Genomic DNA, 72,089 nt, shown 5'->3' with positions numbered 1-72,089 from the left:
TTTGCATGACTTGCTTATATAATGCAAACATGCACTGCCCAGGAAAAATTGTTAAGGTATAAGAGCAAACACACATATATGAACAAACAGCTTGAGGACGAAGCTGTGATCACATGGGAGCAGTTCTCTCTGAGGCTCTAAATACATTTTCAAGGCAGGATTTTGTACCTGATTAGTTCCTGGGTGTAAATTTCAAAATAAATATTGGTATTCAGTGAAAGATAATTACTAGAAGCATTATGAGCCTGACCACTTACTGTCAAAACCAAAGCTATGCGTGTTTAATAACGTAAACAGAATGGGAACTCTTATGTCTGAACCATTTTGAATCACATTACAAGAAGATGAAAATAGCACTTGAAACAATGCAACAGGGATCCCATGTGAATTTGGGTTGAGCAGGTTACAGAATCCAACTATCAGCTACGTGTATTGGGAAGACCTCATCTGCTGATCAGGATTCACATGCTTTTCTTAAATCTCTTCAGCACTTTGTTAAGTTCTTTGTGTGCTTTTAGCAAAAGATAACATAGATATAAATTCCATTGTGCTGAACTGTTAACACGAAAAGAAAGTTAAGTGGTTAAAATAATAAATTCAGACATCTACTAAGGTAACAATAAACTTACTGTTGAAAAAACAAGATGAGGATCCAAAGATAGTGGCAGATACCATGAGTGCATTCTGAAATGCAGAAGTTTGTTATTTTACTTTAAAAAGAAGCCATTAGCTTGAGTAGAACTTAGTACAGGAGGTTCAGAAGCGTTACGTCCATTTTTAGTAGATACCTTTGTCCAAATTTTCTCTTTAGCCTTAACCCAGCCCAACCATCAATTGAAAGCCATCAAAATACCATGACCTGAATCTTTAGGGTTCTAGAAGAAGAATAAATAATTATCTCTGGACTGCTTATATGAAGTAAAACTAATTAGTCCCATACTTTCAGACACAGACTGTACTGCATCTAACGGGGACTACACGTCAGAAAAGGATTAACTATACTAACTACATAGAAGTTGTGTTCACTGGCAAATTAATCAGAACACCAAAAGGAAGGGACAGTTGCACACAACAAGGTGAGCCTTTAAAAAGGACCATTACATGCTGAGGTACCTGGGCAGAGACCAGTTGCATGTTCCACTCAGGCTGGAGCTATGACTGATGTGCCACAAGGAGGACTGGCACAGGGAAAAGAATTTATGGAAGTTACAGAAACAAATTATTACTTTTTAAAATCTAACAAAGCACAAAAACCCCTCAAGAAGCTTATATAGGATGAATCTTTCTGCTAGATGATCACCCAGTGGTGCAATCTTCTGATCAATTCTCATTTTAAATATTGATTTATAATAGAATATGCTGGATAACAAAGTCATCATAATTTGGCCAAGATGGGATTCCATGCAAGTTCATAGATAATGTTTTACAAGTTACAACTGCCTAATTTTTGTTATTCTCTGTTATATCAGTGGAAGTATAATACACCGTGGCTTTTATTGTCACAAGTACTAGAAGAAAAATCAGCATAAGTACCAGAGAAAGCGATTTTTTTAAAAACAAAGTATCAACGACATAATACCTTTTTCTTAAACCGATAGTATTGCTTATGAGAATTACCAGATCTGTGATTTAGAGGCCAAAGGAAAAGAAAAATATTACCAATACCTAACAAAAACAAGAGGTCCCAAAATGATTGTCACCACAGACCAAATGAAACATGATAACAAATGACCCCTATTTCAAACTGAAAAAAAAGATAAATTTCAGACAGTGGTTGCTAACCCAGAAAGATAACAGATAGTCCATTCTCATAAAAGTAATGTATTATCATTCACCCTGGGTCAGTTTTACAAGAAGAATCGAAGCTCCTTCTACAAAACTCAGGATAGTCTACGAGGATTTAGTATGAGCGAGAGGTTATAATAGCTACTAGAAATAATGTTAATGTAGTTTACGCATCTTTTTTTAAAATCATCATTCAGATATAGCTGAGGTTAGGAGATAACAAGAGCCATTGCCAATGCTTTTGTTATACCTTTAACACAAAGGCTATTTCTAAGCTTGCATGGGATTATTTTTCTTGTATAATCTCATACAGTAAACACTATTCAGGGTGATGAATACTTCATGAGACTGCTTTTTAGGCCTTTCTTTGCACTAAGCAGTTTTTATATTTGTCTATCTAGCTTGCAAAGGCCCTATCCACCACTTTCCCACTCTGCTAAATTTTCAGGAACGCCCTGCAGCGCCACTCTCCTTCACTGTGTCAGACACCATGGGTGCCTTCCCAATGCCCGGACATCACCAGTTCTGCGTTCTTCCTTTCAGCCTCAGCTCTTTCCATCCCCATGCCATTCGCTCTCCATCCTTTACACATATTGGACTCTTGTGGCTCTTTCCTGCTGACCTATCTTTCAATGCCATTATTAATTCTTTTATTTCTACAATGAGAAGACAAGCAGAGATGAGATATTTTGTTGTTACACTGCGTGCTGTTAATAGTTTTTATCTGTAGACAATTAGAGATCATACTGAAGCTTCTGGTTCTGCCAGCTCTATATCTGAGCTTCGTACATTCCCTGTTTAGCTTTCTTTCTCATTTGATTATGCTTAAATCTGTAAATACTTACACATTTATGCCTAGGACATTCTTTGAGAAATTGTGGAACTGATGTATTATTCAAAAGTTTCCCCTTAAAACCAAAAAGACAAATTACACCAACCTGAGAATAAAACCTTGCTTCATTTAACTACCTGTGTTATCTGCAGCAGATTTCCTGGGGTGAGCTATTTGGAGGCTATACAGAAGCATGTGTGACTTTCATGTTGCTATTAAGGTGAAGCCATTGTGACAAGAGCTGTGATTGGTTTTCATAAAGACAGTTTGAAAAGACAAAACCAGGACATTGGCTTTACTTCATAGGTAGGTGAAAGAAGGGAAGGGGCACAGCTAGAGGAACTAGGAACCAAGAACAGCCAGCTAGAGAAAGTTCTGTGATCAAAGTCCAAGAAAAGGGTTTTTTTCATGAAATTTGCCATTAAAGATATTGAGGAGGCCTATGTATTAAATTCCCGAGTTTTGAGGCACTGTAATAGAGCTGTCAAACAAAGATATAGAAAGTGCTACTGTTTCCACCAGACATGACAAGCTAAGGATTCCCAACAAAGTAAGCTGTTGAGGCCACCTGAAGAGGGATAATGAAAGTGATTACATCAGCAAAGAGGAAGGAACAATCCAGGTAAAGAGTTGGTGGATGTTTGATCTTGGAGGGTTGCTGTTACCTCCAGTGCAGTCATCCAAAGCTGTCTAAAAATTAAATAGGCTAAAAGAACAAGAATGCCTAGGATTTCTTCCAGGAATTTCTGTAGTTACCTGCTAGGCATCAAAGGAGACTTCTTCTGAACCTTCAAATGTACAAGGAGGTCACATGCACTAGTGACTGCAGATTTGGTAACCTATTATTCATTATTTTCTTTTATTAGTTGTTTTACAGTCCCCAAGGCATGTGTGTTGCTTTCTGTGCCACCAAAAAAAAAAAACACAACCCCACCTTCTGTAAAATCTTGGGTTTTTTTACAGAAGTAACAGCAGTTGTCTGTTGTTGTTAATGACAATGGCAGGCTATTTTTTTCCCTATTAATTCTAATTAGGGGGTCTCACATGAATATTGAGGCCGATTTTTATGATGAATGATGTCCTGCAACCAGTAAAAATATTAGATTGACCTAAGATATTTCCTTATTTAAAGATGACCTTTAAAAACCTAAAATCACAACAAATTGATTATTCAGCTTAGCCACTTTGTTAATTTTTTAGATTAGATGCAATACTTGGATTATACTGACATTCAGGACAAAGAGACACACAAAGCAATGAGAAAATTGTGGAAAAGTAAAGTATCACCCACAAATATAAATAGCCACTAATTGAATATCTGTAGTTAGAATAATAATATACTTGTTTTACAACTCTAGGTGGCAGCAGTGGAACAAAATAGAGAAAAATGTATGATTATGATTATACTTGCTCACTGTTAATACAAAATCCATTAATTAAATACTGATGATGGTGTTTCTTGACACAGTATTACTTTTATACTCTAGATGGCAGCAGCATCACAAAATAGAGAAAAATAAAATTCATTGTATTCATGCTGTGTCCAAATCTGCAGCCCCTTCATGTTTTTGGAGGTTAAAGCTGGAGAAGGTCAAAATGCACATCTCCTGTAGGCACTTTCCTGCCACAAAAGAAGAAAAAAACCTAATGATGATTGTTAAATAGCATGTACAATTAGAAGTAAATCACTTCTGAAGTAAGGCTACGTTTTACCAGTCTTAGAAGATTCTGGGTTTTACTAATGGAGAACTGATGTATAGAAAACATAAATGACAGCACCTCTCCAGCTGGGTGTACTATACTGATCCTTAAAAATCTCTGCCTGTGCATACCTGTCATGGATCTTGCTTTTGTGTGTTAGAATTACAGCTTTTGCGAGAGAAGGCAGTGTCAGTCTTTATAAGTTCTTGCATGTGTCAGTTCCCAAGGACTTTATAGGCCTAAGTCTGGGTCACAGGACTTTGAGGTGAAAAGAAGACATTTGCTTTAGATTGTACAAAGTTTTGGTAAAACCCATTTTGAATATTGTTTGAATAGAAAGCATCATAGCTGCTGATCTGGAGGTAGAAGCAGGAGGGACTGGAAGGTGGAATCACATAACCTCAGCTCCCCTGCTTTTTCGTCTCCAACTGGAGACAAGGTCCCAACTGGATGAAAAGCTCAAGCAGTCCAGTGATACCTTCACATTCAAATCATTACCTGCCGGGTGAGGTTATATAAAATTCTGCAGAGAATTATGTAAATATAGCAAGTTTGTTGTGCAGATCATTGCGGGTGTCTACCCTGTGTAATTTTACCACTGTTATAGTCAAAAGAGCAAGTATCCACCAGAGACTGCATGATAGGCAGTGTAATACATCACCAAGTGTAAACACTGAATATTGAGCGAAATCCAGTGTATGAAGAGATTCTCTTCAGTATGGGGGGGGGTAAGAATCAAGTTTACTGCTGAGAGAGAGGATGGACTTAAGGAAAATGGGGCATTCGCTTTCTCCAGCTGGCTAGTGTATTATCCTTGGTCTGAGAGGCCTCTTGAGGGTCAGGAAGGGCATCGCCTGGTCCAGTTTTAATTGTGTTAGGAGCACATTTTGTTAGAAACGTGGTAAGGTCACATTATGGAGGTGATTCCTTTGACATATTTTGGGAGTGTGTCTTGTTCAAAGGTAGAAATCTGTATGTTGAGTGAGATGACTCACTGTGATCTGTTAGTATGATCTATGAATAGGACTACGTGAGAGACCCAAACACTAATTGGGGGCCCATCAGGTTTTCCCTTGATCACTTAATATTCACTCAATATGGAAAAGTTCTTGGTCTGTGCTACTTATTGAAAAAAAAAAAGGATTTTAAATTAAATTATCATTTTGTTTTAAAAAATATTAAATCTCTCTAGGAAAAAAAAAGCAAGCAGGAAACTAAAACTGAGCTGGTATGACTAGTATTAAGCTAAAGTGAAAGTTAAGGCAGTCCACCTACTGAGTGAATACTGAGTATGTTGTTACATAAATACATGTTTGTTAGCTATTGATATATCAGATTGGAATTAAATAATCACATCATCAGTTCCAAAGACTGACTGTAAACTCTAAATCATTCATTATGAGCTCTTTGATTATAAACCCTAAAGGTTTTAATCTGCTGAATCTGTAACTCAGAAGTGGTTAACATTTTGATAGGGAAAGGAAAAGAAGCCTTTAGCACCTGACAAAACTTTCTGAGAAAGATATGAAGGTCTCCTTTCAGTTCCTTTATGGCAGATAATACCTTCCTTTTCTCAAAAGTAAGCTTATCCAACTATTGTTTCAGACTACTTAAACCTATTAGAAAGTTTTCTGGCACTTTCCCTAGATAAACTCCAGTTGCTTATAATTAACAGGCCTAACTGCATTTTCAACTCCTAAAATTTAATTTAAAATATTTTAGATGTCTCCCACCAAGGAAAACTAAGGACAAAAGTAGATAAAGGAAAAATCAAATACTGAAGATTGCAAAAAATCTGCAACTCTTCTGTTTTCTGTTCTTATAGTCTCTTGGAAGAAGAGGTGAAGTAATCCCAGGACCAAGCGGTGGTGCTGGTACTGTGCTTGTCACTACAGGCTTTCTTCACAACCCAAAAAGAAGCCCATGCAGTGGGCTGCACAGACTGCTCTGAAGCTCTGCAATTAGATGTGCTGAGGTTTCTATTTTCTGGTGAATACCAGCTGTCACTTGGGCTGTGAAGCATGCTACAAGCTTTATGTCTTTGGCGGTCCTATGTAACTTCATGGTTGCAAGCCAGTGATGTGTATGAGATGAGAGTTTTCTGAGGATTAGGCATAACTTAGCCATTTGTCCTGTAGGTACAAGTACCTGCTGGGGGATTGTTCCAGGGAGATAGTGATTCCATGGAAATAGTACTTTTTCCTATTAAAATGAAATTCCTGTTGAACTTAACACTGTGGCATTAATTTTGCAAGACGTGTATGTGCACATTCACTCTTTTACTCCCTCCATGCCGTAGCCAGATTCACAGACAAAGCTGTTCTACTGGTGGGATAAAAAAGCACAGTGAAAGTAAGGGCGTTGTATCCTTCACCTGGGTAACATCTCTCTGTTCCTTCTCTGCTTTGAATAGAGTCTTTTAAGGCTTGGACAACTCTTGATAGCAGAGATCCCATTAGCTAATGTTGTTGATGGGGTGAGGGCAAGGACTGCTGCTGCCTTCTCCATAGTAATATTAATATATATAGTAATAGCAGTAGTGTTATTTTCTGCCCACCATTTAATTTGTCAGCTGAATAGCAGCTATATACTGCAAGAGACTAATCAGCAGCGTTCATCGTTTTGTTTATTTCCTCTTTATTGCAATGATTTTGAATATTTCTTTAGAGTAGAGTTCCTGTGCTATATAGTTCCCGACTATAATGTACTTACCTACTGTTTAGCTGTACAGAGAAAGGACTGAAGACATGTTCTAGAAAGAATATCTTCATGTGGAGTAATGCAGGAAGAGGAATGATGCAAGAAGGCTACAGAATGTATGTTTTCTTTGGAGAGGAAAAAATGCATTAAGACACGTTTTCTGCATGTACATGAGTGCCCAGCTCGCTAATACAATGCCACTTCATTGAAGTGGTCCTCTCAGCCTGTGAGGTACCATCATTAGCCAGAGAGAAATAAATTACTCCTTGCTTTGTGAACTACTATAACGATCAAGCATAGAGGTGTCTTAATTTACTGAAATGAGACAATGACTGAAGATGCTGAAAAGCACTGGCTGAGATTGTCATAGAATCCTTGCAGCAGAACCTGGCTTCTTTGCAGTGTTCTCCAGCACTTTGTTAATTTTTTTTTTTTTTTTTTTTTTTGTCTTATGCTTTGTAGATCATTCCTGTGATTTCTAACACACAGGTACTCCCATTCATAGCCTCACACTGTAGGCTGCACTGGGCAACCATAAATCCTGAAGAAAGTGCTTCACCAGCACCTTGATCTGCCTCTGGTGGACATTCTCTGAATGTTAGTGCCTTGGAAGTACCACTAAGAGCAGGGGAATTCTCCAACTAATATTTGATTAAAAGAGATCTTTGCTTAGTAACATGTGGTTATGTAGCGAGGAGGACTTTTCTGCAGGCATCTAGTCTGTGTCCCCTCTCCCAACAAGCAGCCGTCATCTTTCACACAGCAGTCAAAGCCACCTTCACTGCCTCATCAGGCACCAGCTCTCCTGCCCTCTCTAACCTGCCTAAGCAGCCTTCAACCTCTACACATTGGCACAGGCAGCAGCACCTTGCTCATCTCCTAAACAGCTTAAAATCGCCTCCACTGCGTAAGCAGCAATACTCTCCTCTTTGCTGATCAGTCGGTTTTCATTTCCCCTGAAAGTCCCTGCTGCTAGACCTAATTTTCTCTATCTGCAGAAGGCTGCTGCAGAAGGGAGGAGGAAGAAGTAGGCAAAAGGTCTGGGGAGGGAAGGGGAAAGGCTGGAGCTAGGATGAGAGTACCTTATGGACCAATCCCAGCATAAGAGCTGTCTGCTAGACCAGAATGGACTGCAGTGTTTTCACACAGGGAGAATGAAGTTGGCCTTCTCCAGCTACAGGTCAGATGTACGCTGGCAGAGATGATGATCTTCTTCAGTCCATGTTCTGCTGAACTTCACAGCTTGGGTTCAGCATTAATGAACATTATGGTTTCTGCTTAGTGGATTTTAAATGCTTTTTTAAAAAAAACTCTCCTCTCGATGCACACAGGCAGCACTGCATCACCCCAAGTCCCAGAAAAATCAGTAGATCTTACACTGATGTAAACATCAAAAATTTTATTGCTTATTTAGTAACTAACTTTGAATAAGTTTTGAACTGAAGAGCTCAAACCTAGGAGAAAAAAAATCTCAGCATTTCATACTGAAAGCAACTGTTATCTTTAAAGTGTGAACAAGCTGCACCAATAACGTTCTCAGCTGAGCATGCAGATTCTTAGTTTGATTTTGCTGATAACTAAAAATTAACAATTCGGCGTAAGTCTTAATATAGACGTCTCTCTGTCTGGCACCTGCAAGACTTTCCTCTGGTACTTTCTCTCTCTTAATGCCGTAAACATCAGTATTAGCAATGACTGATTCAGCAACATATACCATGAACTTTGGAACAGTGACTTGGCACCTGAGCCCAGTACAGATTCAAAAGGACTGTACTCCCTTACAGCTTACCAGGCCTTCTCTTAAAAGGTTACATGTCAAAATGTCACCAGACTATATTACCAGACTGTTCAGAAAATGGAGAGTATAAAGTAAGATTGGGTATTTGGTTTATGATACTATTTCTATTCTGATAAGGGGATGGGCAGAGATAGGGGGTTTTTCATAAACAAGTTAACCCTTTCTTTATGTTCAGGCTTATCTACTGTCTTCTAACAGCATTTTACTACAGCTAATTTTTCCAGGCCCAACCAGGTGAGAGAGTGAGACTGCAATTTTTCCACTTTTTTTGTCCTGTCAACAAAATTGTTTACTAAGTTTCACGTAATTACATGTGTACAAATGTATTGAATGAAGCTGGATAGATGATATGAGTTGAAATTTGAAAGGCAGAGATCTTGACTGACTGGAAGTGAAAGCCTAAAATATTATGGATGAACAACATGATGAAATACTGGAAACACAAGTTCTAACCACAGTTTCAGCTCCCAGGTTATGGTGTAAGTCTTGGGTTGCAGTTTTTCCAAACCCAGTGGTACAAAAAATATATCCTTTGCGTTTAAACTGACTGAATTTTGTGCAGAATCATTGACGGACTGTGGTAATACATGTGCTCTGCAGAGAAGAATATGTAGAAAATCAAGTACGATGTGTAATCTCATTATCAAAGAGAAGCCAAAGCTTTGATGTCAACAGGAGTCCTTCTGTGGACTTTGATACAGAAGTAATTTCTGTAATCTTAATTATTTTTCCTCTGTCTTCATATTTTTATTGCACCATGAAACTGTTTTCCTAAGAGAGAACAAACAGTTTGGAGATTTTACTTTCTTTCTTTTTTTCATTTTTGTTTTGGTTTTAGTGGGAGTATCTTTTGCTAGTTGAGTTGCTGCGAAAAAAGTTAAATGCCTCTGCCCAGCGGGACAGTAGAGGATGTACGTGTCTTGTACAAGAGATGTAGGTGGCATATTGGCCTTATGATGGATGCACAGGAATGAAGAGTGACAGACAATTCATTCAAAATCCCCGGTTGTAATATTTTGATGTACTATGACAATATAATTTTGTGTGTTAATAGAAAATTATAATATGTAAATTTAAAGGGCAGTATTTAGCCAGATGAGATTTGCTTATGTAAATTCTACCACCTGTGTTTGAAACGGATAGTGGCTGTTACTTAGTAGTGCTCAAAAAAAGGCATGCTATAGCTTCAGACTTAGCTGGGATTGTGCGTTTGAAGAACTCTCTCCATGGTTATTTGTTTCCTCCTCTCTCTCTCGAGGGTTCCTAAAAAAATGTATTTCATACAACAACTCTAGTGTTCTTCTAATTTGCTGATATTAATTTCATTTAGTTGCATGCCCTTTACACAGACTCAATTTAATGTGCCGTTTTCCTCTGCCACACAGAACAGGGATGAGTGAGGAAGAACCAAAACTTTTCTGAAAACAGAAAGAAAGGTTTTAGTATATGAAGCTTAAACAGAAAAGCAAGAGCGACAGGATTTCCATAGAACTGAAAGATTATCTTCTTTAAATGTGTAACTCATGTTTGCTCTTTATGGGTAGATCGTTAGACTGTGTGTTCAGCTCTCTCAAGAGGCATTTAGGACTTCAAATACAGTAATAAATTAATTTGCAAGATAGAGACAATAATGAAAGATTCAATTTCAAACCAGCGACATGACATTTTTGTGGAATTTTCAAACATTAAAAAGGATAAATGACAGCCTTATATACTTGCGTAAATGAACCCACCAATGAAGTAAAATACAAGATTGACAGCATTAGGAAGAGTAGCTCCTTTTTTTTACCTACAAAGAGATGTGACTCACAATAGTGTTATTGCTAGCTTTCTTCCACGTCACTTGGCCACCCTACTCCCCTAAGAGGCCAGTCACAATAAAATGAGGGCAGATTAGAGATCTGGTATATGCAGTCCTTGCTTTTTCTTAGATAACTAAGGTTACTCTTAGCAACAAGGAGGTGATGAGTTGACACCCATCATCTAAGAAAGGAAACCATTAGTTTACTCAGAGGCCAGTGCAAAGCTACCAGATGGGAACAGTTTTCTGTCACTATCTATCAAGGTTAGAGCACAGCTATCCAGCCTTCTGTGACATCAATTTTATGCTGAGAGCACAGCAGTCTCCAAAAACACTGAAGAGCCACTTACTTGTAAAGTATAAGAAACATCTGTCAGGGGCTAAAAGTGTTAAAGAAATGTTTAACTGTATATTGAGTTGGCAGATTCTTAGGCTCAGATTACAGGAAAAGTATTAGCGGTGAAAGTCCACAAGATTTATCCTAATTTATCAGATTACTTCCTCAGAAACTCTGCTTTTGAACTGCTCTTCAACAGAAGAACAAATGTGTAGACTTCAATGCTTAATAAAGCTAAAAGCTTCTCCCTGGGGTAATTGAAATTTTTCTATCAAAGGGTGGATAGACCTTGTTGCAGCTGCAACAAAGAAGAAACATATAAAGCCAAGTGGAAAGCAGTTAGACAGCATTGGTGGTGTAGGACCATTGAACATAGTCTTGCTAATTGGAATCTATAGCACAGGACATTCAACTACATGCTGGGCAAATGACCCTGAAAGTTTAAAGTCTACTTAGTATAAAAAAAAGTTCAGATGTAAAAATAATCATACAAATGGTGGATTCTGTATCCTTGAATGGGCATAGCCAACCAGAGATCTGGGTAACTGGCAAATTTCTTTTTTAAATAAGGCCCTTTGAGTCCCATATATGCATCTACTTTCACAAGCATTTCAAAACCTGTCTTCTAATAATTTCACACAGAGCTTTCAGAGAAGCAATGTTCAAAAGAATGAAAGTAATGAAACACAGCAAAGTTTTACATTTTTATTTCTGTACTTTGGGAGAATTCCTATTGAAGACAGAAGGCAGTTCAAATTGGAATTGCTTTACTGCCAACAAAAATGTGTGACTCTTGATCTAATGAAAAATTACAGAGATTGAAAAGCAGAAGTAGACTTAGGAAGGATTTCAGTTACAGCAGGATGCAGCCCTTATTGCATTTGTAGTTCAAACTGTGATCTCTAAGGAGACCTAAATTGCTCCAGAGTGTGGAATTTAGGGTATTTGAGACTTTATTTTCTCAGAGGAGCAAGTCTGGGTAGCTAAGACATCAGGCTTTATTGTCATGCATTTAGAAAACATACTTTATTTTATTTTAAAATAAAATGTCATTTAATGATGAAAATGTTCAATTCCTAAAACATTTGTCATGTGAATTAAAAATTGTTGAAAATGGTTCTATGAAGTGGAACTTGTGAATTTTTTCAAAGTTTCCAGTCCTGCAAACTGATTTGGGTAAGCATACTTCTATTTTATACAGAAAAAGCAGTTGTATGCAAGGATTCACTGGTTCAAAATCTAAACTGTTGTTCTCACACACCCTGTAGCTTTGTGAGCAGTAAAGCATTTCTGGGAAGTGAAACAGCTTCAACAGAAAAAGCTGGAATTATATCTATACTTCACAATGTGCTAACATACAAGGATGTCAGAACAAGCTACCTTGGGCATTGGAAACACTTTGCCCATGCTTGCTTGGCATTCCACAGAGGCAAAGTACTCTACTGAAAGGCAGGGTATCTTAGTTTGGGTGCTCCACTATGTTACTTATCTATGTTGCTTCCCATGCAAATATTACTTCATTAAGAGCTTAGTCCAGTATCTTGACATGATGCAACATTCACTGTGTGGTACAGACATGCTCACACAGCTCAGACAAATTCCTGCTCCAATTCAGCAAGAAACAGATTTGAACTTGGATTTCCCAAATACCAGTAAACATTATGTTAGATATGAATTAGTGTTGTGGGTTTACATTGTTGACATCTCCTACCATCTCTTCTTCCATTCTTTTTTAGTGAGAAAAAGCATGTGAATGTCAGAAGTGACAATCGTGTATTTTCTTGTATTCCCCCAAACTGTTCTTTCTCTCTTGCTTTTCCTCATTTATCACCCATTTTATCTACTTTCCTCGCTTACCTCATCTTTTTAATTCATTAAAATTTTCTTTCTTTCTTCATCAAAGCCTAAATTTTGAACCTTTCTTTCTTCTGTTCTTCTCCTGCTGTTCTTGACTTGTCGCTTTTTATCACGTCTCCTCCTTGTTCCTAATTTTTTGAGTATTTCATCTGTGTGCATTAATCCTCCTCAGCCCCTCCTTTTGATGGCTCTAATGTATTTGGTTTCTGACAATTAGCCACTTCTTCCCCACTGTCCCAAGCAGCATTTAAATGTTGGGCAGAGGAGCTCCTTTCCAAAGTACCATTTCAGCCCACCAGCAAAACTCCAGGTCTGGAGATATAACTCCACTGAGGAAGAAGTGGTCATGTACGGTTATGGAAAGAGCAGGTTAAAGCACCTTCAGTTTTTAGGGCTCAGATGATGAGTCTTGTGGCAACAAAACACTGGTGAAATCAGGAACTGTAGTGTCTAATACATCAGACAGCCTACAGCATTTGGTATCAGGATATACCTGATATCGCTTTTCCATACTGCATTTCTTCATTTGGATTGATGTGCATTCCTCTGCTACTCCAGATACACCTTTGTTAAGTGCTACTGTTTCATTTTTTGATGTCCTGTGGCACTAAATTCCTATACCTCGGATTTATTTATGAAAGCAACAGGCCCAGTGTTCACTGTCTCTCACTGCTCAGGACTTCATTGCCGTTTTTTAGAGTAGGCCCTGACTTTGAGAAATTAAACACTAATACTCAGAACCTGGGATTAAACATGCACATTTTGATGTTTGCAAGAACTAGCTAGTAATTCATATCACATAAATCTACGTTACCTGAAACCCTGCTCTGGTCCAGTCCAACACTAGAAATGCAGATATCTTTACAGGACACTGACACTGAAAGTTGGCCCAGGTGTCAAGTCAAAACAAAGGTAGTCTAGACTTGTCTGAGGATCAAACTATGGACAAAATTGGATAACCAATAGAGAAAAAATAATACAGTCCTTTCCTGATTTCCACTGAAAGTGTTCAGAAGACAGAAATTATTCATTTGGGTTTGTGTGGGTGACAACAGTGATAAGATGAATATAACTCTTAACACTTGGAGATGAGAACTTCTAGGCTTGGATATCTAAAGCTAATATTATGACAGGCCTTTCCACACCTTTACTTCGCCATGACTTCACACTACCACAGAGGTCCCTCTCTGGTGCTCACTGCATTTTCACTTTGTGGCTTGGAGCAAAGACAAGCCACAAGTTTATTTTTGATCAGCTGCATCCATATTCGCGTTCAAAAGAGGCAGATGTAAAGTGATAATGAAAGTTACCAAACCAAGCCAACCCCATGAAAAGTTGTACTGTGAATGGATGAACTTCAGACAATGCATAAAGTCCATCAAGCAGCAGTGTTCTCATTTAAGTTCATTAAAATTTCAGTGAAGTGATTTTGCAGTTTCTTTGCATTGTGCTAGAATGAACATTGCACTTACAGCAGGCATTGTCTAGTGCTTCTCTTTGCTTTTAGAATGACATTAAACTTTTAGTTTTATTTTGCTTACTTTCCTGAGCTGCTACTGACAAAAATAGGAAGAGCAGCCAAGCAATGGTAAGCCAGAAGTTCATCCATGTGAAAAAACAAGGTTCATATGTTGTCATTCAGTATGAAATTACTTTCATATAGTAGTCTGTTGCCTGGATGTATATTTTTCTTTCGCTGAGCGTGCGCATTATCTTGTGGACTTTGAACAATGAAACCTGAATCATATTACTCATCATTACTTCAGCATAAATACAGACTGTAGTCAAAACCAATTTTCTTTTTATATTGGTTCTTGACATCTTCCTTATATAATTTAATTAGCTCAGTGACTTTTTCTTTTTTAGACTGCAGTAGTAGGAAGTAGAATATAACAGTAAACACCTACTGCATTTTTATCCTCCTAAACATAGGAGTTTTTTAACCCTACAACTGTGAAATATTTTCAGTTCCTTATGTCTAGATACAGACAGATAAATATGAGTGCTGATACACAAAAAATAAACTAGCTCCAAAGATTTTCCCTTTCAATGTAGGTGTAAATAACTACAAAAGTTAATTTACAATAACAGGAACACATATGATTTCTTCTTTCTCTGATTTCCATATCAGACAGAGCATTTTAAACTGCACTGCACAAAAATGTTTTTACATACACTCACTTAGCAACACCTTTTGTGTATCCTATTTTCAGAAGCAGTGTCTGCTTACAGTACTTGCAGATGTATCTGGGTATGGCACGCTCAGTTCAGCTAACCACCAGACAAATATTCATTCATTTGTAAAGGTCAGGAATGCATTTGTAAAAGGCTGCTGAAAATTAGTAGAGAATCTTCTTCAGCTCAATATTCAAATACTGCAAAAATCACAGTGAAGGACAAAATAAAACAAAACACAAAGTTTTCTTTAGGAGTTTTCTTTCCATTTTTACAACAAACCACTGGTTCTTTCTACAGTAGCAGCCCGACAGAACGATCTCTACCAAGACCATACCATTGTTGTGCCACAAAATATTAGATCCTCTGCTCTACTTGCACAAGTCTATTGGAGCTGATTTTACAAGTCTTACAAACTTCCTTCTGCTACCCAAGTACAGTATGTGGGACACAGAAAACATACAGTAAATGAGTAAACCTCCCTCACTTGGAAGCATGTAATTTTTTCAGAAGAACTTCTCCAAGACTTTTTCTGAGTTGTAATGTAGTTTTATCATTTGGTCAGATGTGAGGCAAATATGATCTTATCTCGTGATATCTTTCAAATATTCATCTGTGTTGCTTGTCTCTGCTGAGGATTGGGGATGCACAGTAATTTACAGAGGGTCTGAGCTTCTGCTAAGGTTGGAAGTCTCTGGATGGACATCTCTCATAGGTATCAGCCTTCTGCCAAAGTTTCAGAACAAGCAACTGAATCAAAGAGGTTGTTACCCACTTAAATTGAAGCTAGATTAATTTTTTATCATTATTTTATTTTTTTATGGCAGAAGTTGCTAAGTGTCAGCATTTCCTTTCACTGAATGGAATGTAAGACCCAGGTTATTACACTGTGTGTTTGTAAGTAAAGGCACAAGTCTGAATTGTTAACATTGATTTTTGCCTAATTATTTTTTACAAAATGTGCTCAGAAAGTATGCTTCTGGGTTTTTATTTTACTGAAGAGTATGGAGTAAAACACAGCAATTCCCCTTGTTTCGGTATCTGCAAAGGCTGATACCAAAGGACAAAGTTCATTGGCAGAGAAGTAACTGATGAGTTTAAAACTGTAAAAATTTTTCAAACTATCAGCCTACTAGTAGTTTAAGAGGGCTATCAATTTGTGCATCTTTTCATAACTAAAACTCAGTTAAAAAGATCATTATTCTGAAGAGTTATGTTGTTAATTTCATAGCTGTCTCACTCTTGCCTAAGTCCCTGAAAATGGCTAAAATTTGGGTAAGATGAACATTTAACAGAGTTTGATGTCAGAAGGTCCCAGAATGACAATTCCATTCTGACCTTTAGTTACACAGATTATAAGATTTTTGTGAATTCATTTTTGTATGAACCAGAGCATATCCAATCTTGATTATAAAATTGCTAGTGATAGGAACCTAAAGAGGCCTTTATAATTTTTCTCCTACCTGGCTACTTGCAGATTGTGGCCAAAAATCATTCTTTCAAAACATTAAAACTCTGCTATGATACTGTTTTACTGTGAGTTACATTTTCAATCCTTGTTTTTGTGGCTTTTTACTGAACCTTCTTCAGTCTGTCCACATACTTCCTGAATTTTAAGACAATGGCATCTGAAAGGATGGGGATGGGGGTTGGTTGGTTATTTGCTGGAATCAATACTTTCAAAGCATCCTATCTTGAAATGATGGTTTATATTGCTCATGATATATCACCATCATAAATGCTTTTTCCATCCTAAAAGTAGGCAGGCTTTATTAACTTCCATTATTTCATCTGGAAAAGCTGTTCCAGAAGCTTCCTCAACCTCCCATTTTAAACTCTAATTTCCAGACTAAATTTATTAATGATCAGCCTGTACCTATTTGGGAGTCTTTTTGCTAGTCATGTTTTCTGTCTTTTATGGCCTTAGCCTTTCATTGATCGTTATCCCCTCTGTGTCCTTTGATGTATTTGAAGACAATAATCCTAATCCTTCAGTGTTTAATCCTTCACCCTTTATTTTGCTCACTTAAATAAGCAAACCTTTTTTCTGCTCTTTTCAACCAAGGGCCCTGAGGATTCAGAATCCTGCTATTTCTTGCTTATTGTCCTTTTGGCATGATGAAGCTTGCTCTCCATCCTGCCTTGCCGAACAGTTTTAACAAAGGACAGAGTGGCTCAACTAGACTTACTCATAGCATCTCCCTCACCAGAACTACTCTATGAAATGTAGGTGGCAGTTTCACTGTGGGTGTTGCAAAATGAAAACAAAAAAATAATCACCTTACGTAGTCTTGTGAAAACAGTTGTAATTAGCTACTATCAGACGAAGACTCTTGAGTTCCCAAAGTTGAGTAAAGATTCTCCCTTTTCTTATTTCAGTCATAAAAGAACTTAATTTAGTAGTTACTTCTAATTTACATTAAGTGAAAACTAAACTTAGAACAGATTTATCCTCACCAGTCTTGATGGCCCACAACCTAATAACAACCCTCTTCTACCCGCATTTTCACCTAGATATACCAATCATCTGCCTCAATGTTAATCTGTAAACAACCCTGTCACTTTAACTACTATCATGTGTACACTTCCAGAAAAACAAACTTTATCAGGCAAATTGAGATGCAGATTGCATTGGCTCAAGCCAGTTCTCGTTATCATTATTGACCAGAACTGTCCCCCATTTTGCAAATGTGGACACCCAGGCACTTCACACAGTTCTGAAGTTAATTTTTTTTAATCTGCATCATGTTTTTACTCCTGAGGACAGCAGATCATGCACAGTTTGGTTTTGCTTTTTTTTTTTAAACCCTGAACACCTTTTTTTTAAGCAGTTGAGAGTCTGTGTCTTAGAAGCTGAATAAATGAACCTAGGCTATTCAGTCTCGGGGAAATGAAAACTTTTGGCATGTAATTTTTGTAGCACAACTGTCTGCTTCATATCAGGTTTCATACTTTATATTGGAAAGTCTTGAGTGGCCTCTGCCAATAGAAAAGGGGGCACGTACCATTTTGCAAGAAGGGCTCTCTTACCTATGCGTGGTCTAGGCACCATTGACAGAATAAATTGTGGGTAATTTCTAAAGAATCAAATAATATTTATAATAAAATGTACCCTCCAACATTCCTATGGAATAAATATTATGCAAGAATGAGAATATACATGCACACAGCATGGGAAAAGAGTAATCACATAACTGCTTTTTTTCTAAACTCTCCCTCATAGCCAAACAAAGAGAGGAGTTACTGAGTGGAAAAAACATGGTGATCTCTGCAACAAGCAAAAGCTACTGGTTTTTTTTTTCCAATTAATTTGTGTCTCCTTTCCCTTCATGCTTTACCACAATGACTCAAGGCTCTACCATCCACAGAGCCTACAAGTTTGTCTCCACCTATTACCTCCAGTTCTTCCCCAACAGAACCCTCCCAGCTCATCCCCGTACCCTCAGATTACTCAGTGGACAACACAAGCGCAGAGTATAAATGGTCCAAGAGTTGCACGCTAACCATCTGGCACATGTGGGGGTTAGCTAGCAGCACGCAAGCAGAGCTGATGATGTTGAATCCGTATCTTTCCTTCAGTTGTGGCACATGTGAGTCTCCTTACCCAGTACGCAGCTTTCTTAAAACTTAGGCCTGTATTATCTGAAATCCTCATCCCTCTCACAGGCATGGTTAAAACTGGCAAAAAAGCTACAGTGGGACATAAACACAGAGAAACTAAAAATTAAAAAATTTTATGGGTAAAATACCATCATGCACTCCCGTTCATTTGGGGCTGAGACCTAACAGGAAAGATCAGCAGAAAGGACATTTGAAAGTACTGTTATTGGTATTTAACGCTATTGGAAAAGATACACGCATTTGGCAAAGATACAGGCCTTAGTCAAGCTCTGCATGACTAAGCTTATGTGAGCATTGAGCTCATAGCAAAATTCGGGTCTCATTGTGCTGAGGGTATCGAATAGCAAAGTCATTTTTTAGTTTTTTTCTCTGCAACAGTGCACGGAGGAGGAAAGGACATACTCTGTCCCCTGGGGATTCCCCCTCTACGGCACCTTGTGAGGCTGCCGCCCAGGCTGCCACCTCACCCCAGGGTGCTAGGCCCGTGAGAAGGGCCGCTCGGTTGGGCCCGGACGGAGAAGGCAGGGGTGCTCCCCGCCCCGAAAGCCAGGCCGGGCGTACCAGGAAGGACAAAGAGAACGTGACAGCAGGGTGCACGGGTGGATGACGGGCACCATCTTGATTGCACCGGGCGACAAGCCAGGCCGCCTGAGGCGGCTCGGGAACGGAAGGTATCCCCTAAGGCCCGGCCTTTTGAATTAATTTAAAAAAAGAAAAAGCCACCGCATTTCCCCTGCAGCGCTGACTGCGGCCTGCAGCGCCAGCGCCGCTACTTCCGCCATTACCACACAGCTGCCGCTCCCGCGGGCCCTGGGCGAGGCGGCTGGGCCACCTGCGCCTGCCGGCGCGCGGTGAGCGCCACTCGCCCCCTTCAGCACCCCGCCAGCCAGCGGCAGGGCGCGCGCGGCAACCGGCCGCTCCCACTCCCGGGGGCTGCGGCGGGGGGGGTTAAGGGGTGAGGCGGCGGCCGGCAGCCCTTCCCGTAGGGAACGCCCCCCTCCGCCTGCCGTGAGCACCCCCCTCCCCGCCCACGGCGTGGGCAGACCCGCCGCGCGCCGCGGGGGTAGGAGGGGCGGGGCGGCGGGGGAGGGGGAGCCCGCCAGCGCTCCCCCCCGTGGTGACAGTTTCTAGAAGCACGTCCCGGCGTCCTTTGCGCTCTCAACATGGAGGAGCTGACGGTGGAAGTGCGCGGCTCTAACGGGGCCTTCTACAAGGTACCGGCGCAGGGAGGGTGTGGCGGCGGGGCCAGTGCGGCGGGGGCAGCGCGTGGGGCGGCCGCCCGGCGGTTTTCGCGCCCGGCCGGAGGCGGGTGGCCGCTGGCGGCCGTGGGGGGAGCCCCTGCGCCGGGCCGCGGAGGAGGGGAAGGTGGGGGGGGGGGGGGAAGGGCGCTGGGGGAAGGTGTCTGGGTGTGGTGGGGCGGTAGGGGAGGGGGCTGCGGCGGAGAGGGGGTGTTAGGGGCTGGCGTGAGGGGCGGGGGGCGGCGGGGCTGGAGCGGGGCGGCGGCGGCTTGGGGCGGTGGTGAGGAGGCGGGCTGGTAAGGGCTCCTCTCACGGGAGGTTGGCATGTCGGAAAGGGAGAGCACCGGGAGGGCCGGGGGGAGCAGATGCCCAGGACGGGGATTTGCGTAGTCTTCGTTTTGGAAAGGGTGGGTGGGGTGTTTTTGGAAGAAGTATGGGCTGTGGGTGGGATGGGGTGCGCTGAGACGAAAATAATAATTTTAAAATATTTTAAATAATTCTTCAAAGATTTCGAGTTTATTTATGTCGTCAGAAAGCTTCCTTCACCATCACCCTCCCTGGAATGTCAGGATGTTACAGGATCAATGCAAAATACTCTCAGCTGTTGCCCGTCAGTCATTTTCCTCTAAGCCTGGCTTCAGATGTTTAAGAATCCCAGCTCTTTTTATGGCAAGAGCCTTCTGTCTTCCTTTCCAGGAGGGCTGATTCCAGCCAGTATTGTGAGCACGTAGTGTAGCCGTGTTCTGGGAGTATTTAATTTCGGGACTCTCTTTAGCTATTGTGCCTAACTGCATATGCAGTGTGGTATTGCACATGCAGTATTACACTGGGGAGTTGGGGGGGGTGGTCTCCTTTCTCCCCCACCCCCCCCGAATTTCCTGTGTGCAGCTGTGGATTTAGCTGGGAAGTCATGTGGTAATTGTACAGTACATAAAGGCAGTTGGTGTTTAAAGGATTGTAACCAGCTGACTTCAGGAGTTAGTTTTTTCAACTGGCTGTCTATTAAAAGAGGCAAATGGGAGATACTCTTATGAGGGAAGAATGTAATGAGGTGCGCAATATCCTCTTGCTAAGTAAGCCTCTTAAATTTTTACCAAAATTAGTAGATAATAAATTTTGTAAATCAATTATGTTTTTAGTTGGACTTGAAATACCACACAGAAACCCACATCAGAAGTGTTTGTGTTTAGAACAGGATACTCCTAAATAGAAATGATTTTTTTTTTTTCTTTTTGCCTGCCTATTAGGAAGCGCAGAATTTGGAGACACTCTACTTAGCTTTCCATTTTTTACCTTGTGATCTTGGACAACTTTATAAACCATGGTTTAGTTGTTTCTTCTGCTTAAGAGGAATGTGAGACTAATGGGAGTATTAGGAGGTGTACTGAATTCCTGGACTGAAGGGATCTGCGTGCACAGAATTTATTACAATAAGCCTGATTTAAAATCTGCAATGATGACGTCTCCTCCTAAGTCAGTGAGAATTGTCAGGCTTGGATTAGCACCATCATGTGCTTTAGCCCTGTGAACAGTGGCTAACAAAAGCAGAAGTTTTACTTTAAAATGGTATTAATGGCTTTCAGATCAATGAAATGCGGATTAGTCCAGCGATGGCATCTTCATGGTGGATGAAGCCAGGTTAGAGTGATTGGACCCATAGCAACCAAAGCCCCAACTCAGAATAATCCACTGTTAATGTGGAGGGGAGAAAAACCCACAGAACCCCCCAAAAACACAAAAGTGAATAAACCAAACTGAAACACAGTTTCATAAGGTTATTCTTGTGAGCTGAATGCAATGAAATGTGTGTGTCAGTGACTCCATTTTGTGAGTCTTACTGTTGAGGTAGGCAGAGGTTATGCATGCATTTTGGAACTAAGTAACACTACATTAACTTTCTGTTTAAAGTTTCTGAAGCAAAGGAGGGAGGCGTGTCAGTCTCATTGTGGAAGTATCCTGTTTTGTACACTGATAGCATTGGTAATACATTTGTAATATAATGAGAATAGGCTCATTGAAGTCCCATGTCACTGTATCCAAGGTGGTAGAATTTTTCTGAAGAGCAGAATTTAAGTGGGTTGAAATTTGAGGTGTGCCCTCAGAACAGTCTGAATTCATTAGCACAGCATACCTCCCAGTAAATGAGAAGGATCCTGCTATGCCAACAAAGATAAAACCCAGAATAATTATGTAAACAATTACATGACAGATTTTTTTAATGAGTTGTTAATATGGTCTGCAACTTAGCTGTAGTAGAACAAATGTAGTGATTAAATCTGTTGGAGCATTATAGTGGGGTTTTTAGTAGTTATTAGCGATATAACCATGGTGAATTATATTCTTTATAGGTTCTTTTGTACCTCTAATAATTGTTTTAATAAATTGAATAAATTTTCAATAAATTGAAAAAAAATCAATTTTAACAGGGAATTCTTCCTACATGTATTTATATGTATACACTGTGGTTGCTGTAAATTAGTAAGGAAAGTGATGTTCTTTATTAAAATACAGGAAAAGTCAAAATTTTTTTTTCATTATGCATAAATCACTGGACAGTAACTGCGGTTATGGTAGACTCCCTCAAGATAACTTTTTTATGGCCTGTCATGTACAAAAATGTTATGATCTAAATTTAAACTCTTATTTTTAAATCTCCAAACTAATTTATGCTTTTGTTTTTCTTTTGCTTTAAATAATCTGCAGAACAGGGCAGCATTTACCTTGTATTTTATCCTAGGTTCTCAACCAGTATACAGTAGAGCCAGCATTTAGCCGTTCTCTGCAGCTCAGAAGACTTTGCATATATTGTAATATTGAGCACCCATTGTCTTTAGAGAACAGATGGCACTGATGGGGCTCAAAGCGGTGATGGTCTTATGAAAAAAGGTGAGGTTTCCATTGTGGAACAGGGAGGAAAATGGATGGGGTTGATGAACCCGATTAGTTAAGGGTTTGCATATATTAGAGGTCAGGTGAGGATTTCCTGAGAGCAGAACAGTTGATGCTTTCTAGGTGAGTGCTAGATTGCACGTTCATTTTTGTCTTTGGGACATTAGAGTAGACTTTTTTTTTATGTGAAATGGCCAAAAATATCTGGATTTCTTTGGCCTCTAAGTGGGTTGAAGAAAGTGAAAGTTGAATATTCCCAGCCTCATCTTGGCCTGACTGCAGTGTTTTCAGGATGATGATTCTCTGTGTCATTAAGATCGTTAAGTAATTCACAGAATCACAGATGGTTGAGGCTGGCAGAGACTGTGGGAGGTCATCTGGTCCACACCCCTGCTCAAGCAGAGCCACCTAGAGCCAGTTGCCCAGGACCATGTCCAGATGGGTTTTGAATAGCGCTGAGGCTGGAGACTCCACAACCTCCCTGGACTACCTGTGTCTGTGCTCAGTCACCCTCACGGGGGCGGGGGCGAAGTGTTTCCTGACATTCATTCAGAAACTCCTGTGTTTCAGTTTGTGCCTATTGCCATGTGTGTCCTGCCAGTTGTGAAGGGTGTCTGTGCAGCTCTTGACAGGACGAAAGCTTCTGTTTTATCCAGTTGATCTCCCTCAGCCTGCGTAGGCTCACTTCTATGCAAATTAGAGCCCTGGTTCTGCACATTATTCATGAGTTCAGATGTCAGATTACATGAAATAGGTTGGGCCTTACAATAAAATGAGACCAAAGTACGTAAATTGAACACCAGGTAACTTCCTCTACCGTAATCTTACAGTAGCATCTGAATAATGCTGAAAGATCCATTGTGTTCTTCATTGTAGGGACTTAAACGTGCTGAAAAACTGACTCTGGTGTGTTGCATGTCCTTGCACTCTTTATGTTCTAGAGTAGTAGCTGCTTAGGTTATGCAAGGTCATAAAATAGATAAAAATGTGAATTAGAGTGTGACTCCACCTTTAATTTACAAGTTCTAAAGCGCTTCCTTCTTAGTCTGTTCCTCTTTCAAGAGATGCAGTTGTACTGGTAACAGGACTAACTGAAGCACTAAGCACTGGTAGCAGGAGTTGGCATAGGCCTCAAGGTAGACTAGCCAAAGTATTACTAAAGGAAAAAATGATGAAAGAACTACACAGCATTTCTCCACATGTACAATGTCAAAGTATGATGAACAATTCTATGTGTGAAAAACTTTATGTATCAATAAAAATATAATGTCATTTAAATTTTTTTTACAATTTTTAATTAGTGTCTTTGAAAACAATGAGTTCTTTTGAATGGTGTTTAGCTTGACAGCTATTAAAACAGGAAACTCTCATTAAGAGTATAGCTTACACAGCTGTTTGTACACAGTTACTACACCAGGAAGCATGGTAACTGGAATGACTTTTTTCTTTGAAGATCTCAACTGTCTTAACAATGCTCAGCATTTATTTATTGTATCTCACCCTAATGGGTGGGAAATTTCAGACATTTTAAAGTTGATACTGATCTCTTGAAAGTTGCTTAGATTGGTGCAAGAACTATCTGTAGTCATTATTACTATTGACGAGCCATTGCTTGACCCTTTTAGTTTGACAAAAAGGAGATGCCACAGGCAGTAATTATTGATTGCAGATGTACATAATCAGTGGAGGGTGTCTTTCAGAAGTTTTGCCCTTTGGGAATATGCGTATGAAGAAAACAGTGTATGTAATGTGAGTAATGTAGACTTTCATGAATAAGCCTAAACCAGGGGATTCAGTGCTGAAGTTCTTGCATAACTGTCATAAGGACCCTTGAATTTACATATGATTATTATGATTGTGTGAATGGAAATAATCAGTGATGTCATAGATTAAACTATGATTCCTAAAATTGATATAGTAGTTCAGGATCTCTTTCTTACCTGATGCCTACTTGTAATGTTTGTGTGTTGTGGCAAGCTAGATTTGCTTGCTTTTATCAATTCCTTGTATAAGCAGGTGCAGCTAATCACTTCTAATGAAAGTAATACTTCATGAAGTTCAGTCCTTTTTGTCCAGTGATTTGATTATTTACAAGTTTTCTGTGTTTGATTATTTATTTCTTTTTCTGGGGGGTCAGCATGGGATACATCCCTTAGTAATAATTAAGTATTTCATGTATTTATTACATGAAACAGTTGTGTTTGAACATTTGTTAAAAATACTAATGGTCCTTACTTCTGAAAAGAGTGAAAGGATTAGTAATTGGATATAGGCTTCTTGACCTTTATGTTACTGATTCAGAAACAGTCCATGGTACCAGGTGCCAAAGCGTTTACTGTTTGAAATTTGCTCAGCAGTGGGTAAGCTGATCTTAGTGTAGTTTTTACTGTGCAGGTACGTGTGACTCAAAAGCCAACACAGTGGCTATCCCTGGAAAGAATGTTTGCAGCTAAACTAACAGTACCTCATTTCTAGGTTGTACTATCCTACTTGGGAATCAGATAAATTTAGGAATGCAGGATGAAGAGGGAACTTGGATTGCATCTGCCTGTTGCACAGATTTTGTGATTTTTCCCTGGAACTGGATTTAAAAAAAAAAAAAAGTGTGTGTATATGTACAGAGACATACAGTTCACTGTAAGGGCACTTGAGTAAGTCTTGATCCGTTTATGTTATCAGCAGATCCTAATCCTCAATACGAGAGCAAAACTCAGGTAAAAGGGAGAGAGTGTCTGTGTGTTACAAGACAAAGAAGTCCCAACTGTAGTGATACTGGTGGCAAATGATCCACTCGTAGTTTCCTGTCCTGTTGTTCATACTTAACATGGTATGGCCCTGTGTTAGATTTACTGGATCTGTGATCCCAAACTTAGGCAAGAGTCCTAGCAATATTATCCCTAATTTTACAGGTGCTAGTTTTCGGAGCCTGGCTTCTGCCAAGTGAGTGGCAGAGACAGGTCTGTACCAAAGTGCCTGGGGAGCCAGCATGACATTAATAGCCTGTAGTACAGTATAGTCTCCCGCCTGCTTCATGAGCCAGGCTGCAGCAAGCAGGGCATACATGGATGTCCAGAGATCCAGCTCACAGTGTAAACTGAATGACTGACACTAATATCTGGACAGCCCAAATCAGAGGTCTGGCAAGATGAAGTCACATAAATTTTTCTTCCCTTCCTGCCCTGTACAGTTTGTACGTGGTGTAAAAAAACACACAAATGTTACGTGTAAGCTTGCTGATAATACAGTTTGTCCCTTTGTGGTTTTGATGACAATATATTTATTGATGATGTGTTTGGTGGTCTCCTTTTAACTGTGCCTCATCACCTCTGTTTGGGATGAGGATACATGGAATGATGAGTAGGGAACATAGAACATTTCAAACTTAGATATTGGCATTATCTATCTTAGGCAACACTGCTAAATTAAATTTCAGTAACGGAGTACCTTGTTCATTTGAGCCAAAGTTATGATGATGCATCATTACTTAATTTAGTAGAAAATGTTTTTGGTACAGTATCAGACATGACTAGTGCAAACTTAGAGTACAAATGTATTTATATAGGTTACCTCACTGATAAAGAACAACTACAAAATTCCTGGTTGAAACCCAGGGTATTTACTTTTCTGTTTTATGTTCATCACTCCCTTTCTGAAGAAATACTTGTGAATTTATAGGATTTAATACAACTTTTAATGTAAAAAAAATAAACCTTTAAAATATCTAAAAACATCTTTAATATCACAGGTTTTGCTGGTTTTAAAAGTTTTTTTTTAAATACTCTCTAGGCCTTTGGAATACTTCTTTAAAAATTACACTAAATCTCTTCCCAACATGCATGAAATCTATTTCTCTGTTTTTATCTTGGAGCTGTAAGTGACAGTTGATAATGCTTACAGTAAAGGACAGGTTGTAGGTAGGAAAGTAGTATGCAGGAATTTTTACTTTTGACAGATTTTTTTTATTAACTTTTGTCATGTTTCTTGGCAATAATGGAATAATTTCTTATAAAACTATTTAAAACCTATATTAAATTCTAATTATTTCTAGTTGTATTACAAATGAACCATACAATCTATAATACCTTATAAACTGCTGTGCCTCAGTTACTGTAAATGTGATTTCTTCCCCACAGCTGTAGAGAAATGGATAATAGTAGGAAGAATTATACTTGGAATTTTGACTTTTACATTACTCCTTTACTACTGTTAGTGTGTTTGCACAATTAGACTCTGATCAGACTTTTTTCAGGCCTCACAACAATATAAATATTTAAATAATTATGTAATTTTATTTAATGCTTTACATATGTCTGTTTGTGACCTGAAGTGCCTACCTGATAAATGTTATATTTGATTATGACTGTTTCTCATATATAAATGCTGTGGAGTGAAAGAGTTTGAGAATGCCAACTGAAAATGTTATTCAGATAATTTCAAGCAAATTACTGCATACGTGTCTGCTAGCCATGAGTCTGCATTATATTCTCGTAGGCACGCTTTGAACAGAACGACTTCCTCATATGAAGGAGTTCCTGAAACGCACGTGGTGCTGTAAAATGTGCATATTCTTTGTTGGAATTTGTACTTTCGTTTTTATTTAAATGTTCGATGTTTCTGTTTATGCAGCTGACGTTTGTGTGGTGTCAGCTGTTAGTCTGCTGCTAGTCATATCTCCGCATTATTGTTCCACTTCAACTTTCCCATTCTTCAGTAGGCTGTTAGCTTGAAAATCAGTTGTGAATATTAAACCTGTTTGTGCCATTACATGGAAAGCCAGACTTTACCTAGTAATGGACTAACTGTCTGAAATCCTTGAAATTCAATGCAGTTGGGATTCCTTTTTTCCACTTCTTTTGTCTCATAAATGAAATCTGCAGCTAGTCAGTAGATTCAGGGTTTTCTAAACTCTGCAGAGCATTATGTTTTGAATATTTTTCAGTTGTCTTATGGTGCCTGATTTTGAATCTCTCTTGATTCTGAAGTTACGTTTTTTTAACAAAGAAAAGATAACTGAATTCAGATCTGCAGAATAAATTTTTAGCTACTATACACTGACCTTAGAAGTGAAATTCCTCCCCATGTTGAGTACTGTGGGAGCATGTAATAACATAAATAAGAGGAAGGTTCAGCTATGAATTAAAGCAGCATAATGAGGCAAAGACTAATAGTGACAGACTCTTGGAATGCAGATAAATGGCTGTCTAAAGTAGGGAGTTAAACCTTTTTCTGTTAATAATGCTTTCTGTTGCTAAGTTGTCATTCAACAGAATGTTGGACTGCATGAACTTTGTGCACAGTGCTGTCACGTGGGTGTTTTGTCCGTGGATAGAGTTTTGAGTTGTAGTAGAATGACTTTTATTTCCTGCACTTTATGCTGTGTTAATTCCTCACCATGTTGGGGCATGTTTAAAGGGGATGTTGGTAGCATAAATTCAGTAAAAGTTCTGCGTTACCTCTGCTGTTAGCTAACATGTGCTTCAGGCAGTAAAATTTTGTAGGCTTTTTGCATCTTTAAACATACGTAACTTCTATATTCTTGTCCAGTTTACCTGTCCAGAAGCTTTCTTGAAACTGGACAGGGAAGTCTCTGATTACAGGTGTATTTTATTGTCAACTGTTGTTTCAGTTGCTTAACCTGCAAAGAAAGAGATTTGACTTCCTTCCCTTGCAGTGGCAGGACAGCCTTGGAAAGGGTTTATTTTATTAGGAACACAGTAGGTGGTCCAATGAGGAGATTTCTGTGATTTCTGGTGACCTGCTTTGTTCAGGATTACCAGTATGCTTTCCGCTAGAGCCAGTCTTCTGTGTTGCTGGCAGATGGTTTTACGTGAAGCTCAGGGAGCAGAAAAGCAGGTTTTGAGCAAATGCCTTCACAGTGTTGCCCAAGTAAGGCTCCTTTACTATCCATCATTACATTGATGGATCTCCTGTGTCAAAATTTATCTTGCCCTGTTCTGACACATAATACCTCTGCGGGCTAGTTACTCCTTGCACATTTGATACGTTCTTCATCCTCCTCAGTTGGCAGTTTCTTAAGTGGATACAATCCATTCAGCAGATTTCCTGGAATGTCTCCTAACATAGCTCTACAACTCTCTTGCTCCTTTAAAACTGCAGGTTTCTCCTTGACCTCCTGTGCTTGGGCAAATACCAGGCTATAGCAAAAGCAGGAGCAGTTTGAAAGATCTTTCTTGTTCATTTATCTGCCTTTTTTGCAGCATACCTGCCTTCCTTAACCATGAGATGTAGAAATTTAATTTCTTCATGGATACTTGAGTACAACTGCACCTATCAGGTTGTTCTTTGTATAGGTTTTTGACATAATCAGTGCCCCCTAAAGAAGCCCTTTGCTTTTCAAAAGAAAGGGAAGTGGGATTTCCCCTCAACTGATCTTGAGATCATAATAATGTGACACGAAAAAAGTGAAATATTGTGTTCTTTGTTTTCCTGTGAGGTCCTACAGGTATTTGGCCTCATACGGTCCCTGATTTGGTATTTGAAAGATGATGCTTTAACTAGCTCTATGGCAGCCTGTATTGCCAAATGCTATCCAAAGTTGCTGTCATACTGTTCTGAAGGACAGTTGTTCGGGATTCAGGTTTGCTTTGAGAACACCTGTAAAGCATAAGGTGCTATGCACAACTATTTGACATTATCTTGTGAGTTGTACTAATTGCTCTGGATCTCTCTCATTTTCTTCCTGTAAAACAGTTGTGTGCACCTGTAGATAATAAACTCAGAATCAGAGTTTTCAGTTGTAAATACGCTGGTCTGATTTGAGCTGTCATTTGAAACAATAGCTGTGCACCGTATTTCTTAGAACAGCCAACTAAATATCAGCAACCTCATGTGAACAGTGGGGTTGTGTCTTGGAACTTTGCTAAATTGGAACCATAGTCACGCGGTTAGTATAAGTGTTACTGCCTTGTTTTGATTTCACATGCATTCTTATAACAAAAATGTTTTTGTTTTAGGGATTTATCAAAGATGTTCATGAAGACTCGCTTACAGTTGTATTTGAAAACAAGTAAGTATTTTATTTAAATAATAATTTGAGTATTGTGGTGTTAATTTTGGTTTTGTGGTTTTGGTGTTGGGTTTTGATTTTTTTTTTTTTTTTTACATTAAGAGGAAGTAGATTTCATCAGAAAGGTATAATTCTACAAGTACAGACTCTCTATTCTCTTCACAGTCTCCATGAACTACTTTCTTGAACTGCTGTATCGGAATTCAGCTCATCAGTTATACAGCCCTGTACTTTTTTTGGTATCTTTACTGATGCCTATAGAAGTCACAGCGAAATTTAGTTAAAATAATAATCAGTGGCAGAGGCCCGATACTCATACTAAAGCAGAAAAAGATGGAAAATGCCAAAGTACTTCTATTAAATAATTCTGTATATGTCTAATCTGAGGAATACTGATCAGTGTTCACGACCAGAGAGAAATAGATAGAAGTATCCCAATGATGATTGATTTTTCTTTTTAACTATTAAGAAAATACATATGTATCCAATCTAAAGACCCAATTGTTTTTAGTGGAAAAGAGTGCAAATCTGGGGAAAGAATTATGCATGAGGCCCTCTTCTTTTAATATATAAACACAGCAGTGCTGCTAGGGACTTGTAGTGGCAAGTTGAAGATAATCCATGGGATGGTAAAGTAAAAATGAATACCTGTTGTTCAGCATTCAGACTTGGTAACACCATGGATTACCCAGGAGACTCCAGGGCTAATTTAAGATATTCTGGGAGCTACATTCTCTTTCCTGTTTCCCTTCCAGTTGCTAGGTGGAGATCCTAAAAATGTGTCAGCTTTTGATGTGAAAAATGCTCTTAAACTCTCCCAGCATCAACCTGTAGATTAGTCTTTGAGCCTTTCTTCAAGAAAGATTGCTGGGTAGTAAAGGTAATACTAGGGAGTGTGCAAGTGTGTGTTTATAAACAGTATCTTATAATACTGCATATATAATCCTAGGGTGTGTATGTGTATATATGAATGTGTGTACACATATATACATGATTATAAAAATAAATTTTAGGAGGGAGAAAAGAAGCAATCCTAGGGTTTACCCTGCAAAGTCCAGTCTTTGTTTCTTTCTAACCTGTTTTCTAGCTCTTTTATGAAAAATATTTAGAAGATGAGACAGCAGCCATAATTTGTAGTAACACTTACTGAGGTGGTTATGAAAGTTGTTACAGTCCCCTAGGTTTTTATACCTCCACCCCAAAACCAGGAAAAAAACCAAATTGGGTCCTTGATCCTGTCCATGCTCTGAGGAGAGAGGACCAATCTTCAGTTTCATATTCAACATCCATATTGCTTTTCTTTAAGATAGGAGGCTCTTTGCCTTCAAAGCATATACTTTCACATCACAAACCAAGTAAGCTAAAGGAAGTGCCTGTCGTTCACAGCAGAGGTCTAATTGTTGGCAGACGCATTTCTAGTGTTTAGTATCCGTGTCATCCATGTGTTTTACAGAAAGCCTGGCAACAGCAGCCATGTTCCAATAAAGAACAACTATGGGCTACAACATATGTCAAGTGCTTTGTTGACCAAAAAGAGGTCTTATCAGGAAGTGTGTATACAGTTCTGTTAATAATCCTGTAAATTATTACACTTTTTAGTGAGTTAAATTTGTAAGGGCTTTAGTAGAACCGAAGCTGACAAGAGCGTCCTGTCCCAAATGCATCATTCTGTTGTGATACTGATCAGCACTAACGAAGTAAACACATCTACCTCACTAAAGGCAGTCTAAATTGTCAGTTTGCATTTTCTGCTATTGTTAACCTGTCTTTATCTACAGCTGTTGTAAGGTTCCCCAAGTTGGTGTACTAGCACAGACTGCTGATGATGATTTTGTGGCCATAGCAATAATTAATCTCTGGGCAGATATCCTTGACTCTTTTAAGAGACATTTTCTTGGAGGTAAGGAGGTAGAGAATGAATGCAGAAGCTTTGGGAACTGGAACCTTTTATTGCTGTATAAGACAGAAAATTGGATCTTGAGGTGCAACTTCATATAGGCCCATTGGAGTTTGAAGAAGCCATATTGAAAGTAAGACTTCTCTGTTGTAAGAAGCAAGCACCTCCCTTTTTTATGTGTGCCAGATATTTGGGATAATCCCTCTGACTTATTAGGCATCAGTTCTGTCAGATCCTCTTAGGTAATTTGTAGCCAGTCATAAGTCATTTCTCAAAATATCTTTCTTTGCATTTCACCAGTGAGATGCTCAAATTTTGGCTTTTTTGCCATCAAAATTTTGACTCGTCATTCCAAAAACAGTGTTCTGTGCACTTCTCCACTGTTTTGTTAAAAAAAAAAAAAACACACACAAAACATCTTGCAGCTGATAGCCGTAAGTCATTATTGGCCCATCCACTTCTAATGGATGTAGTTCCTTTAGATGATAGAGATGGAACCAAAATTAGCCTACTGCAACTTCAAGTGTATATTATTGAAGGTACAAGGTCTCTTCAATCATAGCGTCTCGTTATGGGCATTTAACATCTTCCAGTAAGCTCCCATTCACAGTGAGGTACTTGAGCATCAGCTGTCTTTTAAGAGAAAAAATAAATGTAAATCTTGTAGGAAGTTGCAGAAATGCCCTTTGCACTCTGTCTGCATGCATTGGAAGTAAGCAAAACAAATACTTGCAGTAATGCTTACTGTTAGAAATTGGTTCTGGATCCTGTCTGTACCTGATTGGAACTTTAAGATGGGCATAAAGGATGGACGTTGGAATGCTTTGGCAGATGCCATGTCAAAGTCCCTTGGATATTCTAAATTAGTAAGATTTTTGGGGGAGTGCATTTTCCCCTGGTTGTATTTCAACCTCTGTGGAGTCTTTAATTGGATTTCTGGTTAAAAGAATGAGGAACAGCTGATGGTGTTCTGTAACATTCACAGAGTAGAAGGGAAAGGAATTTCAGAATGGAGGGTGTGAATTGCTCCAGTAGTCTTCATAAAATGCACCTAAAATATACACTTTTACAAGTAAAATGCTTTGTAGAGCCAGCTATGGTAAAATAAATAGTCCTTCTGTACAAGAAGGTGAAATTTTGATTTTATATGCCTAGTAATAGTTGGTATTGATAAGGAGATACAAAGGTATGTTTTGAACTGAATCTGTTTGCCAGATGCTTATTGGGGAGTGTTAACAAGTCTGTAGGTAGAAATGTAAAGTTTTGTTGACAGAGTCAGATTTTTGTAGAATGCTTAAAATATCAATGGGAAGCAGTTGAAACGTTAAGTGTGAGGTGAAGAAATGGATGAACTCCATGGTAGATTGCAAAGATAAGCTTACATCTGTATAAAGGCTTTATGACTTGAACAGTGAGTACATCATCTAATAATCTTTTCACTGGGGTTTTATGAAAGCCATTTAGTGAACACAGTCAAGTTAAATTTTTAAGTTAAAAATTGTTGTCTTTAAATATCTTCCCAGATATTATTTTTATCTTGGCAGGGTTATTTTGTTCCTTTGCTTTTAAGGCTTGTTTTCTAGCAATAAAGAAACAGACTTGATTATATGGAAGGAGTGAGTTTTAACTAAACTCAGAGTTCTAAAAATAAAACTTAAGAAAACAGGAAAATTCTAGAAATAATGTGTAATGTCTTTTCAACTTCAGCTGGCAACCAGAGCGCCAGGTACCCTTTAATGAAGTCAGATTACCACCACCCCCTGATATCAAGAAAGAAATTGGTGAAGGAGATGAAGTGGAGGTGAGTTTATTCTCATGAACTGTCCTGACACGTAACTGGTGGTCCTTTCAAGGTGGTGATGATGATTGTAAGTATATTAGCAATCTCAAGACTTAAAATGGACCATGTGTCTAGTAATGGTTTTATTAGTTTCTTCACAGAATTACCAATGGAACTTTCTCAGAATCTAAAACTTAACATTGGTGAGAATGTTTCAGAATTAAAACCAAAACTAGGTAATTTTTATTTTTTGATCTGCAGTGTAACTGTTGGAAATGTTTTGATGTGAAGATGTCAAAGTGATTCCAATAAGAAAAGTTTTAACCCAGATGAAATACATGGTGGGCAGTTGTGTGAATTATACTGTTTTACAGAGAAACAGTGTTAATTAGAAATGGTGTATTAAACTGGGAAATTAGAAGGTGCATGTTCTGTTCCCAGCTCATTGTAGTATCTTAGTAATTAGCTTAACTTCTGCTTTTCGCTTTACTTGTCCTTAAAGTCAAAGTAATGAGTTTTATTTAGGATGCTGTTCTAGTTTTGGGCTAGTAATCTAAGAAACAACGTAGTGTAGGTGCTGGGTTTTTCTGGTTTTTTCTTTGATATATGTGCTATTTGTTGGCTTTGTTAGAGGTTAAACTTAACAGATTATTTTGTACCTCCTTGCTATTGCAAAATTTCTTGGTAAGTCTGCATGCAAATGACTTTGGCATGTCAGAAATGTATAAGGAATAAATTAAACTTACAGGAGATGAGGAAAATGAAAGTTTCAGAAGTCATCTGTTCTATATTTGATCTTGCATTAACTTGGTAGTGTTTGTTAAATATGGAATATGTAGTCATATGATGACTTGGTTCATTTCAGTAGTACTAGGTGTATCAAGTAAGCCAAGGACGAAACAAAAATCTTAATTGTGGAGTTACTTCTACGTGTGAACTTTAAGTGTGAAGACAATGTTTGAATTTAGTGAGGAATTGCCCCTGAATAAGCGTTGAGCCAAGGTATTATCTTCCTTTAGAAATTTCTCTTGAATTATCAGTAATGTATGCAAAGGAAATTGTTCACAGCCCTTGTAGTGCAAAATAATAAAAAATTGTGCAAGAAGCACGTGCCTGGATAATTTATACAAAAATTACTTTTATGTAGCATACTGTTCCATTTTAATGAAAATTAGAAAAGTTGATACGTTCTTTCATCATTATACGTGCAGGCAAGTGAATTATGTCTGTATGTGCTTTCAGTGTTCCTTACTACTTCCATTTTCAGGTTTATTCTAGAGCAAATGACCAAGAACCTTGTGGCTGGTGGCTGGCAAAAGTTCGAATGATGAAAGGAGAGGTAACTTATTTTAAATCTGATTTCATGCTGTTATGTTAAATACAGTAAACATGAAAACTCTTTGTGGTGGAAAAACTATGAATAAAGTACTACCAATACAGAAACATGACAAAAGAGAGTTGTAAGTTGAGATCACTTTGGGATGACCCATGCTGCATTACACAACTGAGGGTTGTGTGTTTATAGCTGAGCAAGTCACTTCTATTATTAGTAGTTTAATTGCTTGGGAGACTGTATGCATACATAAGAAGAGGATGTCTAACACCTACTTAGTGAACTGAACATCATGTTAAAAATTAAGTAAAGCGGTACACTTCACCTGTAAAGTTACGTGTTTAAACTCCATAAATTAAGCATGCTGTAGCTACTGATGTGTCTTGCTCTGTGTTCTTTTTTGTGTATGTGTATCTACTAAGTGTAGTGGAAAGACACTGGTTGGTTTGCTCTTAGGTAATGTCAAGTTTGTATTTTACCGTTGACTTAGAATTGCATCTGTAGAGTAACTTGTAGGTTCAGACACTTAAGTGTGTAGAGCTATGGCAGTGTCTGATATGGTCTCATTAAAGCTTTGTTTTGTGAAAAGGCAAAGAGAAGAGAATTTAACTTTATAGTAGGAAGGGTACTGTGTTTTGATGCTTCTACTGTATTAGATTCCTAAAACCAAAGGAAACAGGGTTGAGGGAAAAAAATGTCCAATTTCTGATATTGTTTAAAAACTAACCAAATAGTATCTGCTATTGAGCTCTGTGAGGTATTACTACCTACTCTGTGGTAGTAAACAGTATCAAAGGAAGATTCTGTGTCTTGATCCTTGTGGATGAACAGCTTGTTAAGAAAAAGAGAGAAAAGGAAACAAACTGATTTAAGTGTTAGAGTTCATAATTTGGGGCTAATCTGCTAATCTGTCACAGAAATTTGGACTTTAGTTTCAGTTGCCTTGCTGTGCTACTTGTTTCAAAAAAGGTAGTAAAAGTAAAATTTTACATTCTGAATTTAAATGCAGTTCTATCCATTTCTTAATTTTCTAAAATTTTTGACAGAAGAAGGAAAAAATATTTTTCGTCCTCAGATTGCTGGTATCCTTATTATTTTACAGATAAATATTTTATTTTACGTTTTTAAAGTTATTTTACGGAATTGTCTGCCCCCCCACCCCCAAAAACCTCACAGTTCCATCTTGACTTCTTTGTACAGTCTTTAACATGGTTCCATATTCAAATTTTTTTTCCTCAAAGCAGTTGTGAAATTCACAAACAACCCTCGTATCTAATGATAGTTAGCTTTGTGATTGTTCTGATAACCAGAATTATCTTTAACTATAGGAGTTCATTTTTTTTTAACTTACAGAGGTAGTTCTCTTAAATTTAGTTTTCTGTTTAGTATTTATATTTCATTATTTTACCTTGTTGTGTGTTTCAAAGCAGTTTTATATGAGTAGGATGATACCTAAGCTAAACTTAAAAAAATAGCATGTGGAAAAGTATGTCACAACCTTAGTGACAACGACCTTTTTCTTGATGCTTGAGTAAATTGTGTGTGTTGACAAAAATGGATACCGGTTTTGAGGGATGAAGAGGAGAAAGTATTGCTGCACTCCTAAATTGCGTACAGGTGGAAGGGAGGATTGGAGGAGGCTGCATCCCAAACACAAAGCCAGGCTTTGGGGATGTTGTGCACGCAAGCTTCTTTATACCTGCATGTTTTGGGTGGAAGTGTAGGAATAGATTATTGGTAGCTGTTAAATCTTCTTGTTCTCTTGCCTTTCTAACTTTGGGATAGTGTGTATCAGAAAGATTAAATTTTTATTTTCCTTTTGATTTTAGATGATTCACAGGTAGTTTGTCCATTGAATCAGTGGATTTGCCTTTTTTTTTAACTGTTGCAGAGCAGATATTTCCATGAAGAATGAGTTATGTTTGCTTCTCTATTAGATATTTTTTGAATTATAGCTCCAGTAAACCTTTTGAATTTTGGAACTTGAACTAGATTAAAGTAGGTATTTGAAGAGGCATGGGCATGAGAAAAATCTATAAATAAAGATGATTTTGTGAGGGACTGTAATTATGCTCATATGGTGGCCTGATTTCACATCAGAAACATGTCCAGGCTTATTTATGTAAATTCTAGCATTATATCAACTCAGATTTATGTACAAAAGTACATAATATGAATATATAGACTAAAACAGATTTATGTTTTAGATTTTGTACTTTCTTGGTGATGCTGGTAATGTTACTATGTCTTTGTTCCTTACTGAAGTTACCATTTAAAAAAAAATTCTTCCATAGTTTTATGTCATTGAATATGCTGCTTGTGATGCCACTTACAATGAAATTGTCACTTATGAACGACTCCGACCTGTGAATCAAAATAAAACTGTCAAAAAGAACACCTTTTTCAAGTGTACAGTGGATGTTCCTGAAGATCTGAGAGATGCGTGAGTAGCTCTGCACTCTTTAATAAGGCATTTACTATATTTAAGGGGGGGGGGAAACCCACTTGGCTTATATTTTAGAGGCCAGTTTACAGGTCCATGAAAGATCTTAAGGGTGTCTATGGCTGCAGTAACTGGTTTAGAAACTACAGACTGGGATCCCTGCTGAGCTTCTGGGGTCAGGACAAAAAGCAAGTTCTGAGGTGGGAGCTTGAGGTCTTGCTTTAGGCTTGTACAGGTGATGCACTCACAGTGGGCCTCTGGTACTGAGGTGTTACTTGCCTAATAACTGTATGCCTGATGATGGCATACAGTCCACCGAGAAATAAGCTCTGGAACAACATTAAGGAGAATGGGAATTTTCCAGTTTCTGAGCAGTCTTTGCCATAAACTACTCTTGGTTCTGATGATGATAACTACGTGTTCTGTTTTGATGCAGCTTGTTGAAATAACAATTGTTTTGTCTCCTTAGGTGTGCTAATGAAAATGCACATAAAGATTTCAAGAAAGCTGTGGGAGCGTGTCGAATTTTTTATCATGCTGAAACTGCTCAACTAATAATACTGGTAAGTATTTCTATGTAAATGTTACATGAATTTTTAGTATATTATTTATGGGAAGTGTATAACCAGCTGTATATTTGTATGGAAAATGGATTAACTTGTTGAGCTACGTGAATTGTGAGAGCTTCAATGTAAGTAGATGTCTTTAAATTTTGTCTTTGTGGGGGAGGCCTTTTGGAGGGGTACGAGTACTGCACTGCATTTGACCTGCAGCTGGATTTCCACATGAAGAACTGCACCAGTTCAGCATAGCCATTAAGGAATTGTTCACTTAGATTCTGTGACAGTTTTCTCTTATTACATAGCCTTTTCCCAGCATTAGTTTATCTTCACAGTTCTGTTTACTTAGTATTATCCATTTGAACCTTACTCTCCAGAATTGTGTTTTCCTTGCTTATTTCCTTAGCTCTGCCATTCATGCAGTGAGTGACAAGTAAGTATAAGCTAGAATGATCCTTGATTTGTTTGTCTGGGGAACATCAAGGGGAAAGAGTTACTGTGTATATCCAGCAGCAAAATCTTTAGTGTAAAATACGCTGAATGAGAACAGAAGATTGTTGGTTTGCAGAGGTGGTGCTGAATTTCTTAGCTTTGTTTTGAGGAAGACTAATGTCCATGTAAGTACTAGAAATTAGATCATATTTATGATTTAGTTTAAATAGGTTCCTGATTTATCCTTTAAAAGTGGATTTGCTTAAAAACGAGACCTTATGTTCTTTCTCTTGTAGTCTGCCAGTGAAGCAACAGTGAAGAGAGTGAATATACTAAGTGACATGCATCTGCGCAGCATTCGTACCAAACTTATGCTTATGTCAAGGAACGAAGAAGCTACAAAACACTTAGAAGTAAGGCATAGCTTGTGATTCTTGTCGCTTGAAACTGAGCACATAACTGGATGTTAGGTTGAGTGCACGTGGATGAGTTATTTTGTTTTCCCTTCAGTGCACAAAACAGCTTGCTGCAGCATTTCATGAGGAGTTTGTAGTCAGAGAAGATTTAATGGGACTTGCTATAGGAACGCATGGCAGTAACATACAGCAAGCCAGAAAAGTTCCAGGAGTTACTGCCATTGAACTTGAGGAGGATACTGGTACTTTCAGAATCTATGGAGAGGTAAGGGGGAAACTTTCTATGAATCTGAGCATTTCATGCTATGTCTGCTTTTTAGAGTGGTGAGAGCTGTACCCAGAATTAAGAACTGTAAATAGCTGAGTAGTCGTCTGAGTGTCTCTATGCATGTTCACACTGTGGCAGCTTGTACTACATGTATTTGAAATACAAGACTTTGTTGCAGTGGTGACATCCATAAGATGTGTTCTGTCCTAATCACTCCATGTGCTGATGCACAAATTCTGTGGTAACTGCACTGTACATCTCGGTCAGCCTGAGAGAAGTATCATTTGCTGCTATTTTACTTGATCACAGATTTTTTTTTTTTTTCCTTCAGACTGTATATGCCTTTCTTGTTGGTTCTGCCCCTTACCCCCTTTTTTTGCTGTGTGGTGTCTGCTCCTCTGACCTAGCCAAATGTGTTAAAGCCCATATCTGATGCTTTTAACCCTTTTATTTTGGTGATTTAATTGCAAAATTTAATTTAATTCATTTAATTTTGTCTGGCTTTGGAAAAATAATACTGGTTTGCTCCAAGTTAATTCTATTTGTGTGGCTTTTACCTGATGTGCTTTAAATCTGACAAGTGCCTTGAAATGTAGCTGGTCTTTGTCACTACTGTTCTGGCTCCTGCATGGATCATTGCTTTAGTCCAAAGATGCTGCTGTCACCAGGGCCCTGTCATAACATTTCTTGAGGGTTTTTATCCCGTGTTACCAACTCTACAATGCCACTAACACCTGAGTCTCTGGTGATAACACTTTAGAAATCGTTGGTTGTCTACTGTTTCAGGAGTCTGTGGTCTTGAATTATGCTCCATGCATGTCAGGACTAGAAACTGGTTGTGATCCAGGGGTCCGATGAAGTTCATATTGCTGAGAGGACGACAAACTTCTGTACTCTCCAGTATCTCTGAAGCTCTGTGTCCTGTTTTTTGTTTTTGGAAACCTTAAACACTTCCAGGGTTATCAGGGTGGCAACAGATACTTTGACCTAGTACTACCAGTAAATCACATCTTGCAGTTCATGAAGAAGAATCAGACAAGTTTAAATGCAATAGAATGTCTAGTGTATTCCAGTTTCAATCTCTAGCACGAATGATGTTATGCTGAAACTTGTGGAAAGGTTATGACTGTCACCAGCCTCTTACAGTAGTGCACGGCAATGATTATAAATACCAGATGCCTCCTAAATAAAACTGCCTTTAGACACATCCAGAAGTGATAGCTGCTTCTAAAAAAGCCAGGCAACCTAAATATTCCACGTGACTAGGGCTTCAGCATCTGGGTCTACTTGTCTACTCTTTTTGCCTCTCTTCAGCTGAAGTTGGCAAGCAGCCAGGCCCTAATGGCTGAGTGCATGGGCAGACAATTTTAGGCTGAGATCTGTGGAAGAAGTTATCTAGTGTCCTTGACATTGTAGTCAGGGTCTGAGGGTCTCCCATAGCTAATGTTTTGCATACAAATAAAAGTTCAGTGTTGCTCAGGGCCACAATCTTGGAGGGAAACAACAGGGAGATAAATTTTAAAGAATCTTGGAAAGCTAGATGATTAGAAGGAAGCTAAACTGTATGGGATGCTGCTTGTGCTTTTTCCCTGCATGGTCAAGAGGACTTTGGTTCCAAGACCCTTCCCCTTCTACCTGAACTGCTGTGTGTGATGCCTGTTAGGAGACCACAGTACTGTGAACTTCAGAGCTTTGGACAGTGAGTCCCTGCTTTTGAAATCTTGTGCTTCCCCAGAGAGGGAGAGCCTTGTAAGAAACAGAAAAGCTTCTCTTAGACATCCATTACTGGCAAAATTAAATTGCATTCAATTCTTGTGCAATTCTTAACACGAGCTTTTTCCTTCTTTTGCCATTTTTTAAAGGTACTTAACTGTATGGTAACCATTCCTTTGGATAGAAGGATGGCAAGATCCTATCTATCTTGGCTTTTTCAGGAGACTGTTACTTCTTGTTTTCCTGTTAGAGAAAACAAGAAAACTCATTTTCCCTTTGGAGCTTTCATTAGCTCAGCTCCATTTGAACTAGGAGACTAATACGTGTGTTATTTTCTGGAAAAAAGACTCATATCTCAGTGGAAAAAGCATTGTTCCCTGCCCTGACTTGGGAGGGCTTTGTCTGTATCTGCATGGGGACATGGCTTCTCAAATTGTTCCCAGAGGTAGTTTTGTTTTTTCCATTTGGGAGGGTCTAAAAGAGCTACCAGGACTTCAGAGAGACACTTGAAATGTTGTCTCAAAAACTAGTGTGAGAATCCTAAGACAGATCCACCATTTGTAATAGGAGTGCACTCCTCCAGTGTGTAGCCGCTAGATTTACTTCAGTGGCTGTGTTACAAAACATTTTCCCTAAAATCTGCAGCCATACAGTTGTTTTGTGCTTATTTAGAACTCTCCTGCTGCAAAAATGGTAGGTATAATGCCAAGTTTAGAAAAATAGCCTGCATTTAATCTTTCTGTTAAAGACTCTTCAAGTAACGTGGATGTGTCTTAGTCGTGTGGGCTGCTATGTGAAGTAACCAGAGCATGAATGGATGTATAGACTATTAATTCAAAGCTAGAAAGATAGTTACTAGTAACTGGAATTCTTTGAGGTCTTTAATCCATGTGCACACTGATTTATAGAGAGAGAGAAATTACTTTTCCTTTTCTGAATTACTGACCGTGAGGCACTGAGAATACATTGTCCAGATCAGCTTTAAATGCTATCTCCTATTGGGGTGTGAATGAGTCATACAGGTTGTACTTGCATAAAAATGCTGAGTGCTTGTGGCAAAGTGTAGATACGCATGTGTGTCCACTGGAGAACTGCAGTTACTGGCAGTTATTTTCTTGTCCTGACTCTGCTTCTGTGAAAGCAGTCACTGTTCTGTGATCTTTATTGGGGAAAGAATTGGTAAACATACTTCTGAGGCAGGACATTGTGAGCTCTTCAATTAATTGTGTCCTATTTGTAGACCTCATTGAAGGTGAAAAATTGCTAATGTGTGGTGAAGTTTGTGTCATTTTAGCAGTTGCTTTGAGTATGCAGCACAGCCTCTGCTCCCTACAGTGACTTCCTGTTCATCTGTTTTCCATGCTTTATTGCTTGTTTCATTATCTTGAAGTTCAGTTTACCCATGTTTCTCTTGCAATCATTTTGACCTCTGAGAAAAGTATAGGTTTATACATTTTTTTTTTTTTTTTTTTTTTTTGTTCTTCTAGGACTTCCATAATTTGATTGAAAGATGCAGGAGCTGGTGGTACTCATGACAGATGAAAGGGCTGAGGCATTAGTGTAAAATGGAAACTGCTCAAAAGCTGTCATTACTTGACTAGATGCTGATACTTGTTCCTTAATTCTAAACTTTAGCTGTTGCTGATTGGAAGCTTTATTTCTTGTTTCAGCATCTGTGTAGCCTCAACTGTCAATCAATTTCTGTCATGTAATAATAAAGCTGTATGAGAGCATTTATAGTTCTCCCCACTAACCAATGACATTGTCCTATCTTGGAAAACATTGTAGATGAACTGTGGCCAGAAACAAGCATTCAGGAAGGACACTGCCTTGGTTGTACTTGCGATGGAGAGGTGATATGATTAGGGCAGATTCCTTATTAGTGATAGCTGTAGAGTTCGGGTTGCACTAGTGTAATTTGCCTGCGGTTACAGGAGAGAGTTTGCTGGAAGGTGCTTGTTATTCAGGCTTAGTTTCCCATCAAGCATAAGACGGGAGAGAAACAGAAGATATTTTTGTAGAGAAAATAGTACTACCTGTGGCCAGTTCTGAACAGGCTTGATGTGCTGTGTCTGTATGCTCCTGTACCTTCCAGCACTGCTGTTTTTCCTTTGAAGCCCCAGTTTGCCTGACCGCTGCCAAATTCCCCTGTAGAGCACTGTACTCTGACCGTAGCCTCCCAGCCTTTCTGCAGTGAGACCCTCTCCTAAAGATAGAAGTGGGTTATGTGGTAGGCAAGCCTTGTGAGTGTGCACACACCTAGAGGAGTAGCTACTTTTGTCATTTTGGTAGCATTTACTCACTGAGGATTAATGTGTATTTGGAAACAGAACTTTGTACTTAGACTTGCATGCAAAATGGATCCTTCTGTTACAAGAAAGGTTCTGTGACTTTGTTGTTTTCTTTCCATTCTCTTGAATTCTGAGTAAGAGAACAGAAACCTGATACAGGAAAGAACTTGAAACGGCTGTTTTAGTTAGGCTATTCTGAAAAATCAGTACACCTTTCTTAGGGAGCAGGTTGTAAAGCCAGTCAGTGCTCACAGTGAGCCTGTAAAGTTCTGTGGAGAGATTGCCCTTTAACCTTGCAAATGTCTTCTCTTTATCAGGTGACATAATCTTTAGATACTGTCAAGAGACAAATGAGTCTAAAATTCATTTTCTCCTTCCCCATTTTTCCACATGTGGTCTTCTGGGAAATGTAATAGTGTATTATACATTAAAAACTACATTAAAAATTGCAAAATCAAATTTATATTGCTGCCAGTATCAGTGGTAGCACAGTTTCTGTGAAGAAAAACTGGATGCTTCCAAGGCAACCTAGAGGAAAATGCAGAGGTTAAACTATAGTTTTATGGCTTGCCCATCTAATCATAGCCACATAGCCACTCATTCTCTGCTAAGTCAGGTGAAATGAGATACATGATCCAGTGTTTCTTTTAATGTAGTATTCTTATAAGCTGAAGTTTCTATGAATGCTATAGGAACTCTTACAGATTTATTTCTTTTTCAATACAGAATGTTTGTGATAATTGGGGTTTTTATATACATATATATATTAAAAAATGGATTCTAGATTTGAAAATTGTGTTTCGATTTTGGAGAAGAAGAATATAGTTAGCTGTTTTTTCCCAGTTAATGTCTACCAGAAACTGCTTCAAGATACATCTGTAAGATATTTTTATGTCTGGTGTTTACTCATTATAAATTGCAGGTAATATTTTAAAATGTCTTAAAACAGCATGGAAAACGTTGCTTTATTCATTACTGATGCTTTGCTACTGAATTTTGTTTCTAAGCATTTTACTCAATTATTTTTTTAACATTTAGTTCAAAACTAGATTCATCTTGTCTCTCTTCCTCTCTTTTTGAAAATAAGTTTGATGTTTGGAAGACTTGCAGCTGGTGCTGCAAGGTTTTATTTTTAACATACTATATTCACAAATAAACTCAATTATTTTTTTTTTATTCATTTCTAGACTGCTGATGCAGTGAAAAAGGCTAGAAGTTACTTGGAATTTGTGGAGGATTTTATTCAAGTTCCCAGAAATCTTGTTGGTATGTAATATTGCTAAAACTTGAAAACTTAGGGAAAGGGAGCCTAATCAGCATGACTCTGCAAAGAAGAATTAGATGCCAGTATGATATTTGATTTCTCCATTTAAGTAGAATGTTATTAATCTTTTAAAACTATATGTATTAGGGAATTATTAAGGAATTTCATATATTGTTGAATAGTACTTTGTCAGGATTTTAACACTCAAAATGGTTTCATTACAGACTTGTACTGTCTAATTTAACAGGAATATTTGAAGTTCAAATTCTAATTAAAAAAACAATTTGCTAAATTGACTACTTGAAAGTGCTAAAACTAAATTCCAAAATTTAATATGAAAGTACTACAGTTGAGTTGCAAGAATGACACAAGACAATTCTCATGTTACTGTTCCCTCCTGGGTTCAGCTTTGTTAGAGGTGGTGGCTGGATGGTGTTGAGCCACTGTATAAATAAGCAGTGCTTGTGAGTCTCATCTTCAGTCTAGAAATTAGCATTTTGCCCTGTTTCAGTTTTATGAAGCTGTAGCTTTTCAAAACTTGTAAATGCATATGATTTTCTGTATCATAACCTACCTAAAGCTGGGGTTAATCTCTATCCCCCTTCAAGAGAAAAACATCTTTCCCTAGTTCATTCTTCACAGGGCACTTTTTCCATTTCTCTTGTTCTGCTCCTCTTTGCCTGGTTATTACGCTGCGTCTGGCAGCTTCCTACTCTACATTACCAGCTCACAGGCAATTCAAGTATGAAGGGCATATTAAGAGTGCAGGTATTGTCCCCAATTCAACAGCAGTTCGGGTTACCCAAAGCAAACTGAAAAGCTATGCTTTAACCTCCTGTGGTTTTGGGCTTAGAGCTTGCATAGACTATGTAATGTAAATAATTCATGTGCAAACTCCTAAAAATTAGGCTTTCAAGGTTTTATAACTTGAGCAAGTTAAGGTGTAATGTTTTGGGGTTTGTTTTTTGTTTGGTTTTTTTAATAGGACCTCTGCAGATTCTGTGTCCGATGCAACTTGATGATTCTCACATCTACCAAATGTTAAAGCTTGTTTTAAAATTTAGCAAATTAATTGTTAGTTTGTATATGAACACATTTTTTTCTGTAATCTCATTCAGCAAACCTAGTTGAGCCAAGAAACTTCACTAAATTTAATGTTTTACAAATTGAGGTTTTTGGCGCATTTTGGATAGTGTTCACTAATGCGAATCATGGCTTTAGTCATAGTAATCCATTTAGTTTGAAAAATGCTACTTTTAGGCAATTACAATACCAATTTATGACAAAGGCAGACATCTTGCCTAATTCACCTATGGTCATATATGTAAGCAGATGTATTTATCTACACTTAAGAAAACACCCAAGTTAAAAGAAGTGTAGTGATCGTTAATGGCTCAAAATGCCCAGTGCATTTCTCTCTGTACCAAGAGAGAAGAGTGCTGCCATCTGCTGAGTTCCCCATTTCAGCTACTAAAGCTCCTTGGGATGGAGGACTTTTTCCCACATACTGGCTAACCATTATCCATAGAAAAACATTTAATGCTATAATGAGTGTGCTTTATTTTAGTAGTAACAGGATCACTGTGCAAAATTAAATTCTGGGCATATAGATGAGCTGTAGTATTTTCTTTTTTTTTTTAAAGACAAAAACGTACCAAAAAGCCCTGCTGAGCTATTTGAACTGTTGAGGAAGGGAAACAGTTTTTAATGCTTTTTGCACTTTACTTTGTATCATATTGATATCTGCTGTAAAGAATGTTTCTAGCAAAGTATGCTGTCACACACTTTTAGCTTACACCCTTTTTTCAGAGGTTCTGCCTTCCTTTACTCGTAATTTAAACAAATATTTCTAAGTGCCAGCTGTCTGTAGCTGGGATGAAGAAATGTTTCTGCCTAAGGTTACTTTAAGGATGAGCTAAACTCTTTTAGCAAGGGAGCAGAGGAGTCGCTTATTTTGAGATTTAAACACAAGTTCTGAAGAAGCCTTTTGTTTATATCACACATGATCCAAACTAATGTTCATTGTAAAGGCAAAATTAATTTTCAGAAACAATTATGTAGGTGTTTTTACTTCCTTTTTTTTTTTTCTTTTAAGAGGCTCCCAACAAACATATATTGTATAAGCCTGCCAAAATGTCAGTAAAGATTTAATGTGGAGTCAGGGGGTACAAATAATATTGATGTATAAATTTAAAATAGTCATTTACAAAACTTTTGTGCCATTTTACTCTTAGCTTGGAACTTGTGTATAGTGGTGATCTTCATCCCTACTTGTCATTCTGTGCATATATATATACATAGTTTCATTTTGGAAGTTTTCACCTCTTTCTTCTGGCACAGTGTGGGGTTTTCTTTGGGGGGGCTTTTTGTACCTCTGTGAAGTAGGAGAAAACTTCAAAACAAAGTGAACTTTATAGGAGAGTCAGGTGGTTGTTACAATTACGTTATACATAACCTAAAATACGAAGAAATCCATTAAAATACTTTGCACACGGGTGCAAAATTAACCATTCTTGCCCTCTGAAGGAAAAGTTATTGGAAAAAATGGAAAAGTGATTCAGGAGATTGTAGACAAGTCTGGAGTCGTCAGGGTGAGAATTGAAGGAGATAATGAAAATAAACTGCCCCGTGAAGATGTAAGTACTTAATTCTTTCTTCCTATGATTAGGTTTTTAGTTTCAAAACCAGTCATGTCGAATATTTTAACAAAGAATATGTAGGAGAATATATGCAGAAAGTGAGAATTTCTGGGGCATAACTCAAATGAGTTAAAGTGCTACCTTACAGCATCAGAATGGGATCACTGTTTCATCTGTGCATCATTATGCAGTTTCTAAATATAGCCTTTGAGGCCTTTGCACCCTTTTTTTTTCATGGCCAACCTGTAACGGTGATGATCTCCATATTACAAAAATAGGATGTCTGTGATTTGGGTAGTTTTCTAGGATACATGCTTGTGGATTATTTAACAAAGCCAGTTTTATAACTTCTGTGGATATAGAGAGCGCAATTCTTAAGGTTTTTTCAGCCTGGTATCTTGCAGTAAATTTCATATGAAACAATGCAAGAAAAGTTTTTTTGCTGCTGAAGCAAGATGATTTTTTTTGAATCTTTTTCCTATATGTACTTTAGCTGCATGATTAATTTGGGATTGATAGTATTAATACTGTTCACATATTTTAAATATATGAGGACATAAGATAAAATCTTCTAAGGGTGCTTCATCTTGCAAAGTTGATTTAATTAACCACTGGACACTTCTTGGTGAACTGTGGATGCTTCTACATACCTACTGTCGTAATCACACAGTATTTGTGTTGGGGGGGGGGTAATATAAATGCTTTTATGTCAAGGTACCTCAACTGCCAGAATTGGTTGTTGGGAAAGCTGGATAGTTCTAAGTCCTTAACATATAAGCCCCTACCCTCACTCCAGTCTGAGCTATGTCTAGTGTATCTTTGCAGCCCACGATTCAGTTACTATCTTTGCTTGTTTAGCTCACTTCTGTAACTTAAACAGATTTTTTTTTAATAATTTAAACAGAAAGCATTATTTTGATGATGATAATGTTCATGAAAATAAGATTTGACATTTTGTTTCTGTAGGGAATGGTGCCATTTGTATTTGTTGGTACTAAAGAAAGCATTGGAAATGTCCAAGTTCTTTTAGAATACCACATTGCATATCTAAAGGTAAGTGTATTTCAGAAGAAAGACTTTGGAGAGGAAACTTTGGTTGAAGTAACAGAATTTTTTGAGCAACAACTTCGAGTGGGATTTGCAGTTGATACACAGAGGAACAGTTTATCGGGATTTAAGGTTTGGTGCCTTGAACCTGCCCCTTGCCCGTAGGTTTTAAAATAATTATCGTTATTACTTAGTGTTGTTGGTATTGAAAGGATTGGACTGTGAAGCACACTGTTTTAAGTGGCATTTAAGAAGTAATGCACAGTGGGTTTTGTCTGTGTTAGTGTTCTGTTGTTCTGAGGTTAATGCTTGGTTGGGGTAGGCTGGAATTTCTAGTAGTAACACACCAATACTGTGTAGTGTTGGAACAAGTATCCAGTTAGATTCGTTGGCTTTGTACGGAGTTGTGGTGTTGACTTAGCAGAAATAATGAGTGAATTTGAATTGTGCTACTTTGTTAGTTTGCTTGTTTCTAAATTTGACTAGAAAACGTGTGGTGTAGTTAAGAAAGGTAATAATAGTCTTAAAAATAGTCTTTCAGCATGGTGATGTAAGAGAAAGGGCTTAGATGTCTTCCAAAACGCAGAGATTCCAGAACTCGTAGTTGAATTGTTATTTGCAGTCACCTTCAAGGTGCTGTTGGCTCTCCGACAGGAATGCTAGTTTTTAAGATGACTAGACAGACAATGGTATTTTGTGAGGGGAAAAAATGTTTCTTTATCAACAATTTGGTTTTGTTTCCTTTCATGTAGGAGGTAGAACAACTAAGACTGGAAAGGCTCCAGATTGATGAACAATTGCGTCAGATTGGTATGGGTTTCAGACCTTCTTCTGTTAGAGTTCCTGAAAAAGAAAAGGGTTATACAACTGATGAGAGCACCCTCTCCTCAGTGCAAGGTTCCAGATCCTACAGCGGAAGAGGGAGAGGCCGCAGAGGCCCCAATTACACATCTGGTTATGGTGAGTTTTCTTGAGCATCTGTTGAGCAGGACCTCAGGATATATTTGAATCCGTAACTGTCTCTAGATTTCTTTGTGTTCAGCTTAGTTAAGTGTAGTAAGGTTGGAAACTGAGAATTGCCATTTTATTTCTTAGATAGCTCAAAATGCCTAATTAGATTTACATTCTTGTTGAAGTTAAGTTTTTTAAATTGAAAAAAATTACTGAGCAGAGTTCCAGTAAGATCTTACTGTTCAACAGTAGTAGTTATATTATACAAAGCTGGGAAAGAGAAAGAGCTACAGATACTCTTCAGGAGACACAAGTAAAAAAAAAAAAAAAATCTGGAATTAGCAGTATCTGTTTTGATTGCGGAGGACAAAAACCAGTTGTCTGTGATCATGGCCATCTTATGAAGGTATTTTCGAAAAGTAAAGCAAAATAATTTAAAATGGAAACAGCACAAAATCCTGTGTGTTTTTTTTTAACCTGGTCAGGAACTAACTGGATTTAGTTGTAGTGAGATACTCTGATGTATTTTTAAATTAAAAAGGAACTGCTATTCGGTTCCCTAGAGGCGTGCACATCCCCTTTTCATTCAGCAACAGCTCCCCAAGTGGAGACAGCCTGTGTTTGAACATAGACATATTTCACGAAGAAACATAGGTGGTCCTGTAAACAGAAAAAAAAAATACTTATTGAATACAGTAAATTGCTCGTGATCATCTACACATCACTTACTTCTGTTACAAAATGAGACAAGTCCTTTTGGATTTTATAGGCTGTCACTGACTGTAGCTTCCAGGATCATGCTGTGTGGGTCAGGTTGAGTCTGATGACAATGCTAATATTTGTAACTTTTTTTTTTACTATTTCCCAATGAATTGTTTGACTAAACTGTAATCAAAAGTTGTTCAGTTTGTTTATATACCCAGACTTTTGTCTGGAAAACTTTTTTTTTACCCCTACAATGGCAAGAATTGCATGTTAGAACCATATGGGTCTAGATTTCTTTATTCCAGAATGGTTGGTAGAGAGAGTTCCTGGATGTTTAAAATAAATAGTAGGTGTTGAATTTTAAGTAGTAAAAAGCTGTGTGGGTTTGGTTAGCTCAGAGGCAGTGGGATATTATGGGCACTATTTAATATAAACAGTTAAATTGTTCAAGCAGCATTACAACAGACAGAAGAGGTTGCTTAGCAACAGCCATCAGCTATAAAGTTGTCCTTGGGAGTTTCAGAGAAGTTGCCTAGAAACTGTACCAAATGCCTGCAGTGTATACACAAAGAGAGGAAATACTGTTTAATCCTTGATTTATCTGTGCACATAAATTACAGTTTTGGTAATGTTTGAGCCCTTCTTTCTCATGTTATTACAAACCAACTGAGGTTGAGAATCTCAGAAACTTAGGTAACTTATGTTCTATCTGTATTTTATATCACAGAATCATTAAGGTTGGAAAAGACCTTTAAGATCATCAAGTCCAACCATTAACCCAACACCACCATGCCCACTAAACCATGTCCTGAAGTGCCACATCTACATGTTTTTTGAACACTTTCAGTGATGGTGACAACTCTACCTCCCTGGGCAGCCGGTTCCAATGTTTGACCACTCCCTCTGTAAAGAAAGTTTTCCCACTATCTAGTCTAAACCTCCCCTGGTGCAACTTGAAGCCATTTCTTCTCGTTCTATTGCTGTTTTTTTCTTTTTCTCTTCTCCCAAGTAATTAGTGATAGAAAAAAAATATATATATTTGTATTATAAAAATATACACACATATACTATATATGAGTATATATAATATAAAATAGATAAATGTATATAGCTTTATAAGTATATGTTAATAAATTTATTTAACTTCTATAGTTATACAGTCTTTTTTATATATATATATAAAAATCATATATGTATATACAACCAGCAAAGCTGGTTGGAAGTCTTCTGTGAGAATCTGAAACCAGAATATAATCCCAAATTTCACACTCATTTCCAATTTTCTTTTCCTTCTTGTACAAGGTACAAACTCTGAGCTCTCTAATCCCTCTGAAACAGAATCTGAGAGAAAAGATGAACTTAGTGACTGGTCCTTGGCAGGAGAAGATGACAGAGAAAGCAGACATCAACGTGACAATAGACGACGTCCTGGCGGACGAGGACGTAGTGTATCTGGAGGTCGTGGGCGTGGTGGACCTCGTGGTGGCAAATCATCCATTAGCTCTGGTACTGTGTTTCAAATGTATTCTGGATTTAGTTTTTGTTCCTGGCAATGTTCTGTATAACCTCTTGCTATTTTAAAACACACCATTCTTACGTTTACATCTTACACACTGGGAGTTCCCTAGAGTTGTGCTATAGTTTCTTGTTGCACACTATGTTACTAGATTTTTATTCATTTATCTTCTGCTCATGATGATCTTCACTTCCTTCCTCTACTACACACACAAAATACTGATTTCCCCCCCCCCGCCCCGAGTTTATACATCTTTTCCAGAGTTTATACATCTTTGGCGTGTTACCTATGTCTGTCTTTTGAGCTAAGCTTATGTTTAGATATAGAATGAGAGAAGAAATAATAGACAGAATTTGTCTGTGTTAATACACAGTGTTGAAAGTACTATGCTGCTATGAAGTGAAAGGTGCATTTTAAACATTTTTCAGTTTTGAGTAAAATAAAAAAAGTTCTGTAAATGTCACCTTAGAAATGTTTGTAATGAAATAATACAAGTGCCTGTTGTGGTGCCTCAGAAAACCTGCTGCTGAGGTTAGAGTCAAAGGGGAACCAGTATGAAATCATAAATACTGTAGTCCTGTATATTACACCTTTTTGTGAAGTTGCTTATATTTTGACAAACACTGATGTGAGTCAGCCTGGAGATCAAATTATATATAACTACAGTATCTTAGATGGAAATTTTTTGTTTCAGTGCTTAAAGATCCGGACAGCAACCCTTACAGCTTGCTTGATAACACAGAGTCAGACCAGACTGTGGATACCGATGCTAGTGAATCTCACCACAGTAGTAACCGTCGTAGGAGGTCACGCAGGCGAAGGACTGATGAAGATGCTGTTCTTATGGATGGAATGACAGAGTCTGATACAGCTTCTGTTAATGAGAATGGTTTAGGTATGTAAACAGTTGGGTAATAGTCCCAGAACAAGCTAAGAAAAAAAATGTGGTGTCCATGTAAGTGTAGTGGAACGTTTGTTCATTTCTGTTAGTGACGAATCATTGTTCTGTTAAAGGCTGCTGTCTAACTAAAGAAAGACTTCCTCCATGGCCTTGCCATGAATCCCCTCTTTACTGAGCTCCACTAGTATTTTCATAAGCCTCTTTTTGTAAAAACTGTCTGACAGAGACACCAGAGACTAACTTGTTTCCCATTAATACTGCTGTTTTCATAGAAACTGTACTGCTGGATCAGCATTCTGTTTTCTCCTTGGTAACCTCCGTCTCAGTGTAGGGAAGCTACCTAAGTAGTTCTTAATTTGTCTCTACCCAGTGTCTGCTTAAGTATTTTCCCTCAGTAAATTCTCTTGATACTCACTGGGACAAAAATGTGATCTATTGCTTAATAATGTAGAGAAAAAACCACCTGTTTCATGGGTTATGTGGCTAAAATTTGACATAGTTACTTATCTAATAAATGAAATCTGAGGTCATTAAGCATATGCCTAAATGTGTTAATGAGCCAAGAGGGGAAAAAAGTAAAGTCTAGCTTTTGCGTTATTGTGTATGCTTTCAGTATAAAATTATGTTTTTCTTTCAGCCTGTCTTATTTAGCCTCTCTTTAACAGAAGCAATTCTAAATGCCCCATGCTGAAACTGCTGAAGAACTTACTTATTTTATCATCAGAAATAGTTCATGGTAAACTTTGCAATTGCAGATGATAGTGACAAAAAACCCCAGCGACGCAATCGTAGCCGCAGGCGTCGCTTCAGGGGTCAGGCAGAAGATAGACAGCCAGGTAATTCGAGTGGAGCTGTGGGTAATCTCAGGTCAAAAGCATGAGAGAATGTTGTGTCTGCTGTTTTACATATAGCTGCATAATATAAAAAGGTTGCTCAATAACTAATAAGCCTACTAGATAAAGATGAAAGACATGTCTTCTACTAGGAGAACTTTTTTGTAAGTTCTTAATCTGTCTAATGAGACTAATTTTATAATGTCTAACTTTTTGCTTGGACATATGAGTTGTGCTTCTGATCCAGTTCTCATTGAAGTCAATAGCCAAACTGCTGTTGACTTCAGTGGTCCAGGATCAGGAGAGACGTGAAGGTTCGTGACCTGCGCTCACTTGCATCCGTGCGCTTGCACTGAACGTGACACAACCTTTTTGGCACGGGCTGAGAAGCCGAGAGTTGGAATGGCAGGATGTGGGTGCCCTGGCAGAGCGCTGTGAGGCAACTCACATGGGATCTGACAGTCCTGTGCCTGTATCAAACTGCTGCTGTCACTCCTCGGCTTTTGTGAATATTTGAGTCATCTACAAATTGAGGGTGGGAAGGAGGAGGAATTTAAATGAAATTGCATGTTTCCAATTTTTTGTTGTTGTGGCTTGTTGCATTTCTTTTGTGTGTACTAACACTTGAAATGTTAAAGGTGAACTAGCTAATTTTCAATATAATGCCCTATTTAGAAAATGCTTGCGCATATATGACATAACGTAGTAACAGAAGGTCTTCTAGATTGACAGGTTCAAAATTTCACCAATATTTGTCTGTCTTCTATCTGTGGTGCTCATACAACACTTGATTAAGAAGAAAAAAGTTGTTGCATTACACTAACTAAAACTTGGGGGAAGAATAAAACCCCAAACATGCCACCCCCTTAAAGAAACAAGCCCAAAGTAACCCGTTACATCTCAGTGTTCTAGTTTTGTAATGGTGGTATGAGTTTATAAAGGGGTGGAAAAAGTAAAAATTTATTTCAGCTCTTACTTCCAAGAAACTAATTTCAGCTGGCAACATAAAGAGATGTTAGTCATCTCTACAAAAGTAGTGAGATTTTTCTTTTAAATCTAAACAATCTAAGAACAAAACAAAACCTCCCAAACAAGATTTCTCTTTTCTTTCCCGTTGATGTCTTTGTTCAAGATACCATTTTTAGTTTGGGTAATAAATATTCTTAAATACAGCAGTAAGAGCATTGGTAGTTAGTTATACTGTCTTTGTGAAATATGCTCTTAATAATTGAATCTCTTCATAAATACTTAGTAAATGTATAGTGAGTGAAATTGAGACAGAACAAACCCTGCCCCCAAATGCTAACAATGTACTTCAGTCACTTAGTTCTCTTAATGTACATTACTATATGTTTTGGGTTCCTACTACATATATGAATATTAAGAATTGGGGTCTTACACTGTGTGCATACAACATGCTTCATCTTTACGTTAGAGGAGTTGGGTGCAGAACCTCCTTTTAAAGAAATAATTCTCCCTGTTCAGAAACTCAGTTGGTCTTGACAGTTGTGCAAGGACCCAGTTGTAAGAAGTCTGATTACTGTAGCAGAAAATTCTTGTGATGTACTTCCTATTCTGATTTAGGTTTCATGCACAATCATTCCTAAATCCAGAGAAATAGTTCACCTGAATGCATGATTTACTAAATATAATTGACTGTACTGTTCGATAGATAATGCTTGCCAACTCTAATGTGCTTTAGCTCCTCAAAGATATGAGTGTATATTTAAATTTGTAGTACTATGTATTCTAAAGATAGAATTGACTCTCAATCAGTGTGGTTACAAGAGGGCGGGCTACAAGAACATTTGCTGAGGTGGTAAGAAGAAAAGAGGTCAGAGAAGCCCTGGCTGTCATCCAGTAAGTGTAGCTGTTACAGTGCAGACATGGCTGTCCTGCTGTTGAGTACGGGCTCGCTCACACAGAGCTGCTTCAAGTGTCTGTACGCACACCACAATTCACCCACCCACACGCCAGAGTTAAGGGTGTGGATTGCACTTGAATACTGGGAGGAGGGCAAGTTCTGTTGCCAGTTGCTTCATGAAGTAACAAAGATTTAAGTCCTGCTTTATTGTAAGTGATACCATGCTCTGAACCTCCCTCCAATTCTTTTCATATTTTAACTTCCCTTCATATTATTCCTGTGAAATTCTTCACTGGAGAAGGAGCCTGCAATCCAATCTCTTCCAACCCAGTATGGAAAGCCCTTATTTTCCAATAAAACGTAAAATTGGACCAAAATCACAATTTTCTTAATGTTAAGATTACACCTTCAGATCATCATGTTACCACTGATTTTAGTGAAAATTGTATTTAACATGAGACAAATTGATCCTTGCTATGTAGTTGATACCTGTAAGTGTGAAGGCCTTTTGTGAGATGTCTCCCAGTTAGAGCATAACTTGTACAGAAAAGACATAGGAAGCTTAATGCTAAATTAGACTTCTGATGTGAGCATCACTCTTAATTTTTTTCCTTGAACAGTTACAGTAGCTGATTATATATCACGGGCTGAATCGCAAAGTAGACAGAGAAACCCTCCAAAGGAGACACTAGCCAAAACCAAGAAAGAAACGGTAAGATTTTTTTTTTAATGTATGTTTCCTTTTTTCCTCTTTCCTTGCAGGAAAACAGTAAAGGAGTGCTCCATTTAGGTCACTCTCATTTGACTAGAAAAGCATTTGAGTTCAAGAGTAAATCATTAAAAGCAAAAATGGCCCAGAGTACACAGAACTGACACCAACTTGTAGACTCGTAGACATTGCAGACTTCTGTGAGCAGTGTAATGCTCAAATTAAGTCTTTACACATTTTAAAATACCACACTTACTACTGTAGCATTATGTAATAAGATGTGAAAATTATCCATGGATGAGTCTTGAGAGCTAGTCCTTAAAACTCTTCATAAAAAGGGGATACTAGGTAGCATGTTTAGTGATTTGTATAAACTATTTTAGAAAGAATTAACATTACAAAGACTGTAGATTTGAGATCTGTTCTTAAAGGATCAGGGTGGCCTTTATGTATCAAAAAAATAGTGTTCAGAAATGAACAAAGCAGAATTCCTTTACTTCTAAAGTAACATTGAACTTCTATGTTATGTCCAAGTTTAGCAAAACAAGAAAGCTCTATTGCTATATGATTAATAAAATCACTCTGAAAGAGGTGTAAAACTCAGCTTTTCAGTTAACTTCTTCACTGGCTCAGACAAACTGAAATTGTGAACTAAAACATTCTGGGTAAGCTGTCTCGGGGTTACCTTAGCACGATTTCCTTGAAGCGTCTGCTACAGGAGTAGCCTATAAATGACAAGGCAAGTAACAGGATGTGATAAACGATGGGATACTGGTGCAGACAGACAGACAAGGGGCGTTTCCTGTTGCAAAACTGCTGTGTGAGCCAGAAGGAATTAGATTACACTCCGTGTATTTTTTTATGGCGTTGTTAAATTATGACACTGTTACCCTGTTTTTGTTTTTGCAAGGCAAAAGATGCGATTGATGAAAACAGCCCTTCTGAAAAGGCAGTGAATGGTCCTGCTACAACTTCTGGGGATGAGCCTTCTAAACTACAGCACAGTCCTGATGAAAAGAAAGTTACTGTTCAAGAGGATGGAAGTAACCAGGAAGAAGCAGTGCTGAATGGTGTTTCATAAACTGAAGTTCCTAGTTTACAGTTCTTTTACATTACATTTAAAATAGTGCTTGTATAAGCTTGCCAAAGATAGAATATGGATCGCCAGTCTTGACACCGCACTTTCAGTTCCTCCATTTTGGAATACAGAAAGGGGAGGGATCCTGAAGAAATCATATGTTAAACATACTTTGACACCTACTGTGTTATAAATATATCATCAGATGTGCCTTGAGATAGTATATGTAACATTTAAATAAACAAAATTGCTGGCTATAGGAAATGTTATTTTGTTTTCAAAATATGGCAAAGATGTGAGGGGGATCCCTAACATAATACTCTTTATGAAAGCATTAGCTGCTTTTGTTACATTTTTAATAATATGCAACCACTTCTTCACCTGAGGAATACTAGAAAGAAATGCAGTCTAAAATATTTTGCACTGAAATGTAATTTCTCCATTAGTTTAGTCTGGAAACTGGTCTGTTTTAATACATGTTTTTTAAATGCTGTATGTAGAGGAAAAATCTGCAGACCACTGGAATACATTTGTTAAATTCTCATAATCTGCAGGGATACTGGGTGACATTGGCAGTGACTGTTCTACATTGAGGCTTTGTTTGGTTTATTTATTAAACTGTACAGTATTTAAAAATCAAACATAGCTTTAGTTAACACTAAGCTGAATTAGTCATGTCCATTAAGACATAACCTGAACTACTGAAAAGATCAATTTCCAGAAAGTTTATTCTGTATAAACTACATATGTTAGTCCTTAGTAGAGTATTTTTATTTTTGTTTTGGTTGTTTGATGTGCAATATGTTTTTTTTGTATGCTGGTAGTAAAAGAAAATAAACTTTGATCTTCCATCTGTTGACTGTTTCTATCAGAAATTTAAATGACTATTGACTCCAGGGTGTTCAAGCTGTTAACACTAACAACTGAAACTTACTTGCAAGGCAGCTTGAACTTTTAACTCTTATGAGAGAGTCTCCCAACATGCTAGTCTTCTGTTCTTCAAGGTGATGATGTAAAATGTCAGTTCACGAGTCTGGTTTTAGACTTCTTTTCTTGGACAATCACCTAACCTAACTAACATATATAGGAATTAATGCAGATGTAGTTTTGGTTGAGAAGTTAGAAGCATGACATACTAACCCATCTTTTCAGGCACATGTGTGGGAGCAGTGCAGTGGAAAAACACCGGTGTGGAAAAACACCAGGGTAGCAAGGAGATTCTGTAAGAAGTCAGAGCGGAAGCAGTAGTGCTGAAGCTGTGCTGACTTGAAAGAAAGAAATTGTCTTACCTGATTTTGTCAGAAGTAAGGGCAAAACCAGGTACTCCGCCCCACCTGCGATTCCAGCTGCTGTACTCAATACAGCTACAGAAGAGTTGCACCAATTAGGTTTGAGCATGTATTTCATTAAGGTGTTGTAGTTTTTAGTAGGGCTTAAGTGTTGATACTCATCAACAGTGTTCCCTCCTGGAGAACAAACAACTTGTTGTAACTGAAGTTACTGATAAGGCAGCCACAAGAGTGGAGAAAATTTAAAAAAAACAGGGAAAAAGAGAAAGCTATATTTAAAAAGTATCAATAGTATTTGGTGGGGAAACTCTGCATGTGGCTTGAACCACGCATACTCTGGAACTGCTGCAGTAAAGAAGTTGTAGTAAAAGGCTGTAGTAAAGCAAAGTTGTCCCCCTCTCTGTAGGTTCTAAGTATTTCATACTCCTGTTACTGACTTGATCCCCTCTTCTGAAGGCATGGAGCTCTTCCCCACTCTTGTTCTGGCAATACGAGATGGCCTATAACTCATCTACAGAAAAGCAGCAATGTAGCAGCTGAGGTTCAGGCCAAGGATGTAAGGCTACTTACAGTGGTGCTCCAGGGTAGAGGCTGGTTATTTCTGGAGAAATGAAAGCACTGGAACCCACTGCACTGATGAGCAGGCATCAACTCTTGCGTGTGCTGCACAGCAGTTTCACCCTAGTTGCAGAAAGACTGGCAAGATTCTTAGGGTATGACAAAGCTCCTGGGCCCTAATTCAGATGCATGCAAAGGCAACAGCTGCTGGGGTACGTTAGGCTTCGCGCCACACAACAGATCCAGCTTGGGGCTCTTCATGTGAGGAGTTTCCGTTTCCTAATTACTGCACACCTTAGCATGTGAATTCTGACTTTGTAGTGGAAGATAATGTATAAAACAGTACTGAGATTACAAATCTGGAATTTATTAAATGCTATAAAATCCATTAAAAACTGAAAGTTACTAAAAAATCTGGGACATTCCAGACCCATCAGTAACACATAAGAAGCTCAACCAACCTTGTTCTTCCCAAGGCAAAGACAACTGAGTATGTTGCTTCCTAGACTTTATTTCTTCAGTCTGAGACAACCACACGTCTGTACCAGTTCTTCCCATCAAATAAATCCTCTTGATTCCCCCCCCTCCCCAAACCGGTTCACCGTGCTAACTTTGGCGTATGAAAGAACAGCAGCATAGACTTCAAACATAACTAGTTTAACAAGAGTTAGGTAACAGCAGGTAAGTACCTGTATCTGGTAACATGCATTGGCCAAACCACGTCACTACTCTTTTACACTGAAAATACTTCTGTGTGGCAATTGTGCTGATTATTAATAAAGAACAGCTATGAAAAAAACTTTAAGCCTCACTCCCTCACACATTTCCCCAAAAAGTGCGTAAGAAGTGAGTGGGGAAGGAGGTACCTCCCTGGATTCATACTTCCAGCTTCGTTTATGTTAAGCCAAAGACTGACATGAGAACTTCTCTTAAGCCATTTATCAAAAATAATCATGTGCATGGACAAAGCCACTGATTTTCTCTCACATTCATTTTTTAGCTTGGTCTTCCAGTAAATCTTTAGCTTCATTGATTTTGGCTGCTACATATGGAGAACCACCTAGAAGAAAGATAACCTCACGTCACATCAGATGGAAAAAATATTTTCTGTGTTGCTAATAGTGCCACAGTACACAGGAAAAAAAAGTGACGGTACGGTCTGAAAGTTACTCAAAGAACAAAGTACATCACGACTGACGCCATGTAAGTTTAGACAGTCACGGCGGTAGCTGAATGTGCAGACGGCTGAATGAGCTGCTACGCTGTAGTTCATTGGAGCCAGTTTTTTTCCCTCCAGTTTTATCAGTCATAAATGAATTGATAACTAATGACTTAGCACAGTTTGTTGCGAATACAGACACGTTAAACTAGTAAATCTGCAGATAAACCTTTTCCCCCCAATTCAAGGCCAGCACATGAGCTGCTGCTGTACCAATGGACTAGTTCAGTTTTTAAACATGACACGCAAATGACTTGTGAAGGTACTGAAACAGAATCCACAATGCAAATGCCCTGAAATTGTAACTGACCTTCAGGTGCAAAGATCTGCAGCGTGTATTTGTAGCATGTATACATTTACTAGTACTAGAATTACTCTATTTACTTGAAGCTTAATTTTAACTTACTTAGGTCATGTAAAACATGCGAAATGCTCCCACCAGTCTTTTATGTTCTGCATATATTCAGTAAAGTTACTTTCGAAGTTAACTTCTGCTAGATACTGTCTATGAAAGGCATATCCCAAGGATTATTTTGGATTACGATGCATAAAAGTAAAGTAAGCAAGTTCAACAGTCACTTTAAAGGAAGCCATTTTACCTTTCAAGTGAGGATTAAAAAGTTAAATGCCAAGGACTAACACATGATTCTGACTCAATGAAGTAAACAGAACTTAGGACAGGTATAGATGCCTCAAGTTACTAACATTAAGTGTAACTAGATTCTGAGCCCACAGAGTACCACAGAGAGATTTCATAGTCTAGTGTCTTCAACAGACACAGAAGGCTCAATACCTGCCGTTTATGGTGAATTCCCAGTGCATTCAAATGAAATCAAACTCACATGGTACATAAAGTGCATAAATACACTTTCATGTAGAACTAAGGCAATTTTAAGTCATTTTAACAAACCATATTTTAATCTGATAGGCACAGAAGACAGAGCAAGTAACAAGCTGATCTGCTGAATCTGCTTGCTTTGGAGCAAACACAAAAATATGCTCCAAAACCACAAGGATTAAGGCATGCTAAAATTTGTGTCACTCAGACTTTTCTGATTGTTTTTTTTTTTAGTAGCTGGGGTAGTCATATGTCAGTCACTTCTTCGCTACACAGTTCTACTAATCTGTGTTAAAAACATATATTAATTAGTCTGTGTGTGTGTGTAATAATGAAGATGTGACTTAATTTACGTACCTTTATCTGGATGATTCAGAAGCATGATCCGTCTATGAGCTTCTCTAATTTTACTTCTGTTGGCTGTAGGGCTTTAAAAGAGAGAGAAAAACTGACTCAAGGGAACCTCATAAAGTTCCCCAGATCTTTAAAAGGTGTCTCGGAATAAGCAAGCACTCTGTCTTATCCGTATACTCTTTGGCTTACAGGTATGTTTTTCTTTTCCTGCTATTAACGTGTAGCATGTTAAGCCCTAGAGAGGGTTTCTAAGGTTTTTCCAAAACACTGTATGCAGAAGACGACGTGCTATAGCAGTCTCATATGCTGCAGGACATTCACACAGTTGAAAACAAACAGAACTATGTTGTAACTATTTTTATTGGGACAACTTCCTAAAGGCTCAAGGAAAAAAATAAAATAAAATTTGCCCTTTATTTATTTAAAAGAAACCCAAAACCCACCAAACAACAAACTGTTTGTATACAAACTTCACAGTCAGAAATTGTCTTCAAATAGAAATTATTCTGTATCTTATTACATAAATTTGTGGTTTTGGTCTTAAGTCTCTACGTTTTGGCAGGGATAGCTACCATACTCATATCCAAGATACTCTAGAAATGCTGAATTTACTCCACATGCAGAAAGTGGGTTTGCAGCACCTTCACACTGCAGCTGTCTGACATTCACCCGCAGTGATGGGAACCACAAGGAAACAGCACCGCCCTGCTCCCCACACCTAGTAAACCCCAAGACTTCTTGGAAATGGCATATGTACCTGGACCCGGCTTTTGAATGTGCTAGGGATTTGCAGATGTATGGAAGTCCAGATAGAGCTAGCTTTAAGCAAGCTAACATGCAGCAAAGAATCCCAAATAAGTATGGAAAATCCTGAAAGGCCGCTGCATATTTCCTGACTTGGCAGCGACATTCCCAGAGGAAGTTGGGCACAGGACAGTCTTAAACAGTGAGAATTACATCCTTCTCAAACCAGGCCAGCAACTAGGTAACACTGTAGCCTCCTTTACACCTCTCATTTCTAATAAATTTCCTTTTACCTCACGCCTAGTATTAAAGCTGCTTCTCGTTTAGTCATTTTGGGTTCAAATCCACCTCTGTAATAACCACTGAAGGCCTGAAAGAGAGAACAGGTTAGTTTAAAAACCACTAATTTTTACATTTATCAGTTAAAGCAACTCATCATTGCTTTAGTAGCTGCTGAGCTTTTAGTCTGTACGAATACTGCGAAGCTTCTTTTGCACTTGTAATAAGAAATTCAGTCGAAGTATCATTATTTGAGTACTTCAACTTGCCAAAACAAGTTCTCTATTAGTCAGCCACCACCAGAATTGCTGAGATTACTTGTTATTACTGAAAAAACTGTTTAGTATTATAAGAAAATGCAGCAATGCTATACAGAGGCAATAGTCTGTAGTTATTTCACCACATAAACTTTTAAATTAAAAGATGCTACTGATAAAACAAAAACTTACAGGTTTTGGTAGATTCTGAAGTGCTTGTTTTACTTGTGGCTCCATTTGCTTCATAGCTTTTACTGCATAGCGACCTTAAAGAAATTTGTGTCGAACAAGGCTAAGTATAAAGTTTCATAAAGATTTAGCAATTCAGTGCAACTGGTAACTTGTGGATTAGAGCATCGAACAAACTTTTGGGGGACATAAAAAAGTAGTAACTCTGATATTTTCTTTAATTACAGCCGTGTTTCTCAATACTGGCTCTCCCAAAAGACTTGCCTGTACCTGCTATTAAACTACCTTAAAATTCATCAGTACTGAAGCAGGCAACGAGAAGTACCACTGGGCGTTCAGTGTCATCCCATCATCTACAAACCTGCAAATCCAGCTGCTGCTATGGTCAGGCCAACCGCCACCATCGTACTGGCCTACACAGGGAAGACATAAAGTATTTGTTTACGAAAGGAAAAGAAAAAAAACCCGCCCGACAATCTCTGCCGCCGGTCGGACCGGTATATACGTTGAAGACAACACGCCTGGGGGAAGAGCGGTCCTAACACGAGGTACTCCGGCCACGCTGCCGCAAGTCGCCGCAGGGGCACGGCGGAAGCGGCGCAGCCGGGAGGGGACCAGGCGCCCCGGACAGGCGGGAGCGCCCGCTGCGGGGGCCAAAGAACATCCAGCCCGGCAGCACCGCCCCGCCTGGCGGCCTCGCTCCGACCCCGGAGGTAGCGGGACTGCGGCAGGAGCCAACGGCCTGTGCGGGGCAGCGCACGCGGCCCCTCGGCACCACGGCCGGACCGGACTGGGCCGGGCCAAGGACGAGCCGAGCTTCTCGACCCAGGGACGGGCTTGGGCACTGCCGGCACAGACAGAAGCGCCCGCCGCTCCTACGGCGAGACCCAACGGGCGCGGGCCCCCGACCTCACTCACCATGGCCGCCCCCGCCCCGGCGCCGCACACTGGCGATCGCCGGGCCGAGCTCGCCGAGGGCCCCGGCTCGCTGTACGGCACCCGCGCGGGCCGCAAAGCCACCACCGGCTGTCGTAAAGCGGGGCGGGGAAGGCGCTGCGGACACCTCCCCGGGACAAACGGGCGGGGCGGGAGGGGACGGGGGTGGGCGCAAGGGCAGAGCCCGGCGGGGCGGGCGGGGACAGGGGAGAGGGACAGAGCCGGCCGGGGGTGCTGCCTGCGGTGGGAGGGTGCGCGGTAGGACGGCGGGAGCAGCGCGGGGGCTCCTGCAGGGACCTTTCCCTGAGGAAAATGTCATCCCCTCGGCCTGGGGCACGGCTGGAGACCCCTGGTCCTGTGCAGTGCCCGGCAGCCGCCGGCACGGCGCGGCCTGGCACGGAGATGGCGCTGATGGGGTGTCTTGCCGAGCTCAGCAAGGTCTGCCCCGACCTTAGACAGCAATTGCTGCAAGAGGAACAGAGCACAGCGTTACGGCGTTCTGAAAATGACAGTACAGATCATGTTCTTGATGTAACGAGTGGTTTCGTTCCTGATCTAGAGCCTTCTCGCACACCAGATTCGGTTTTTAGAAAAATTAGTTTTTCTTCCACACCATTTTTCTTGTCTTTTATTCTTGTGATTAGCTCCCCCTCTCTGGCCGTCCCGTTCGCCTGTGGACTGTGCTCTTGCCGCCTCCTTTCTCTTCTGAGGCATCAGCAGCCGGTGCTGCGCTGTGCTGGCGGCACAGGGCCCCGGCCGAGTCAGGCACTGGCTCCAGTGGGGCAAGCTCGGTTGCTTGATTGCTGAAGATTGCTATGAAATGAGGGAGAATTACAGGCCTGGCACTTGTGTTTGAATGTTATTAATAACATAGTGTCATCTATTAATAACACCGTGTCATATGCGGCACAACAGTGGAGTGTCCATCTGTCTATAGTGCCAGTCTAAAGTCACAGTTCTGGAAACTGAGTGAGGCGGCATCGAGACCATGCCGGCCTTTAGCCATAAGGTACTGCTTCAAATTGGTCACACTCGAAGCTCTGGGCACTGCTGGCTGACTGATGGTTAGTTTGCAGGAGTGAGAAGCTTTAGTGTCATCCTCTGTGCTTGTAGAACATGCCAGTGTCCTCATGGGCTCCTGGAGGACCTAGTAGTCAAAGGCAGCTAGCTTTTGGTCGCTTAAGGCCTCGGACTCGCAAGCCTCACGTAAGCAGTTTGACAGCTGATCGTTGGCTAAGCAGTTTGTGATTTTGTTGGCTCTTGCAGTAGAAGATAGAATTTTTGTTTGCTGGATAGTTTCTGTGAGTATTGAGTTTACTTTGAATATGTCATAATTTCAGTTTGAGCGTGAATTGTTTTTTTCACTAAAATTCCAAGTGCCTGATTTAATGTCTCCTGAGATAATGTTTGGAGGTTATCTCCTCTCTCTATCCTTCCCTGTCATCCAAATAACACTACAAGGAAATAACTGCTGCATTTTAAAAAGGATAGAAGAAGGGTTTTGGTTAAGGCACTTGTACTGTTGTACAAATGTTTCATGAGATGGAAATAAAAGGAAACTTTTAGATTTGATAAAGGAATCAAATCCATTTATTGCAGAGCACGAGGCCCCTGACACCCTATAAGACCTTTTCAAATATGGAAAGGGGAGCTAGCAAGTGGAAAACAACTAGATGGTTGTTTCATGGGGGAACAAAAAAAGTGTGTAGAGATGTATGGATCTGGTAGCTATGTAGAAGAGGATTTGGTTTTAAGATGGTTTCCTCTTTGACCCTTTTCTATCAAAAAAGGGGAGTAGAGCTGTGCAAGCTAATGACTTTACCAGGGCATGACTAACATTTAATTTTTCATATCATCTAAAGCAATAAAGTAAGGGACAGGGGCTTCTTCCCTGTAATTAATTAAATGAGGTTTGATTCTTCCATCTTGACAGCGCCTTTTGCTGCATCCAAGTCTTAGTGGCTTTCAGGAGAAAACTATCCTGAAAGGGAGTTTTATTTTATTTCTTTCCTCATTTTCCCCAGCCCTTGTTTAGAAGGACTGGTAGCTCTACTGACAAAGGGGGTTTTGCAGATTTCTACTTAGTGGTTCTTTCTATAGTGAAATTTCTCATTCTTAGAGAAGAAGGACAGACATTATAAAACGTGCAGACTTACACATGGGTTGGGAACGTGTTAGTAACTGGTACCTAATCCTTCTCCTGTGACAGCCCTTTAAAGAAAAGCCAGAAAGGGAGATCTTGGGAAGCTTCTACTTGTTTAAGAGAGCAATTTCATCTTTGCTGAGGAGAAAGGAGACTTCTACCTGTAAGTGGGAAGGCCTGGCAAGAGTTGAGGTGGGAGGGAGAGATGTGCATTATTAGTACATGTTTGATACCAGCAATTGGACAAGACTGTTGGCTGAGCATAGAGGTGGAATAACTCATTTTTTTATTATTAGATTAAATAATGTATAATATGGCATTTCAAGATGAAATTTCATAATTCCTTTAAAATATGCTGTATATATTTTTACTCCATGAGGCAATCCAAACTTAGTTACTTCCCACACTTCGTTGCACTTCCCTGGCAGCACTAAAGGAGAGCTAGATGTGTCCCAGCTTGGACGTCACAGTGGGCACATTATGTTGGATGAAGAAGACAAAGCCAGTGTTACAAAGTGCCACACCTGCTAAGGAAGAGGATCTTCCTTAGATGGAGACTTCTAACATGTTTTCAGTATGGTCTTTTTTCAGAGCTTCGTTAAGTGCTGGGTGTTTCTAGGAAGTATATGATAAATTAATATTCTTCTACCTTCTGCTAGCTGGAGGGAGAAACAGTTGCTTTCATTTCCTTAGCACTGCCCTTCTCTAGAGTACTTTGGCATGGGTGATGGGTGTCAGCTTTACTGACCACAGTACTTAAATAATGCCACTAAGCTTTCCAAATATGTGTCAGAATTAAAATAAGTTTTCTATGCATAAATTTGCAAGTAGCTGCTCTAATCTTGTCTACATCTATTCCCTTCTCCTCCTCCACTGCTCAGGAAACCTGCATGCAGTGCAGAAAGGGACTGAGTGTTTAAAAGTTATGTTTAAGTTCATGTCCATTCACATTTCAACATACAAAGTCAGTAAACACTTACCTATCTGAGTAGCTTTAATAACAAGTGCTTGAAAGATCAGCGCTGTGATATATTATTTCTGAAACCATAAGGTTTATGAATTATTACCTATATATAGGTTGTGTTCTCCAGAAACTAATCATCTAGATGCCTTCTTGGAACATGGTGTTTTAAGTCTTGCCAAATACTTTTTGTTCAGGTTCTGTACATAAATATTAATCTTGTGCTTGTTACACAACAAGTAGCTTCTTGGTTGTTAAGCCTTGGTCCTTCAAGCTACTATAGCTAGAGTTTTATGGCCATGTTGGTGGCCATATAGACACGGAGGCACGATGCTGAAATAACAGTTATTACTGCTGATTTACAGGAAGCGGGAATCGGGCATCATGAGGAATATCAAAATCAAACAAAAGCAGCAAATGCAGAAAACTCATGGAACCAGTATCTTTTTTTCCCCTACAAATAAAGCTGGAAGTGACTTCTTTTGCCATCCGAGTTTCCATTTATTTAGAAATCGAAGTTCTCTTCTATTTGCCTGATTAGTTCATTTTATAGCACCTTATTCCTCTGGATCTTCTATTGGTCAGCCTTGTGGAAGTGTATGGAAGGTCATTGACAGGGGAAGATTAATAAGCTGTCATGGGCTCAGATGAATAGATGCACTACAGGTTTTATCCCTTCTGCAGAATGTCTGTTTTTGAAATCAGGAGGAAGGCAAAATTATTGAGTGTTTAAGAAATACACTCTCAGTTGGAGTACAAAACCTTTTATTTTGCCTACTGTGTTTCTAAACAGCTCCCTTTCTATTTTCCAGAGAACCCTGAAGCTTTTGTAGTTTCTTCTGTCAAGAGTTTTATCCTACTGCTATCTTCAGGTTTTCCACTCTGGGGTTAAAATACCTCATGGTAGAGGATTATTTTTCTTTGGAAGCTTTATCTTACTGGACTATCCAAAGCAGCTAGTATGTAGTACATGAGTAAACTTTTCCATTAAAGCAGACCACTTCTGCAGAAATCTGGCAGTACTTTCTCTTAACTATATCTTCCACAAACCGGACAGAAGGTGAAATAGATAGTTCTGCTTTCAGAAGGTTTGTGATGTACCTGTTAAATGCCTATATAAGGCTGTTAAACATTTGTTTAAGAGAAAATGGCAGTTATATGTTGTCATATGCACAGCCGGCCAAATCTCGCATTGCTTATTCCTATATGTGCAGTGGCTGAACTACCAAGGTGTTAAAAGCTTGCAGACTTTCACCTTGCAGCACCAAGATACGGATCTCTTAGACACTTTTAAGCACATTATTTACTTATATTCTAAGATATATATCATAAAAATAAAGTTTAGGTAGAATACTTTGGGATTTTTCTTTCCTGCAAACTTTTTGCTGCTTTTTGCCCATGTTCACATTCTTTGGGTATGCCAGTCTGCCAATTATATGTTTCACACCTCTTTTCTATTTTTTCATTTGTGCTTTTTGAGATTCTGCTATCTTTTTGTGTGCTCAACATCTGTACCAGAATGCAATGACACACTCTTTTACCTGTGGCTAAATTAGCTTGGTATATGTAGCATCACTTTGTTGTTAAATTGATAATCATAATTATTAGAGCATAGTGTGGATGACACTAATTATAAAGTGAGATTCTCTCCCTTGGTAAGAATGGTTGTGGATTTTTTTAATCAAACAAAGCAAGATTTCCTGTAATTTGACACCAGGTATGAAGAGTGTGTGTGTGGCAGGTAGCATATCTGTGTTCATGACAATCATAAGAGAATCCGTCTGACTTGCAGTGGGCATTATGTGACTTCCTAGTTCAGTTAAAAAACAGGTAAGATTGTTGGAAAGTGATGGAAGGGCAAGGCTTGTAATTTTTAGTAAATTAGTCACAAAATTCACTGAAGCTGAACTAAGAAATACGTAATCTAGAAGTGAATATGTTCCCTCTCAATAATTTCTAAAGTCAAGTTTCATACTTACAATCTCTTGCCTGCGTTGTCGTGAGTTATGTTTTTTATTTGAGGAAAAAACAACGAGATAATGCTATAATATTTTACCAGGCCTATTATGTTACTTCTCGTTTTATGTTGATTGTTATTACTCTTGAGTCTTCGTTTTTTTAATTTGTATTCTGCCTTGATTGGCGCTGAAAGTTGCATTTCTGTGCTGTGAAACTCTACTAAGTATTAGGAAAGCAAGCTTGTGCTAGTTATAGCAAAGAAATTGGAAAGAGTAAAGCCTTTATTTGCTCTGACAATGAATTGTAGTCAGCAATAGTTCTTCAAAATGAAGGTCCTGATTCCTGGGTTTCCCCCACATGGAGATTATTACAGGATCAAGGCCTGAATCAGCTATCATGTAGGCTTTGGTCCCTTTGTATACTGTAGGTTCAGATTTGCAACGGAATCTGCTCCTCTCCTACATAAGATTACAACTGCAACATCAACATTGTCAGCCAGCAAGGAAAATTTGGTCAGAGTGGATAGCAGAATGTGGGGAAAGAGCAAGAAGAAGAAAGCAACAAGCCTAGGAGAAAGCTTTAATGGCATTCTTCATCCATGAGTTTACAAGGAACTTTCTCTAGACTGTAAGTGTTTTTCTGAGGAGAGGGTGGAGGATTTTGCAGTTTTGTTGGTGGTGTAAGGTTGAAAGTTGAAACTGTAAAGCACAGGCTGATCATAGAAGCTGTAATGGGCAGTGCTGGGTTTGCATTTTGCTCCTGATTTGCATATTACTGCATTAAAAAGAATCACTTGATTAGGTGAAACCATCAAGAGGGAGGGGGAGAGTGTTCCTTTTCTTGAAGAGCAGCTGACTGACTTCAGGAGAGAAGACTCAAGACTCTTGCTCTGTAGGCAGAGCAAGAAAAAAATGAAACACAGCGAAGAACAGGGAGGCTTTTGGTCAAGTGGGGATATAGCTGAAAGAATCCCAGGGCATACACTCACACCTATACATGATAAGAAGGAAAACTTCCTAGGGACTATGCAGAGATTGTTTCAACACAAACAGCCATTGAATTAACCGAAACCAAGCATGGAAAACACTACCCTCTAAATGCGTAGTGGACAAGAATTAATTTGTGCATACACCCTATTTACTGTTCTGTTTTGATAGGATTATTTAGTAAAAGTGCTCCTGAGAGACTGGCATATGTAGAATGGAGGATAGGATGTGTCTGCAATGTTGTAAGTTTTTTTGTTGTGGGTTTGTTGTTGTTGTTTTCTTTTTTCTTGAAACATGCAAGTTTATCTGGATTTCACTTAGGAAGAAGCCTACTCTCTGATGGACTGCTAGCCAGTGAAGGGTACTGCACAAAGCACATCCTATTCTCCCCACTTTAGTAGTGACATTCTGTCAGCAAGTGGAAAGGGAGCAGGAGGAGATCAGCACATCAACTGTTGTTTTTTTTCTGGGAGAAGCTGGAAGGGTAGCGTAGGTCTTCTGGAACACCTCATTTGGGAAGGAGAGGAAAGGATTAGGAACACCTCTGAATCTCTCCTTATAGTAGGGACACTGGGGAGGTGGGGCCTTACCAGACCCATTCTTTGCAAGCAGAATTGAGTATTTAAGGTAACCTAGTGTTAAGTGTGGTCACCAACAGCAGGAGAAATAGCACAAAATCAGAAAACTTGCTCTTGCTGGTCTCACAACTTTGTCAAACACACCATTTCTCAGGGTATTGACATTGCGACAGTTACCAATCTGATCTTTTATTTAGGAATGTTTCTAATTTGTATAAATCCTCTATTATTTACCAAGTGTGCAGCTTGTGTCACAGTCCCCTGTGTTCCAGATGAAAGCTGTAGCCACTGGCTTGTGGGAGAGACACAGACTTGTTCCGGGGTTCCAGTAAATATTTCTGAAGCCTCATTTGAAATGTCAGAGAATGCATTTCCTTCATCACTGACTAATTTCATAAGCCTCACTCTGGGACATCTCACTGTGTCCTTTGCAGAGGCTGATTAATCTCTGCCTGTCATATGTGGAACAGGATCTGAATTTGTCCCTCCGCGATGGAAAAGGTATGATTATATCGCATAGCATAATGTCATACCTCATGACAGAGTATATAATGCACGTTTTGGGTGATTTGGTGGGGGTTTTTTTCCTCCTTTGAATTTGTGCTTAAGGTACTGCTGATGAGGGACAGTTAATGTTAAGAGATAGGTATTCACTTTGGTCTTGAACTCAGAGGAGGTAAGGAAATCCTTATCCTTTTGAGAAGAGAGCTTCTTAGCTTTATTGCTGACAAAGTTTTGGCTCAAGTATCCCTTTTGTATATAACTTCATTGTCCTCAAGAAATTTGGCCCAGTGAGGAGCATGCAAGAGTCTACGTAACCTGATATTAATATTAATATTAATAGGAAGTCTGCCGAATGACAGTGACACTGAAATTGTGCATAACAGGTGGTCTGGCAAACTGCAGATCCACGCTGGAATGATACTGAGTAGGGGCACTACTCTGACATGCAAAACCCCTCTAGTTTCAGTGTCTTTTACTAGTGACCTGTTTGTGAAATAAGAAAGTCCCTAAATTTTTTGAGGTACATCTCGGCTTGCCTTCTAATGCCACCTGAAATGTTCTTTCAGGTCCTGACTGTGACACCTCTTCAGGGAATCCCACAGTTTCCATCTAAGGCAGGTACATGCATTTTAAGTGGAGGTGCACACCAATGCCTAGAGAGCATTTGCAGCTGCATTAGGGCACAGGTAACCTTTGTCCTCACTTTTGCACCTCTAAACCACTATTTGCTTTCCTCACATTATAAAAGGCAAAACCACTGAAATGCCTAGGTGTGATATTAGCATAGACTATAGGAATGTTATAGAGTGTAATTTGCAGGTTCTGTTTTTCCTTCTCTTTAGGAAAATGGGGTGAAGGAAGAGGGTATGGATAACATTGACATTAATGCACTTCCAACAGTTAGGGTCCTCTGATTTTCCAAATCTGTCCATTCTGTACACAGCTTTTGTTTTGTATACAACTCTTATTTTGGTTTGCTGTTAATATATCTTTCTTTTATAGTAAATACAAATTGTGAAATGTACAGAATGTGCACTGTTGTTGCCTTCACAGAAAAAAACCAAAAAACTTCCGTGACTTGCTCATTTGAATTTATAGAACAATTTGATGTATTTTCCTGTTAATTATGCAATTCATCTGCTAGGAGATGTGTTTTTATTCAGTCTGTGTTGTTAAATTCATGCAACCTGTGCCTTAAATCTCCATATGTGCCAACATACTTGTATAGAAAGTGCATTGACAAGTGTGAACAAGCTAAACACATCATGAATTGAATTTACAGTGTCATTTGCTTTAAGTCTAAGCTTGAATATAATACTGATTTTTCTGTCAGCACTCATTCTGCTTCTTAATTCAGAGATTTTTTCATTGTATAGATGAATTGCATATTTATAGTAAATTTACTTTCATATGCACAAATCCTTTCCATTATACATAACCATAGAAAAAAGTAAAGTCTGAGATTCCTCTGCATGAAAAGGAGTCTGACTAATGTGCATGCTTCCAGTACTACACATAAGGCTTTGGAATACCATGCAACACTTCTCCGAAGACAAAAAAAAAATGAGAGGAAATACCATCAAGCTAGGACATTTTTCCCCAAGTCATATACTCCCAAATGTCCATTCTTGTGTCCGAGGCTCCATTCCAGCCATTGTTGCTAACTGAAATGTTTTATGAGCATTTTAAATAGTGTTCTGTAATGGTACTCCTTCAAACCCCCAAATAAATGTGGGCAGGTGTAAAGGACTTTATGTCCTAGGCCTCTCTTGTGACAGAATTTTTCCCAGCTCTCAGCCATGGGTTGTGGAGATTATATCAGTTGTATAATAATGATTCATGTGATCATGGCCTGATCCTTTCAGAAGATCATAATATAGTTTGCTAACAATAC

The 72,089-nt window shown here is 38.8% G+C and overlaps 2 protein-coding genes across 3 annotated transcripts; one reads left to right on the top strand and one right to left on the bottom strand.

Moving 5' to 3' along the window:
* Window positions 1-19,770: 19,770 nt before the first annotated feature.
* FXR1 (FMR1 autosomal homolog 1) lies at window positions 19,771-56,404 on the top strand (the record flags this gene model as incomplete). 2 transcript variants are annotated; one of them, XM_082003334.1, is made up of 17 exons in its annotated part: window positions 19,771-19,821; window positions 29,709-29,761; window positions 33,366-33,459; window positions 34,706-34,777; window positions 37,066-37,214; window positions 37,684-37,777; window positions 38,503-38,619; window positions 38,717-38,887; window positions 44,082-44,160; window positions 46,685-46,794; window positions 47,764-47,850; window positions 48,597-48,804; window positions 50,803-51,006; window positions 51,711-51,911; window positions 52,673-52,753; window positions 55,235-55,326; window positions 56,234-56,404. In XM_082003334.1, the coding sequence occupies 17 exons, from the start codon at window positions 19,771-19,773 to the stop codon at window positions 56,402-56,404; spliced, it is 2,034 nt and encodes a 677-aa protein (XP_081859460.1). The 2 variants fall into 2 exon arrangements, with proteins under 2 accessions (XP_081859460.1, XP_081859461.1); XM_082003335.1 differs by lacking the exon at window positions 52,673-52,753.
* Window positions 56,405-59,237: 2,833 nt separating this feature from the next.
* Window positions 59,238-62,535, bottom strand: DNAJC19 (DnaJ heat shock protein family (Hsp40) member C19; the record flags this gene model as incomplete). Its single annotated transcript, XM_082003483.1, has 5 exons — window positions 62,490-62,535; window positions 62,132-62,205; window positions 61,697-61,773; window positions 60,663-60,733; window positions 59,238-59,308 (listed from the first exon to the last, which is right to left on the bottom strand). The coding sequence occupies exons 1-5, from the start codon at window positions 62,530-62,532 to the stop codon at window positions 59,238-59,240; spliced, it is 336 nt and encodes a 111-aa protein (XP_081859609.1). The 5' UTR covers window positions 62,533-62,535.
* Between the last annotated feature and the right edge of the window lie 9,554 nt (window positions 62,536-72,089).

This window comes from Phaethon aethereus (assembly GCF_964289735.1).
Source record: "Phaethon aethereus genome assembly, chromosome: 9".
Taxonomy (NCBI): domain Eukaryota; kingdom Metazoa; phylum Chordata; class Aves; order Phaethontiformes; family Phaethontidae; genus Phaethon; species Phaethon aethereus.
This window is presented reverse-complemented; position numbering and strand designations above follow the sequence as displayed.